Genomic DNA, 71,769 nt, shown 5'->3' with positions numbered 1-71,769 from the left:
TCACAGGTCACGGGTTGCAGCACATAAATAAAACCTTATTCTTACTGGTGTTTGGCAACGGTTTTTGCTCTAAGACATTCTTTTTTTTCTCTCCAGAGATCTGCCTGCATATGTTTCTCACTGAATCTAACCCAGACAATGCGGATGCTGTCAGTGTGAATGAACCATCCCAGGTGAATCGTTCTGCATTAACTAGCACAGACGGGGCCTTCACACTGATTTTACCTGCAGCGCTTTCAGGGCAAAATTAAACTTGAAGTATCCGACACCCAAGAGTGTATAACCCCCATAACCACCGAGTTAATGCGTTCAACCGAAGAGGCTCAGTTTGTTATGTGTTTGATATTCTAATGCCAACTGCTTTCTAACATAGAAAAAAGTAAAATCGCATTTACGTGACTCTATTAATTGTGCTATTACTTATTAGTATGCAGCTGCAGTAATTATTAGACAACTTTGGCTTTGTTCTTTCATCATGCCCTTGCAGTGTCCATTCTTTCTCCTTTTGAAATGTTTTAAAAAATCGAACCAGCCTTTAATTGCCAATAAGATTCTTTTATGATATTGTAAGATCTTTGGCTTGTGAGCAAGTGCGATCTGTCATGTCAAATTTTAAAGTTTTATGCGTTTATACTTTTAACGATTTACAGTATATAACAGGTCAAAAAGTGATGCTGAGATGTGACTTTACCTGCTGGGAAAGTGTTGGCCTGCAGAGGGAGATGCAGCATTTCACCATGAAGCGTTTAACACAAAAATCCTGAACTGAAATGAAACTGCAATCATGTGCTTAAATCATTTAATCCAAAATTAAACTGAAATGTCGGGTGAAAGTTATGAAATTAAACCTGTCTCAAAGGGGCGTTTGAAGGGCATATTTCAAGAATTATGTAAAGTCACGTGAATAAATATCTTGGGGCTTTAAAGTAACATTTCTGTTAAATGCTACAACATCCCTAAACCAAATGAGCAAAACTATAATAATCATAATGATAACAGCAATAACAATAATATGATTGTTTTTTGTCATTAAGGTTTGGGGAGTGAGAATGTACAGATTAAAATAAAAAATGAATATTTTTCTAATTTCTTAGAGCATCAAAACGTCCATTAAATCAAGCGATTCAGAGGTGTATACCTGACGGTACGAAAGCCAAAACTTGAAAAATATGCAGCCTCAGCAGACACAATACCAGTCCCAGGGAGATTTCCATTAAAGGCGCATATCTTAGAGTCATCGGATTTTTGTTCTTACACCTGCAGGACAAAGCGCGAGCAAACGGAAATCATTCGCACGTGACGTAACAATGCTAGTTAAATAATTGCCGACACCGAGCTTATGGAACCCACTTAAAGAGGGATAATGACATTTTCAGTCAGTTAGGGAAATGTAGAAGCTTTATTCTGCAGCTGAAGAAGGCAAATGAACAAGACAAACAGAAAGGAAAACTGCCTTTTTGGCGTCAAGGCCCCTTCCAGCAGAGACACAGCTTCCCTTTCGTTTCATCCGCAGCATTTTAAAACCAATACCTGTACCGGCATATTCCAGGAGCTGCTGACGTCCTCGCTGTGATGCTGTCGCTGTGAGAGGCCCTGCAGACTTGTAGGATGTTGCTCCACTTGTTAGGCACCCCTGGAAATTACCATTCGGTTCAGGAAATCATTCCTGCCGTTCGCAATAACACTGTACAACAGCTCACCTCCGTGTGACAGAACTATTCAGCACTATTGTTAGTTCATTTTGTTACTACTCATAATGATTATATTACCATTCTGCACTACTTGCACTACATACTGTTTTGATTTATTTATTTAATATACTTATTTATTATTCCTCCAACTGTATATATAATTGTACATATTTTTATCATGTATTTTTCCCACTTGTTTTTATATGTTTTTATACTTTTTATATTATTTTTATATATACATATTTTTTTTTTATTGCAAGTATTTTCAGACTTGTATTCTGCTGCTGCAACATAATAATTTCCCTTGTGGGATCAATAAAGTATATCTATCTATCTATCTATCATGTGTGCTCTCTGACTACTCCAGCGAAAAGTGAAATTTTAAGAATATATATGCTCTCACAGATTCTAATATCTTATCCTGGGATGCTGGAGGGAATTACTTTATCTTAACAGCGGAGATGGTTGCCAGTGATATGCTCTGGTCTTTTATAACATGTGCCAACAGCGCATATCATTACTAACACTCAAATGAGTAACTACCAGGCAAGTGCATTTATTTCCTTTAATTCTCATAGGCAAGGATTCATCTTCTAGTAAACACATCTGGCCCAAAATTCAGTTTTGAGGTCCATAGGACATTAGCCCTATCCTGGGTGTGATTAATCGTCCTCACATCTGTGAACAGATTGAAGGAAACATGCAGCATTGTTGACATCGCTTACATCAAATGGCTTGTAAAACAGATTCGTACTGACAAGGGAATCCATTCAGTATCCTCTCGGAGCCTGTTTAAGCAGTTCAATGTTATCTCTTCTCGACCGTGAATCAAGAACTTTGAATCCTTTGACAGCAGCCATTTGTTTGAATTTTGCAATAATGGACTAATGACACTTTGGATGTTGGTAAAGGTTAGCATCTGGATTACAGGTCAACATCCAGCTGATCACATAAAAGAAGCTCTTAAGTGGACCCTCCCATTACTGCAAATGTCCTCCGTTGAATGAAGGCTGAGCCATAAAAACAGAAGCATCCTAATGATGTATCCTAATGGGTATCCCTGCTCTGCGTATAACTGCTGGAAGAGCTGAAGATGCAGGTGGTCCTGTGGACGGAATGGGCCACTGACTCGTGTGAATCTCTTATGTGGAGTGGAGAATTTTTTGAGGATTATATCTATGCGTGTGAAATCCATGCTGTAATTATGGGATATAAGCTTTGAAACGTTTACGCTCTCTTTTTCTGAAGAATTTTTGACTTCTTCGTTGCATGCGATAATGTTGCCTGGCGGTTTTAAAAATACAAAGGAAGGGTCTTTATTGGGGGGGGGCACAGCGGGTTTGGCTGGGTCCTGCTCTCTGGTGGATCTGGGGCTTGAGTCCTGCTTGGGGTGCCTTGTGATGGACTGGTGTCCTGCCCTTTGTGTGTCCCCTCCCGCTCCAGCCTTGTGCCCTGGGTTGCCGGGTTAGGCTTTGGTTTGTCATGACCCCGCTTGGGACAAGCAGCATCAGCAAGTGTGTGTGTGTGTGTGTGTGTGTGTGTGTGTGTGTGGGTCCTTATTGGTTTTTTCCACCACTTCACCTCAGTGACTGCTGCAGTGCGATTCAAAGTCTTACAGGTGTAAATAGCAGTGGCAAGCGGATGCGAGGAGGCAGCGGATGTTCAAATGCACAGTCAGTGTAGTGTGACTCTGTGATACACAGCAGAAGAAACAATTCTGTGATAGGACAACCTATACTCTGTCACGCGGAACACGGGGAGCCGGGACGGCTGAACCCAAGTGCAGCGTTGTTCGTTAGAAGTTGAGGGAAGAGGGGAGGTCTCAAAACCAGGGACAGGCAAAGGGTCGGTCGATCGGCGAACGGGACAGGAACGAGGATCCGTGGACGTGGTCGGAAAACGAAGCAAGGAGTCAAAAAACCGGAGATCGTGGTGAATAGAGCTAGAGTGTGCGTAGTAACACGAGGAAGGGCGGTTGTCCCAAACGAGATTCCGCAACGGTAGGGTCTTTATAGGGCAAGCAATTACTCATGAGATAGTGCGGAGTCAGGTGTTGTCGCTTGTGTTGTGGGCGTGGACGTGACATACACTGCTCAGAACAAGTATTATCTTCAACTTATTATTAATGAGACCAAATGAGCAAGCACGTACGTCTCGATTCTTTGCGTTGTTTAAATTTACCAGTTATTTAGCATTTTAAGGTGACAAATTGATGTGAAAATACCTGTTAAAATGTTATATACAAGTCCTCATGTATGGCAGTACCATTAAATTCTTAACCATCATAATTTAGCAACACTTCAGTTATGAACTTTTTTGAATTTTGGGACATTTACTCATTCAGCTGATGCTTTTCTTCAAAGTGACTTATAATGTTAATGATATTTACTGGAACAATTTAGGGTAAGTACCTTGCTCAAGGCTACAACAGCTAGAGTAAAGATTTAAACTTGCACCCTGTGGTTCCAAAGGCAGCTGCTCTATCCACCCCACTAGCAGCTGTCCCTTTTTTGGTATTTTATTATATCTGGCAAAACACGTTATTTGGTGGATGTGGAGTAGATGTAATACACATTGTACAGTATTGGTCATGCTGGAGAATTTCCCATCTAATCACCCTTCCTCCACCTTGTTGTTCTGGTAGGTTGCTGCCAAAACTTCAAATTTTTTTGTGCTGTGTTGGCAGGAATGTTTTTTTGGGATTGTTGACTAAAAGAAGTAGAAATTGCTGACTGGCCTGTCCCGATTTCTTTAGACAGATGCAATCAAACACAAATGCCTTTTTTTTTTTTAACAGGCATCCCAGAAAATCTGATGGACTAACTGCGTGCTCTCAAAGCACTGTGTCTACCTTCATTTACCACAACAACCAGTTACAGCATTGACAATGCCCTCACAGTAAAATCCTCCGATCAGTCCAGTTCTAACGATGGTTTTTCTGCGGAAATCGTACAGATGTGAGATTTAAATGAATGTATTAATGAGATCTTTCAATATGTTCCTGTTAACATTCAGACATGACTGGCAGTGGGTGTGTACGTCATTAGCAGTGCACCACAAAATGACTCAGTCTTTAATACTGGCCAAATGTTGAGCTATTTCAGGGACCTCAGACTACGGCAGCTTGACATTTCATTAAGATATCTGACATCTGCTGTGTTACACACATTGCCGTCAGCTGGTTCTCTACTGACAGACTTCACAGAGATTTCACTCCAGCCAGATGCTTTATGTCACCGTTCAGCGTTGAAGCGCTGACCACGAATACTGGCCACGTCACCATTCCCACCAGCAAAGAACGCGGCCCACAGGACCACGTAAATAATCCCGCAGCTTTCGTATTCCCGATCTGTACGTTTTTTTCGACCTGTGAAACCCGTCCTCTTCACAAGCGGAGCGTTTAAAATCAATTCTAAAATGTGAACGAATTATTAACAATGCGTTTGAAAAATGAGGTTCAAATTGGCTTCCTGTGGAGCGGCCATGGGGTTTTATCCAAAAAAAAAAAAAAGAAAAAATTGCTGGCGTTCTAATTAGGAGTTTGCAGATTCAGTACCCAAGAGGCTGCTACGTCCGTTGGCAATTTACTGACGTTATATAATTTTACAAATAATACAATTGTGCAGAAAGGACTCTGTTGAGCTTGAAATATTAAACCTAGTACCTAATATCTGTTGAATGAGGACTAAAATAATTTGAGCGGAAGGACAGTTCTTTCTTTAAGGGGCCACAGAACCATATTGATAAGACAGAGCAGGAACAACCAGGGAGCCAGAATCTATAACACAGGGGGAACAGCCTGTTAAAAAATGCAATTTACATTAATAAATTCAATTTAATTACCCAGGCCAATAAACCCCATTTCAAATTTATACTGAATAAAAGATTAAGAATCGCGAGAAAAACTCTTATGTCGATTATTGTAATCCTGTTCCATGCAAAAATGCTGAAAGAGCTTATCATCATGATTTCTGACGAGCTATTATAAGGGCTTGACATCCCTTGCAGGTAAATTTTATTACACTTTTTCTTCACTCTTGGATTTTCAGTGCAAGTCACCTTGGACAGAGGTGTCATCTTAAAAAGTATAATAATAATAATAATAATAATAGCTGGTAGCATCATTTTCACGACCCACAGGGACAATACCCCTTCAGACCAGAGGAGGCGCCACTCAGTGCCACTAGCCCAGACCGGTGCACCTGTTCACAATCTGGTGGTTAGTGAGGTATGAAACTTTTACATTCAACTTACTTAAATTTTATTAAAATGAGCAGCAGCTGAGGATAGGTGGCGGATTCTTAATTAGCGTTTCTACTGTGCTCTCTTGGCAATCATTAGTTGCTCGTTTCCTCCGTTTTGTTCCATAGGTGTTTATGCTCCAGTCCCCTTATGCTCCAGTCCCGAGTGCCCGTCCTGCCTACTCCTGCCTTGTTCTCCAGTCCTGGTCCAGTGTTACAGTCTGATATTTCGACTCGCCTCCGTGTTCGAATCCTACTCGCAGATTCACGTTTCACTTTTCACCTTCGTGCCAACTCGCTGTGCGTCTCCTTGTCCCGCGTTCATTGCTTCACCTCCACCCGGTACTTCACAGTTTGCACCGTGCGCTTACAAATACGCTCTGCACGTGGGGTCGTTTTACTTTTCGTCTGCGTTCGGACTCCTGCCCGGACGCTACAATAATGGTTAGAGCTGCTGCCTTGGGCCCAAAGGTTGTAGGTGTGAATCTCACCTCTGGCTTTAGTAACTATGAGCAAGGTACTTACCCTAAATTGCTCCAGTAAAATTGCCCAGCTCTATAAATGGGTAAATAATTGTAAGTAGCTTAACACTGTAAGTCACTTTGGAGAGAAGTGTCAGCTAAATTAATAAATGTAGTAATAATAATGGGTAACGCTGGTGCCCAGTAATGTCTGGGCTGCACAGTGAATGCAGATTTCACCCCTGCCTAGTTACATAGATTTGCTCTGGGTGCTCTGGTTTCGTCACATAGTCCAAACATATCCGAGGTGAATTGGGCACTAAATTAATTGCCTTTGGTGCGCATGTATCGGTATATACAGTACTGTGCAAAAGTTTTAGGCACTTGGGGGAAAAGGCTGGAAAGTGAGAATGATTGCTCTTAAAGCAATAATTGAGGCAATTATAAGCTCTTAAAGTGAGAATAATGCTCTTAATTAATAAACTTCCTGCAAAGCTCAGTAATCATCCATCGTCAGCAACCCTTGTTGCGAGGACGACCGCCTTGTGTCTTGTTGCCGTACTCACTCTTGCCATGGTGTGAGATCTGAGAGTTAAATTGCCACATCTGACAAAACCTCACATTTTCAGTATGGTTGTCCCTCGCCCAGTTTTATTACCTCTATAGGACTGTTTCTGCTTCACTTAATCAGCGTGCTGTACAAAGACCTCAAGTTCTCTATTTGGAAAGTGGATTATGACTATTTTACTTTCTTTTCTTAATGACATACAAAACCCTTCTTGTAATACTGTAACTTTTTGCAGAAGGAATGCTTAGAAATCTAAAATATGCTCTTTCCCATTTACACTAATGCAGGTGACATTAAATAACCATCTAAAACAAATATTTTTTATGAAACATCTAAGTGCGTAAAACCAAACTGTATTTCCTTTGAGACAATTTACCAGGCTGCTGTATCCCTGGGGGTGCGGTGGCGCAGTGGGTTTGGGCAGGTCCTGCTCTCTGGCGGGTCTGAGGTTTGAGTCCTGCCTGGGGTGCCTTGCGATGGACTGGCGTCCCGTCCTGGGTGTGTCCCCTCCCCCTCCGGCCTTGCGCCCTGTGTTGCCGGCTTAGGCTCCGGTTCGCTGCGACTCCACCTGGAACAAGTGGCTTCTGACTCTGTGTGTGTGTGTACTGTATCCCTCAAGCTACTGTCAAAACAACATACTTAAACTTTTCAATGGCTTCTCTAAGTTTTCCGGCAAAATTGTTCTAACTTCCTTTGGTTTACAAAGTCCTGTAGCATTGCAGGGCATGCCGAATTAGGGTGAGGGTGTCTGATATGAAAAGGTTTGTAAACACCCACTGACCCCAGCTGACATGACTGATGATGCGTCTAGGTGCATCATAACATGCATGGAATCAATGAAATAATTTTGGACCGTTGCGAGCTAAAGTGCACCGGGAGACATTATTAGTGCTGAGTTGTGCCATTAGAATAATTATGGAACAGCCAGAGTGATTGACTAGGGCCAAAAATAAAAAGCATTTTCTTTATGTCTGCAACAATTTAAAAGATACCACCTGTTCCAGGAATACAATACTAATAGACTTGTCAGTCATGCCGTCCTTCGACTTTGATGTAAATTTCGACTTCATTCCTGTCTACAAGAGAAAGCCGTTCAAGGGACTGAATCCAATTTTCGGTAACAGCACCTGATGGGACGATAAAAGACGAGTGCCCTCTGATTGAAGATGGAGACGCTGCTAGGACCGGTGAAAGCATTCAGCAACTGCACCATCCTGCGCTTCTGCTGCCTCTTCCTGCCAATGCCCGTTTACACCCTCCGTTGACTACCCAGCTGCCACTGCCATGCAAAGCTGGCTCTTGTATTTTCTGGCATTGAGATCCTTGGGAAATTTTCCACAGTGCAACAGCAGGACAGGGACATGGGGCTAAACAGGGACACACAACTACCGAGGCTCGATAAGTTCACTGTTTTAATACTATACCCTCGCATGGACTCAATGAAGATATGAATCTGCTCCCTCTAACCCATTTCTTTAACTGTTCATTTGATGCATTTTCTGTTTTATGCTTTTTATCCTCTTCCTTCAATCATTAACCTTTTGTCCTTTTCCCTGCTGTTCGATCACTTTGATTATTGTTACCTTAGTGGTTGTAGATTCCCCATTCCTGTACTAATCCACAAATGATGATGTCATTACTGGTCGCATGGCCTAGTATGTGCACACACACTGACTGAAACCACTTGTCCTGAGCAGGGTTGTGGCAAACTGGAGCCTAACCCAGCAACACAGGGTGTAAGGCTGGAGGGGGAGGGGACACACCCAGGATGGGACACCAGTCCACCGCAAGGCACCCCAAGCAGGACTCAAACCCCAGACATTTACATTACATTTATTTGCTTAGCAGGCACTTTTCTCCAAAGCAACATACAATGGATACTATGTAGTGTTACCAGCCCACACACCTTATTCACCAAGGTGACTTACACTGCTGGATACACTACTTACACTGGGTTACTCATCCATTCATCAGTGGAACACACTCTCTCTATCACTCACACACTGTGGGTAAACCTGACCAGCATATCTTTGCACTGTGAGAGGAAACCAGAGCACCCAGAGGAAACTCACACAGACACGGGGAGAGCATGCAAACTCCACACAGACTGAGGGGGGATCAAACCCACTTTCTTTCGCACCACTTAGGCGCCGTGAGACGGGAGCGCTACTCGCTGCGCCACCATGCTGTCAGACCCACCGGAGAGCAGGCGCAGGCCAAACCCACTGCGCCGCCGCACCCCCCTTCCCTACGCATGTACGTTTTCTATAAATTATAGTGCTTCTCCTGAAATCGTGTGAATGATACCATCCCCTTTTTGTGTATTACAATAACTGGGATTCTAGCACCCACTCCTGCTGCTTAATCTAGATATCAAGCTGGGTATTTCTTCTGATATTTTAAACCTTTTTGTTCAAATATATATGAACATTTGGACAGCATTGGAATTTCAAACCCGGACAGCCCTCCCTCTTCCACCAGATAAGCAGTTCAAAGTACAGGCGCAGATGCGGACGGTACGCACTAACCGAGGGGTGTGGGTTCCTCCTGCAGGCTTCATAATGCCTGGTTTGCACCAGCTCACAGCGCTTCTCTGAAGGCTTCAGCGGGAGGAAGGCAGCTTCTGAACTCAGACATTAGCTGGCTTAGTTCCCAGCTTTGAACAGATTCTACTAGGAATTATCCACAGAGAAGCGTATAGTGAGGTGGCTCCTTATCTGTACTTGCGACTATAATGCTCGAGATTCAGACTGCAGGATACATATTAATCACCAGATATCCTATTACAGATATCACCCAGCTCTGCAATGAACACGAGCATGTGAAAAGAAGGATGATCCAACAGGTTATTGTCGGGAATGCTGAAGTCAAATTCCTTTTGATAGCAAATGAATTTGAATTTCTGTGGGATCACCAAGCCAATTGTGGACCATCTGATTTTTCATAATTTTCATTTATGCAAAAATGAAACGTAATGGCTGATTGTTTTTTAAAAAACTGAATTTCCATTCTCTTATGACATTATTTACGTTGAAAATTTCAAACGCAGCTGGCATTCAGGGTTTAATCATTTATCATGTACAGTATGTGAAGGCCTTATTGTAACTTGTATTGTAACTTGAATGGAATTGCAAAGAAACAGACTTCCAGCTGTCAAACCGTTTTCATTATATTTAAGTAAACTGCATTTTTAATTACACAAATTTCCATTCCCTGCTGCTCTTGTTTTGCTTTTTAAGAAGAAAGGAACACTTAAAATTCAGTGTACTATAATGAACACACTCGCTATTTTATTTATAAGATGATATGCAAAATTGCGTGGAGAAACACAAACCGTCCGTGCTTATATAAACTCCAACAAATGAAATTTAAAATTCAAACAAATGAAAACTGAACAGGACTGTCATGTATTGTATTATGCCACTCCTTTGGAATTCTTTTTTAGGCCAATCCATTTCATGCTACTTTAATTTCCTTATGAAAGCTTCCCAGCTAAATTGAGGTCCGACGCTGTGAAAAAGAAGCAAACCTTGTTTGTTGAAGCAAATGACACTTTCAATTATGCACTAACCTGGATTACTGTACAGTAGACAACCCTGACGTGTCGTTGCCAAGGAAATGAAATTTAATTCGTGGGCTCTTGCTTATCAGAACTGATATCTTGAAACACAACGGCATGCTCCCTTGCATATGCAAATGTGTCACTTAATAACAATTGTAACAATTAGTCTATTTATAGCCTATATTCATTATTAAAGTGCTTCCTTGGAATAAAAAGGAGACTATCTTGAAATTACTAGAACAAGCTAAATATCATGTTAGATTGCTATGTGGTCTGGTACAATGAAAGCATAAACGATCTCTACAGACTTTCCGATGGAACAGAAACAATAATAATGATCTTCAAAAAGCCGCTGGAGAGACAAAATCAACCAGAATGAAAGAATCATGTATGTGACTTGTAAATGTACCGTATCAGCAGACGTAAGGGTGAAATAATTGCGTGAAATGCACTTTATAGATGACAGTGTTGGGAAAGTTTGTTTTAGAAAAAACTTTTTTTAAAATTAAGTGTTAGTTTACGGATGCAGGAGGGGGGACAGGGAAGAAACAGACCTTTTATTAACAGAATCAGTCTAAGATGGGGTGAAGCATGAAGCAGTCGGGTGGGGCACAGAGGACAGACAGTGGACGAAGCTCAGGTTAAATGGAAATATTTATATCATATTTAGTTTTCACCTTAGCTGCATAAATACACTTTTATCTGTGTACATTTTTACTTTTGTAAAAATATGCACTATGACCTTAGGATTCAAACCCTTGCCTTTTTATTGACTTTACTGTCTAATTCCTCCAATATGAAGGACTGAGGACTGGAGAAGGGTGGGAGGTGACAGAGAGTGAAAAGGTCAGACAGGTGTTAGCAAAGAAGAATGTGTTGGAGAGTTTTTACGGTGAAGTGTCAGATTGTGTGGAAATGATGGGATCATCATTGCCAGTTTCACCGGAGCCGCCGACAGCGAGCGCCCAGCCACGCTTCACACGTGAACACCTCCTTGATCTTCTTTCAAACTTCTAAAAGCCTAAAGGCTTCGAAGGAAATTTCATGCCTGTTTGAGCTAAAAACAAAAGAAGATGAAACGTGTTTCAAAAACATAAGGCAGGATGATATTCTGAATGCCTTTGTTTTATTGCCTGGATGGCCAATTTGAACCTGCTTGATGATAAATTAATGTAAAGGTCTGAAAATTCAATAATTACTTACAGCACTGCGATACTGACAATTTCATGCTAGTTTCTCAAAACCTTTTAAACCATATGCATTTATTTATCTGCCCCTTTCCTTCAAAGCAACGTACGGTGTTACGCCATAGACAATTACTTACCCATTTAGACAGAAGGGAACTTCTAGTGGAACAGGGTAGGTACCTTGTCCTATGGTACCGCAATGGTATGTGGGATTTGAATCTGTGCCCTTTGAGTCAAAAGGAGGTCCTCTAATCACTATTATCCCTGCTGCCTTGGGTGAAGCTTTTAAATCTTATTTTCATAAAACAGCAATACTTTATCATACACATTTTTCAGTGGACCTGGGCGCATCATCAGCTCTGTAACCTGGGTGCGTTAGATGGTCGCGTAGTTGGAAGAGCGGCTGCCTTTGGACCCAGCAGTTGAAGGTTTGAATCCCACCTTCAGCTGTAGTGCCTTTGAGCAATGTACTTACACTGAGTTGCTCTAAATGTAAATATTTCAGAATCAGACAGGCTTGCCTAGTTGGCCTAACCAAGAGTTCTTAGTCCACAGTCATCTACTTTACCTGCCACTTTTCTAGGTACTACAGTGGATCCTCTTTTGCCCCAGAACAGCATGAATTCAAAAACAAAGTGCTGCATGGATTGCGCAGGGTTTTGGTCCACTACCGGACAGGTCCGCATAGTTTTGGCACACTTTTTTGGTACCACATTCGTTCTACTAACATCATGTTCTGGACTTTACACTCATTCCATTCATATGCTTGAATAGAGCTGTACCGTACTGCATTTTTCTATTAAAATATATTCTATTTTGCTCATATTTCTAATACATTTTTTTATTATATTTCTATGTTATTCCTCATTTTTATATCACTATGTTTTTATTTTACAAGTATGCTTTTATCTTACTTTATTTCTTTTACCCTGCTTTTATCATTACACACACACACACACACACACACACACACACACACTGTCCGAACCGCTTGTCCCATACGGGGTCACGGGGAACCGGAGCCTACCCGGCAACTCAGGGCGTAAGGCTGGAGAGGGAGGGGACACACCCAGGACGGGACGCCAGTCCGTCGCAAGGCACCCCAAGCGGGACTTGAACCCCAGACCCACCGGAGAGCAGGACCGTGGTCCAACCCACCGCGCCCCCCTTTTTATCATTATATGTTCTTTTTATTTCTCTAGTATGTTTCTAATTTCCGCCTGATTTGTATTGCCTTATTTTTATTATCTCTACTATTAGTATGTATTACAGGGAGTCGGAAAAGCATTTCACTGCACGTCGTACTAAGAATGGTTGTATATGTGACAAATAGAATTTGAATTTTCCATTTTATCTCAAAGATCTCCATTTGCTTGAGAGCTGGGGACTGTGCAGAATATTGGAGTTGTGATAAATAAATTTGGCACTGTGCAATTTTGTGTTGTATTTTGTGTTGGCTAAGAATGTAACCTACGGTGGGTTGTGATTTGTTTGAGGGCAACAAGTCCACACAAGAGAACATCATGTCCCGCACAGGGACTGTTGACTGTTGACTTTTCTGTGCGCGAGAGATAAGACAAAGACCCGAGTGCAGAAATACGGTGAAAACGTACGCAGAAAGGTTTACGTATGAATATGTATGAGCACGGGAAATTAAAGTGGACGAGCAAGGCTGTTTGAGGAGATTCCCTGCTCACGGAGGGGGTCTCCCGACAGCCCCGTCGTTCTGAAATTACAGATCTGACTTGTGTTTTATCCGGTGGTTTTGTCCTGTGGCCAGATAGGTTGAGGGAAGAGTGAAATGCGAAAATGAGTGAAATGTCATTTTTGTAGAACTTTCCTGAGATGATGAGTGCTTTGTGACATGGCACATTATCCTGCTGGACCAGCCATGGAGGTACACGCCTTGTCAAAAACAATGTTTAGGTACTTGCGGCTATGTCAAGGAGACATTTCTCATGCCATTACACCACCATCAGTCTACTGACACTGGACAAGACCCTGGTGTCAAGTTATACCTGGATGGAGAGGAAAGAAAAGCGTGGAGCATGCATGAGCATGCATCAGATTTGAAGTTTGAACGACCATATCTGAGCCTTTTCAACTCACCCCCACTACATTTGCTCTGTGAAGTGCAATGAGAGCACTTATTATTGTAAAGTCTAGCTCAGCTTTTCATCAGACTCTTGATGAAACTGCTGGGAATACATTTTTTTTTTGCATGAATATTAATACATCTCAGATGTAGACAAAAACATTTTTATTAATGATGGAAAATAAATTAACTGGCTCCAAGCAATGAAACAGTGACTTTAATCACTCATCTAAAATGAGAATAAACCTGTGTAACATGGAGTCTTCCTTTTCACCCAAACTGGCTTCATCTTGCAGGCCGGTGAAATGTTGTAAGTCGTTAATTGCAATGCAATGGTCGAAAATATGACTTTGACCGAGAGAAGGGAATTAGGTTGCATTCTACCGTTTGTTGTTTCTTTTCCTCCGAGTGGTGAGGTGTCAGAAGCAGCTGTCATTATTGGGGTCTGCATGTACAAACAACAACAAAAACAACTCAATGATGCACCCATAGTTCGGCATGGAGACCTGAATCAGTGTAAATTGGAAAATGCAATTTCTAGATTCCATCAATGCAAACAGGATCAGACAAGGAAGTAGGAGGTTTTAGATGTGTTTGTATTTTAGAACTGTTTTGTCAATGTGGAGTTTGCATGTTTTCCAAGTGTCTGCATGGGTTTCCTATGGGTGCTCTGGTTTCCTCCCACAGTGCAAAGACATGCTGTTCATGTTCACCCATAGTGTGTGAGTGACAGAGAGTGTGTGTGTGTTTCACTGGTGTATGGATGAGTGACCCAGTGTAAGTAGTGTATCTAGCAGGGTAAGTCACCTTTGTGAATAAGGTGTGTGGGCTCATAACACTACATAGTATCCATTGGAAGTCGCTTTGGAGAAAAGCATCCTCTAAGTAAATAAATGTAAACCTTTACCAAGTGTAATAGTTCTGCATTATTGATGGTATGCAAAATTCAGACCAGTTCAAAATGTGTATTGTCATGTTTTGTGTTACTGTATGAGTTTATGGTATGACACTGTACAACACAGAATTTTCACCCCGTCTTTGTTTCTGCCTTTGATGTGTAATATGTCACAGAGCTGCTGTGCTACAAAACAAATTTCAGAGCAATCTGACAATGAAGTTCAGTTGTGTCATATCATAATTAAATCTAGCTGGATTTTAAAGGTTTTAAATGTTATAACACTCAATTTAGGTGTTAATGTGTTAACGGAATGCTTCTGGAGGTTAGAAAGATTTTATCTATATAGTATAGAGGTGAATGGGCATTTTAAAGAAGATAAGAAGTTATTAAATTTTCTTGATGTAACTACAGTATAGCCCAACAGTTGTGCCACGGAAAATCCACTGTATGCTTATGGGCCACTAGACAATTTGTAATTTTTACTTCATTTTCTAACAACGGTCTCTTTAGGTAGTGCTCTGTCCCTCAAGTCTCTGCTTCATTTTTTGTTACCATAATTAGTTGGCATAACTCATATAACATTTACTTGAGAGTCACGTGTCTGCAGCCGTGTCTCTTAATGTAATGCATAAACTGTACTTTTGCTGAGATGTAGGTCGCTTTGGACAAAAGTGTCTGTTAAATGAATAAATGTAAATGTAAATAATTTTCTAATTAGGTGTATAAATCAACAGTGTGAACAAACAAACATTGTGAACAATGGAGTCCACGAGAGGATGTGTGTACATAAGCATTTCAGATCAGCAGTTTAGACCACTGATTTACTGGACTTTCTTGCAACAGGTGAGGTCAAAGTGAACTTTTTCATTGTGAGGGTGAGGACGCTTATATAAGCGATCTCTGTCATTTTCTGTGATTTTATAGAATACCGAGGAAGCGCTGAATCTCACCTTACCTCAGACAAAAGACTACAAACCCAGTCGCGAGAGGTCCAGTGATGCTCTCAGATCCTTCTGTACCAGTCTTTCCCAGCTCGAGTGCCAGACCTCAGTCAGAGTGGTCTCTTTTGGGCATCTTGACATGAGCTTCTAGACTGACTGTAGCACCTGGATTGGCTGGTACTTCATGAATGACCATTGACTTCTGCACTGATCTCATCACAGCAGCACCCAGAATGACAGAATTCTTCCTCTCATATTTTTCTATCTTCTTTCCACATGCAAAGTTTGCAAGTTTTCTCCAGAATCACATGGGTTTCATCTGCGAGCTCCAGTTTCCTGCCAGTGTCCAAAGATGTGTTTCAGATAAACTGGTGGTATAGTTGTTAATGGCAAGTGGATAAATTTCACACACTGTCTCCCCAAATTGCCATTCGATTTGCATAACAACTCCTGTGAATTCTGGAATACATGCAGACTCTTCTGGAAGTGATGAGAAAATGCAAGATCATACCTGTGATAAATTGCAACCTTCTGACCCTGAGCCCTCGCTCTTTATATTGGACTTATTTGATTTTTCTGAGTGTACTATCTACCTGTATGCTGTTTTTACTCTGTGGTATGCATCAATCCAATTAAAAATATAAAAAGTAATAGAAAAAAGGGCGGATGAATTCTGATAATATCACTGTTGCAGTTTTTTTTTAAATTGTGTTATTTATTTTAAATCCAAAGCAATCTACAATGTTAAGCAGTTTACAGTCATTTACCACTTTAAACAGCTGTTTAATTTTTACTGGAGCAATTCAGGGTATGTACCCTGCTCAAGGGTATCGCAGTGACAACAGGGATTTCAAGTGGGGTTCCTGTAAGTGTAATAAAGCAGTACTAAGCACTAGGCTATTGGTTGCCCAAGCTCATTAAGAACGCGATCGTGTAATTAGGCATTGGCTGTTTGGTGGGGTCATTACATGTGGTCTTGCCACTCTGTGTAACGGAGCGATTACACTGTATGATGATGTCACTCATCTCATGTGTCTGTCAGCTTAGAGCTCCAGCGATTTCCGGGTTCGCATCAACAGACAAGAGCACATTGCATAAAGACAGCAACTTTGCGCGAAGCTTGCAAAAGCCTCAACTGGAAGTCAGTAATTACATGGTGAAAAGAATCTCAGTCTCATTATTGCCTTATTTTCGTGCAGTCAAAGCAGTAATTTAAATGCCAGAGTCACAGGAAACTAGCACAGAGCTATGCTGTTGTTTATAAACTATTGTATAATATTGTCGGATCTCAGTATTGAAAGGGACTGCAAATGTCATACTAATGAACCTGAATGGTTCAGAGTCACTGCAGCAACAAAGACATAAACAATGACATACTTTCCCTTTAGACCATATTATCCATCATTCATTAAGCATAATGTCAAGCAAAAGAAAAAAATATATAACCAGATGAAAGCAAATATATATATTTATATACTTGCATAAGGGGGGTGCGGTGGCACAGTGGGTTGGACCGGGTCCTGCTCTCTGGTGGGTCTGGGGTTCAAGTCCTGCTTGGGGTGCCTTGCGATGGACTGGCATCCTGTCCTGGGTGTGTCCCTTCCCCCTCCAGCCTTACACCCTGAGTTGCCGGGTTAGGCTCCGGTTCCCTGCGACCCTGTATAGGACAAGCGGTTCAGAAAACGTGTGTGTGTGTGCATATTTGCATATGTAAATACTATAGAAAATAAAATGTTAAGTCAAATATTATGCTGTCATTTTGATTATTTTATTTAGCCTGTGATCTGAACAGTATTCGGATTTTTATCAGTAGTTTAGGTTTTGTATGCATGGGTTTAACTGGATTATTGGGAGGGTTGTCTCAATGGACATGCCACCTGCTTGGCTACAATATACAATAGGTGGGCTCTGCAGTCTAGGCAGTATGACCACAGACCCAATTGTCATTTCTCTGATCCACACCTGAGAAATGTTCTCATCTGGGGAGGTTCAGAAACTTCCTGTTTGGAGGAGGCAACAAGAACTACAGCCGAGGAAGCTAAATGCCAGTACGGACTTCTGCTAACCGGACCGGGAGACTAGAAGGGTTATAACATACTAGGAGTATTGACTTCTGTGAAATAAACTTGAAAAGTCTTAAAATCAACATGTAACAGACAATCACAAATACCAAAACAATGAAAAGGCTGTGTAGAGCACTTATTTTGTGGGCAAAGGGTACATAAAATGGAAAAAGAGAAGGCTGTGATTTAGATACACTTCTATTCCATAGTGTAATAAACCAGTTGAACTGTGTGATTTCTATAAAGCAGTGGTTTGGGGTATTAAAAAAACTGTGAGATTGTGATTCTTTCTAGATGTGGGAAAAAATTAAAATTTAATCAAAAGTGATAGTCATTGTTCCTGGCAGCTGTAGCTCCACAGATACAAAGCGAACATGTACATTGATTAAAATGTCAGAACTGATACAGTCAGAGATGGAGACTGAAAACTGAAAAACCAAAGGACTTCAATTGATCATTTTACAAGTGTCAGCTGATATGAATGAAATACATTTTTTTTTCTTTAATGTAAGTTAAAAAAAAAAATTCTCTGTTCATCTTTGTTCATGTTTCAGTCTGCAGTCAAGTTTAAGTACTTTGATAAAACCAATGCAAGGAGCTTGTCAGTAGAAACTCTTTGTCATACTAACTAAAAATAATCCAAAATAATCACTTTGGAATCTAACCAAGTAAACAGAACTTTGATTTGATTGCTGTTTGGAAGTTTGCCCGTTCCGATGTCTGAACCTGCCTCGTAAGTCTGCAATGCTGCTCATTCCACATCACGAATTGAGAAGGAGAATCCGCAATCTGGATGAGAACCCAAGGACAAAGGGAGGTCCAAGCCACAGTCCCACTTCTTTCAGTTCAGCTTCTACCGTATCTTCCGTAATGATGGACGGTGATTCATCGGACCTCATCATTTTTACTTGTCAGTCAAACGTCAGTGAAAAAACCACTGGTGCCACTTATACAGAATATCAATGAGATCAGTAAAAATCCATCTTTACATTTTAACTAATCAGTGCAAATGCCCCTCCCATTTGATTCCACAAACTGAATTACACGTACTGTGTAATCAATGCAGACTAAGAGACTGATGCACTAGCTATCAGGTGTCAGGTAGGTAGAAGCTTTGCTCTACAGTGCAGCTGATGAAACATTTTCCTGTTGCCTATGTTGTACCCTGAACTACTTTTGTTCATTAAGCAGGTGCATTTCTCCAAAACAACTTATATTAGTATTTGGCTTTAGTTGGTAGCATTATAACACTGTAGTTGTTGGCTGGCAGCTTTGTCCAAGGTGACTCATAATTCTCTCAAAAACTATTCACACCTTGTACTTTTTTGCAGAGCTTTGGCTTGGATCTGCTTGAACTGTTCCTGTGTCTTTATGGTTTAGAATTTTTTTGGAAATATAATAAGTGGGAGAGCTCCCAGATATAGATATATCTGTTCTGAAATTATGAGAAACACCTCCACTGAAGGGGTCTCCAATCAAGTAATTATGTAACTTGGGAAAGAGTCGGTTAGCTCAAAGGTGCTTTAAGTGTGTCAAAGCAAGGGGTGAATATTTAAGTATTCAGTTATTTTCTTTGATTTATTTTTTATTAATTCAGTAAAATGTCTGGATTTTTTGTCACTTTGACATTATAGAGTACTTTCTATTCTTAGCTAAATACATCATGGTTCTCTGTTGTAAGACAGAATGAGAATTCTTGCTGCTCTCCCAAATAAGTACATGATGATGACCCCACCTTCAAACTTGCTGTCCAACGCTAAAGATTATCTGGATACTTTTTACAGCGTAACACTTGGCAAAATGAATATCAACCAGCGCAGCACAGTCATAACAAATAAATGAAATATTTAAACTACTCAGCTGCATAATTTACAACAAGCAGTTAATAATGAATGAACGAACGGATGAACAAATAGATGGATGGATGAATGGATTCCAACAGAAAATCCCTTTATATTTTTAAATAATCAGAAAGTGGCTTACTGGCATCCTTTCCTGTGTGTGTCCCCTCCCCATTCGGCCTTGCACCCTGTGTTGCCGGATAAGGCTCCGGCTCGCCACGACCCCATTCGGGACAAGCAGTTGTTGACAATGGATGGATGGATGGATGGATGGATGGATGGAGAAAGTGGCTTCTCTGTCAATCGCCTGCACAGAACACTGAGAAACTTCACAGATTCTTTGCTTAATTCTGTGTGATCCTATTCCCAGTAGACATTACAATATGGGATAACATTTTAAGCTGCCAAAAAGTCCTCCCCAGGTCCAGTGCTGCTAAATAAAATATTCTTCTCAGTTCCGGGTTCACTTTTTTCCCCAGGAGGTCTCCTCCTTCGATCTTGATATTTTATGACTAACCAGAGGTGCTGATGACTTGGGATTCATCCTGAGTGAGGGTGCTAGAGCTATGCAGTTGCGGCTCACCCCACACTTCCCCCTCGTACCCAAGCTGGAACTCCAGGAGTCGCCACAGAAGTCACTGTGATTCGTTCTCCTGTCATTTCATTAGGGAAGAAGCAGCTCATGTCAGTTTTTTTTTTTTCATCTGGCGAGCAATCAGCTCTTCCCGACCGAGAAGGGAGAAAAGGCTGTCATATTAAGGATGAGAAGTCTCTGCTCCAAGGTTGATTTTAATTACACTGGCACAGTGGGAAGTCTCAGAACAAATGCAAAATCCCATGATAGCATTAATGCTCATTTTTACTTCTGGTCATCACTTCAGACCATTGGTGAAGAACTGCAAATACACACTGTTGCTCATTGGTTCTAATGCTAAATGGGCCAGTGGCTCCGAGTGCCAGGCTTACGGACTTAAAATCAAGGTGAGCAACATTTTCAGCTCATGCACTACAAGATGTGGGTTACGATGGCTCAATCGTGTAATACGGTGGCACAGTAAGTAACCTTCCTGTCTCCCAGGACTTGGGTAGTGTGAAAGGTTGTGGGTTCAATCCCTGTGTGGTTTTGCATGTTCTCCCTCTGTCTGTGTGGGTTTCTAATGGATGTTCTGGTTTCCACCCAAAGTCCAAAGAGATGCTGTTCAGTTGGATTGGTGGCTAAAATTACCCATCGTGTGTAACACGGACAAAGTGTGTTTCACCAGTGTGTGGATAAGTGACGTATTGTAAGTCACCTTGGGTGAATTAGGTGTGGGCTAATACTGCTATGCAGTGTTCATTGGAAGTAGTTTTGGAGAAAAGTGTCTGCTAAATTAATAAATGAATACCTGTGCATTAAGGGCAGGATAGACAATATACTTCTGCGGTGTTACATAAATATGAAAGAGAGTTTTTACTTAGATCATTTACACTAGACTGTGTCTGCTATACTGGGACAACCTCCTTGGTTTCACTGGTTGTTTTTAGTTAGTGTCAGTTTGTGTTCGACTTCTTCGGGGCTCTATGGTGAGAAACCTTGGCTGTCACTTTTCACACTAAAAACAGAAAATCAACACCGGCTCAACAGAGTTTTACTTAGACTTTAAAAAAAATCTATTACAATTTCTATGCTGCTAAACAGCTTCAGTACATTCTAATAGCATTTAATGCTATATGGGAGTTTATAGGAAAAATATACCATATGTTTTAAACGACAGCTATTTGCTTCATTCTTGAGTGCAATTCCGCCACCAAGTTATCGCTTGTAGGCGCTCAGATTAACTGTACCCTTGAACAGGCTTTAAATATTCTGACAGATGTTCAAAGAATTTTGACAGGTCTAAAGCAAGGGAAGAAAACTGTCGAACAGCTAAGTGTATGTCTGTGTCAAATACATCTGATGTGGAGCTTCAAGATAAAACTGTGCTTTTAATTTTACTTTTAACTGTCAATTTTGTGTGACCCTGATTGCAACATGTCAAATATACATTCGCATAACAGGCTTATAAAATTCGGGACTTCATCAACTTTACCATGATTTTTTTGTTTTCTCAGAAGTTGAACAGGATTATACATCTATTCCATTCAGAAGGAGGAAAGAAATCACAAACCCAGTAGTATGATATTAATATACTGGTTATGATGCACACTGAAATCAGGTCAGTATACCTCTTACCCTGCCTACCTAACAAGATCTCTCTCACAGACACACACACACACACACACACCTTGTCCCAAGCAGGGTCACAGCAAACCAGAGCCAATCCCAGCAACACAGGGTGCAAGGCTGGAGGGGGAGGGGACACACCCAGGACAGGACACCAGTCCATCACAAGATACCCCAAGGGGGACTCAAACCCCAGACCCACTGAAGAGCAGGCAGGACCTGGTCAAATCCACTATGCCACTGCACCACCACACCCCCCAAGATGAGACATATAAACTCAGTTTTTTGTTTTCTTTCTTGGTGGAAAAGAAAGTCTGAAAATCCAGCCCATGAGTCAAGATAATCTCTGAATATGGTACTTAAAGCTCATGTATGTGTTAAAGAATGTACACTGTCGAGTCTCTGTATCAAGTCTCTGAGGTTCTGCAAACGTGGAGCTGCAAGCCAAGTCAACATCATGATGATGATCAGGATCCATCACACTGGTGCAAGTGATGTCTGTGGACGGGCACATACTGTTGCACAGTATGACCATCCTTGCTTCCTTAAATATTTTCTAATGTTCTTAATAACTGGAAGTCAGTGAACTGTCACAGTTACTGTAACAATATTACATTTTTTGTCTGTATATTAACATAACTATTTACATACATTATCATAAGCTATTAGAGTACCTAGTAGGTGAATTTGTTAAAGTAGATTTAACTAATTCTTTCAGGCAAGGTAAACATTCTCTTATGCTCTTTGCATGAGAGAGCCTGTCTTTTTTTTAGAAGACTTCAAGACAAGCTCATGTTGTCATTACCTGGGTAGACTGCAAGTGTGCACTCAGAATTCTCAAATAAAGATAATTAAGAAAATATACTAAGGCAAAATAAAAAAAGATTTTTTTATAATGTGCCCTTGGTTAATCTAGAGATATATACACACACACACACACACCTTGCCTGAAACCACTTGTCCTAAGTGGGGTTGCAGCAAACAGGAGCCTAAATCAGCAACACAGGGCATAAGGCTGGAGGGGGAGGGGACACACCCAGGATGGGATGCCAGTCCATTACAAGGCACCCCAAGCGGGACTCGAACCCCAGACCCACCAGAGAGCAGGATTTGGCCAAGCCCACTGCACCAGTGTACCACTGCACCCCCCTTAGAGATATATAATTGTTTATAACATATATGGAGGCAATTTAATCTTGAACATGCTTTGCTAACTCTTCATGTAACATCTCAAAAATTTCACAGTCATTTATTTTCCGATTGCTTGCTGAAGTTATGGTTCTACTTACATGATGGATTTGATTTACTGGTTATATGTGGACAATGAATTCTGTTTACTAATTATTTGGTAGGATCCAACTGTGGCTGGCCTGATCTTAAGAGAATTCAATTTTTAATGAGGAAATAGGTAAAATAGTCAAAAAAGCAGTGTGGAGAAAGGAAATGTAATTAGTGACCAGCAAAATGGGATGTGGGCGGGAAGAAATGAATATTCCTTCTGTTCTGCAATGCTGACTTTTGCCATAAACATTGAAAACTACCACAGATATTTCAGAAAGTGTTGCAAGAGGAAACCTAATCCATGGTACTGTGTTTATCGAACAGGGCTAATCTGAGCCCATGGCTAAACCTCCCTGGTGTAACCAAGAGCAAATGAGATGGAACATCAGCTGAAGCGGTTAAGGGCAGGATTTTAAATCCAGATGTTAAAATTGGTGCAAAAAATCTGAAGGATTTACATAATTTTAACATCAAAGCTTGCTGCTAATCTGGATAATTTCCTCATAAGAGAACAAACTAGGTAGTCATTGCTGAGAGTTTTTTGTATGTCATGTAGTGTCTTAGTTCATGTCAAAGGATATCTATTAACAAATGTCAAGAAAAGCAAGTACGGCAATTTGCAGCCCATGAGTAAGAAAAGACTGGCAAAAACTATCCATTTTTCATATTAAGAAAAAAAATCTATCAGACTATTAAGAAAACGGAAAGAGAAAGCCAAATATCAAAACTGAATCAAAATAAAGCAACTGTGAGCAAGTTTGTTGTTAGTGATGCATCAGGGACAGTTGGTGGGATTTCTTCAATGGACAGTTCCCCTAATAGAATATTGACAACTAGCTGCTGCTCATTTGGAGGAATCATGAAGGACTTTAAAGCAGCTGGTGTGACAACTTTCCAAGCAGATGTTGGAGAAGTCATCTGGGCTCCCAAGGAAATGGTAGACTCACTGCTAGATGGTCCGATTCGCTGGTGTTGTTTTGGCTCTAAAGTATATTGGTTTGTGAATAAATTCTGAGGAGTAAAAATAATCAAACTACATGAATCTCTACTTCCATCACTATTTTAATCTTTTGTTTGGCCCACTGCCTGTACTGAGTGCCAAATCTTCATGAAAAAGTTCTCCCAAGATACAGCTAACATAGCCTGGTCTGCTACTTGATCCAAGTTTATCTTCAGAATCACCTTTGTGACTTTTAACAGCTGAACATATTGATGAACTTCTCAAAGTAAAGGCAAATAAGTTTTATTGGCTTTTAACAGATGATCTTGATATTTGATGACTCGCCAGAATTGATGATGCCTTTGGTTTCAACCTGTTTCAGAGTGCTGGAGCTTTACTGTCAAGGTTCATCTCACAGTGTATGTTGGACCCAAGTTGGAACTCCAGATGTCTTTTTGCTGGTGGAAACTGGTAATCTTTGGAAAATGTGAAGGACAACTTTTGAATATTTTAAGAATTCATTAGATCCAGGTCATCAGGGGGCGCAGTGGGTTGGACCGGGTCCTGCTCTCCAGTGGGTCTGGGGTTCGAGTCCCGCTTGGGGTGCCTTGCGGCGGACTGGCGTCCCGTCCTGGGTGTGTCCCCTCCCCCTCCAACCTTACGCCCTGTGTTGCCGGGTAGGCTTCGTAACCCCATATGGGACAAGCGGTTCGGAAAGTGTGTGTGTGTGTGTGTGTGGATCCAGGTAATTTTATTTCAGCAGGTTATTAGACAATGGTGTAAAACTTTACATTTGTACTGTGTATGGTTGAACTCTGCCATGGACGGTCCCAAGCCCGGCTGAGAAAGAAGGAGGGTTGGGCGTAGGGCTAGCTACCTCACACTGTAAAAACATTTCGAGCTACAGAAATGCCAACAAGGAAACTTCTACTGGACAGCCCTTGCTGGCGGCTTATGCCCCAGGGGTGGTGGAAGGCAAAGAAGAAGAAGATGCATGGTTGAAATTTTCCTTCGTAATTCTGACCTTAAAGTTTGAATGAATAAATCAAAACCCTTAAATTTCTATTCTTTATCACGCTATACAGGGAAAAAATTGCAAATTGCCATTTCAGAGACACCTGCTCTGCACATATGTCCTCATTTCCTTTATACCCCTACTCCAACACTGAGTCCTTGTAAACCATTTGATCTTTTTTGCTCCCCCTTAGCAGTGGATGCAATCATTCAACAGTGACTGAAATCTGTCAGATGCTCCGTGACTGGGAGTCAACTTTGTGTCTCTGGTTTTATCTTGGGAGAACTGGAGAGGGATCATTTTCAAAGCCTAATGACTTCAGCTCCGCAGTAATCCTCAGAATGCAGGATGCAGTAATCTTCTGAGCATCAGAAGCACACAGAGCACAGGCAAATGAGAAGGCAGCACAATAGTCAGTGAAAAAAATATTGAAGTTAATATTGTATAAATGTTAGATTATTTACATGTAGAGCTTTTGGACAATATAGAGAATAATTCTGAATTTGATTATCTTGTGTTTGCTGGCTGCCACTAATGGTGTCACAGAGATGCTGGAGATCCAACAATCAGTAAAATGAGAGTGCAAATCTTGCTGTGTGTTTACGTCAGTCGGCAAGAGCAGAAATCTTTGGTGTGCTAATTCATGTCCTCCTTAGATTCTGGTGAAACCTAAAATAAATAAGTAAAAATAGAACTGCACAATCTCAGAACATCTGTCTGTGTCAGTCTCCGTGAAAATGTTAATGTATTCCTATACATAATAGAAAAACAGCGATGTGAGAGGCAACATAAAATATCCATATGATTACTAGCTCCAGCGCTTTATGTGATATATGAGCTACAAGTTAGTGGTATTGTAATAGCGCAGTAAATTGTTAATAGGAGGACAAAATGAAAACGAACTCCAGCAATAGAAAGGGGAGGTAATGAACTACAGTACCCAAATGACGCCCGCGCATTACGTCATCAACACGCGTCAGCGTTACGACACTTCTGCAGACAGAAAAGTTTGACAACGCGAGTGGTATGTCTGCGTAATTTATTTTGGTCTCTTGAAATGGCATCGACTTAGTGCCTGTCTGTTTTCCAGAAGTGAAATAACGCATTTTGTATGCATGAGAGCGGAGAAACGCTCAAGTTTCTTGTGCTTGTGTAACTTAAAGAAATCTGTTTCCAGCACACTGAGTCTGTGTGCTGCTAGTATTTACCACACAGCTGGAGTTAAAGTTTTACTCACTAGGTAGGTGAGACAAACCTGCAACCTTTGTGTCTAGGCAGCAGCTGACTTTAACCACTTCGCTACCGACTGCTCCTATTCTTACAGTTTCAATTAAGGTAAGTGCCTAACAAATTACTGCAGCAGCAGGAGGTGGGATTCATTCAATAACAGTAACTGCAAAGTTACAAGTCCCATGTCCTTAACCACTATGTTACATGCTCTTTACATCATGTATAAGAGCCAGAATTTTCATCTGCGTGATCAGTGGCTGTCGATGTATATGTTGGACCTGACTACCTACTATTTTCAGGTGCTGTAGTCTGAGCGTCAAACAGAACTGTGCATCCCATGTTGAATTTTTGTATCGGAATGATCAGGTACACATTACTGTAAAATGAAGGTATTTCATAAACCAAGGCTGCAGCTAACAGAAAAATCAGTCAGAGGTTACAAAGTTTTGGTGTCAATTATCAGTTGTATTTTAAATGGGACTCTGAGCAGCAGTGTTAAAGCAGTCCTGTTGATTGCAGCTTCTGTGTCACAGATGGCCCTAGCCGGGGTGCGCGTCATCGAACTTGCCGGATTGGCTCCGGCCCCTTTCTGTGGCATGATACTGGCGGACTTTGGTGCCAGGGTGATCCGCGTAGACCGGACCAAGGCGGCCGTGTCGATGGATTCGCTGGCTCGTGGCAAGCAGTCGGTGGCGCTGAACCTGAAGAATCCACGAGGTGCAGCTGTGCTTCGCCGCCTCTGTGTCCAGTCGGATGTGGTCATCGAGCCTTTCCGGCAAGGTCAGCGTGCCCCGTGTCAGCGATGCCCCTTGTCTTATCTTTTATTTGCGACTCCTATGGAGCAACTGTTCCAGTCTACTTCATACTATATATTATAGATATTTTTTCTTCCTTTTTTATTAGCCTTTTCATTTTCAGTATGGGGTAAAAGCATACTTTTCTTTAAAGATCTTTTTTGAAAAGGAGTGTGAAGTTCTTTTTAAGAGCTTGAAAAGTTCTGAAAGCTGAATATTTGCAACATCAGGATGTGAATTCTGAGCGTCTTTCTATGCGAACGATTTGTCGCTCTTTGTTAGGAAACCTATACATTAATGAGGTTGTATCTGTGAAGATTTTGACTTTTTTTTCTAGCTATAGACTGAATTTTCCAAAAAATTTGTTTTCCCATTTACTGGACATGCTGTTATAGCTGTCCCATCAAAGTTTCTCATCCCTGTTTAAAAATTTAAATATTTGGTAATCCATATTGTTTTTTCCAGACTCTTCTAGCCGATTTTCTTTCCGCTTTTAGAGCAAGTAACACTTTGATTTCCACAGACGGAACAGCATGACGCTATCCCTCATGTGGTGAAAAAGATCTGTAAAAATGTCAGTATTCCCCAGATTATTGTATTTTTTTCAGTATTTTCCTTTATTTCTTCCAGAATAATTTTTTTTTTTTGTGATAAAAGCATAATCTCATGTCATACGGTTCACTCTGTGGCTATAGTAGGAAGAGCACTAGAGCTAACGGCACTTCTGTGTGTTGTTTCGTGTGATGCATTGACTCTTGGTTGAGGAGCAGGACACAACGAGTCACATCTCACGACAACTGTGATGTAAGACCTCCTATCAGCTACTGCTTTAGACTAAAGTAAGACCTCTCTTCACCTTCTACTTCAGACTAAATAGTGATCTCATTCACCCTTCCGCCTTTGTTTCCTAAGATGAAGCCAAGTGAGGTCCAAGTTTGTTCTACTGCTCAATAAATTAGTACTTGGCTTTAATAATTAATATAGACGGGTCAAAGGGAAGTGTGCAAATTGGCTGTATGAATGAAACTGACAGGCTCTTTTATTTGGAAAGACTTTTTCAAGTGAGATTTTGGTCATTTCCTTTTTCTGTGTTGTTGCAATTCAGCTGGAGGAGAATGCAGAGTAAAAGTCTTATAGAAATTATGACCTTCAGACGGGGATGATCTCTGCTTGTGTTGGCCAATATATAAAACAAAACTGTTCAGTGGATGAGTAGAGCAGTGATATTTAGGCAGGTGGTTCATGGCTCTCAGTCAGGCCCCAAGTTTGAGACAATTTTGTGTTTGTTCTGCTTTTTTATACTGGTGAACAGCGGAACAGACTAATTACAGAATTCCTGCGGTGAATTCCTTGTAATACATCCAATAAATTCTTTCTAAAGAGGCAGTGAACATCCAGCAAAATTTGGGATGGTGAGTGGGAGAGGGAGGGGAGAAGAATCAGTGTTCCTAGTTTAGCAACCTACTGTTAGGTTGATTTTGTTCTGTGTTTTCTGTTCCAAAAACCTCCATGGAAAAAGTAAACAGGAGAACGTTTACCCTGCCCGGAATAGGGTCACCGGGACCTACCCCTGGAGCCAGGCCTGGGGGTAGTGTTCCTAGGCGAGCGCCTGGTGGCTGGGCAGCCCACATAGCCCGGCCAGGCTCAGCCCGAAAAGGCATCGTGGGGGGGCCATGTGAGCCCACCACCTGCAAGTTCCAGCATGGAGGTCGGGTGCAATGTATACCTGGCGGTGGGAGGGGGTGGGGTGGCGCATGGCGTCGTAGCCCCTCGCAACGAAAACTGGCTCTTGGTACGTGGAATGTCACCTCACTTTGGGGGGAAGGAGCCGGAACTGGTATGGGAGGTTAAGAAATACCAACTAGATATAGTTGGGCTCACCTCCACTCGCAGTGTTTGCTCTGGAACCAAACTCCTCAATAGGGGGTGGTCCCTCTCCTGCTCAGGAGTTGCACGAGGTGAGAGGTGCCGGGTGGGTGTGTGGATACTCACAAGTCCCCGGCTGGCTGCCATACAGTTGGAGTTTGCCCCGGTGGACGAGAGGGTCGCCTCAATGCGACTTAGGGTCGCAGAGAGGAAAACTTTGACTGTTGTGTGTGCTTCTGCACCAAACAGCAGTTCAGAGTGTTCAGCCTTCTTGGAGAAGGTGGGTGGGGTTCTGGACAGGGCCCCACCTACAGACTCCATAGTCCTGCTGGGGGACTTCAACGCTCACGTTGGCAATGACTGGGAAATCTGGCGGGGGGTGATTGGGAAGAACGGCTTGCCCAGTCTGAACCCAAATGGTGAAATGTTATTGGACGTATGTGCTAGACATGGTTTGTCCATAACAAACACCATGTTTGAACACAAGGATGCTCATAAGTGTACTTGGTACCAGAGCTCCTTGGGCCAAAGGTCAATGATTGACTTTGTAGTCGTTTCTTCTGACTTGAGGCCACATGTTCTGGACACTCGGGTGAAGAGAGGTGCTGAGCTGTCAACTGATCACCATCTGGTGGTAAGTTGGATCAGATGGCGGGGAAAACTGATGGACAGACCCAGTAGGCCCAGGCGTTTAATGAGGGTGTGCTGGGAACGACTGTCAGAGGACCTTGTCCGGAATGATTTTAACTCGCACCTCTGGGAGAGTATCGGAGCATCACACTTCTCAGCTTCCCTGGGAAAGTTTATGCCGGGGTGCTGGAGAGGAGGCTCCGGCCGATAGTTGAACCTCAGACTGAAGAGGGCCTTTCGGTCCTTGTACATATGGAGTGAAAGCTGTGTCCGCATACTTGGCATTAAGTCAAGCCTGTTCAGTGTGGGTGTTGGACTCCGCCAAGGTTGTGCCTTGTCTCCACTCCTGCTTGTGGTTTTCATGGACAGGATATCAAGGTGCAGTTGAGGTCAGGAGGGCATTCTGTGTGGGAGTTGGAAGGTGACGTCTCTGCTTTTGATTCTGCGGATGATGATGTCCTTTTGGCACCGTCACACGGTTGCCTCCAGCACGCACTGGAATGGTTTGCAGCCGAGTGTGAAGCGGTGGGGATGAGGATCAGCACCTCAAAGTCTGAGTCCATGGTTCTCTCACTGAAAAGGATGGTATGCCCCCTCCAGGTAAGGGGAGAGTTTTTACCCCAGGTGGAGGAGTTCAAGTATCTTGGGGTCTTGTTCACGAGTGAGGGAAGAAGGGAGCGTGAGATCAGCCACAGACTGGGAGCAACGGCAGCAGTAATGCGGTCACTGTACCGTACTGTAGTGGTGAAGGGGGAGCTGAGCCATAAGGCGAAGCTCTCCATTTACCGGTCGATCTACATCCCTACCCTCACCTATGGTCATCAACTCTGGGTGATGACCGAAAGAATAAGATCGCGGATACAAGTGGCCGAAATGAGTTTTCTCCGCAGGGTGTTGGGACTCATCCTCCGTGACAGGGTGAGGAGTTCGGACATCCGGGAGGAGCTCAGAGTAGAGCCGCTAGTCCTCCACATTGAAAGGAGCCAGTTGAGGTGGTTCGGGCATCTGATAAGGATACCAGGCACGACCAACTGGGACGAGGCCCCAAGGTCGGCCCAGGACCCGCTGGAGGCATTATATCTAACAGTTGGCCTGGGAACGGCTGGGGATCCCCCAGGCTGAGCTGGAGGAAGTTGCAGGGGACAGGGGCAGCTGAGCCTCTCTGCTCTCCCTGCTGCCACCACGACCCTTTTAGCACAAGCGGACAGAAGATGAGATGAGATGTTTCCTGTTCTATTCAGTGTGACGTGTTTGTCTTCTGGAGCAGGAGTGATGGAGAAACTGGGGCTGGGTCCAGAGGAGCTGCTGAAGGAGAACCCGCGTCTTGTTTACGCCCGTCTCACAGGATTTGGCCAGAATGGGTGCTTTGCTCAGTCTGCAGGACATGACATTAACTATCTCGCCATGTCAGGTAACCTTCTCCCTGCATTGTATAATGCCTCCTTCCTGCTTATTGCACAATGTCAGTGGCACAGCTGTAAAAATTAGCCATGTCTTGAACTTACTTTCTGGCATCCAGTCCAAGGTGAACCCCCTCAGCCTTGCACCCAATGCTTTTGGGATAGGCTCCGACTCAATGTGACCCTGTTCAGGACAAGCGGTTATTGAAATTGGATGGATGCATTTACCTGGGTGTTCATAACATGCAAAAATGAACATTACGTAATTACGAGGACCAGTATGTGTTTACTGCTGTGATGACAGGACAGCCTTAAAAATAGTGCATGACTTTTTATTTATTTATTTGAAGGGTAGGGTACAAGGTGTTTTGGGCATCTGTGTAGCTTTAGGGTTAATCTAGTCTTAATTGGAAGATCTCTATGATCACTGAAAGTACAGCACGCAAGATGCATGTGGACTTGTTCCATCATTTAGTGAAAACTTCTGTTCTTTTTGTCCTTGATTATCTTCCCCTCATCCACAGTGCGACACTGGAGAGAGAGCCTCAAGGCTGTTTTTTTTTTTTTATTTTTTTTTATTTTTGGTTCAGTTCCTAGATCTGCCAACTCTATAGCCTTGTCTGCCTCACTCCAATTCCTGTTGACAGGTTGATCCCTTGCTCCCTTGTCCCTAGAAAGCTTCTGTTCACTGCTCACAATGCTCCCAGAATGGTAATGATGACTGTAAACAAAAACAGAGAAGGAGAAATTAATCATCTTTCAGGAGTGATAACAGTGAAATGCTGTGTTCTGCATTTCTGTCACTGACACCCAAGATGACTGATTGATGAGTACAGTGATTCTTATGGTTTTCATGTATTTGTACAAAAGCAGTAGGAAGACCTCACAGCAGTCCTTACAAGCATCCTTCACTTCTGACTTGCCTACTGGCATGGAGATGGAGTCAGGGACACATTAAGGGATGATACATTCTTCTGGGAGCTGTTTACAAGCAGCTGTCCTCACAATTGATCAAGATACATAGCCTTCAAATTAGCAACGAAAGCAATTTGATAAACTGCCGTGATAAAGGAATGGATGCTGTGCAAATGGGAGGGATTTGACCTTGATTTTTCATTTTTGGCATACCTTCTCATTTTCTAACAAATTGCAGTTTGTAGTTGTCTGCTTGCATGAGCTAAAAACTAAAATAACTTAATAAATTTTACTGTAAAAGATATTCAGTATTATTCATGATTGCCCTTTATTTTCATTGTTTCTGCAGTAAATTCCCATCAACATTCATACTGAATTTCATTTTAAAAATTACACAAAAGCGGTTCTGAGAATGTGTGTGTGTGTGTGTGTGTGTGTGTGTGTATATTCATATAATTAAGCAGTGAAGCTCTTGAAAGGGATCTCGGTGGTTCAAGATGTAAGAAGAGACTTGGAAGAGACGTATATTAAAACTGAAATTTCCATCAACTCATAAATGTATATAAATATATTATTAATTTTATTCTGTAAAGTTATACTGTACCACGTACATGGGCAGCTCCATCCGTCAGATTCCTGGGATATGGTTGCTGTTTAAGGTTTACACATTTATTTTATAAAAGATTTTTTTTTTTTTTTTTAGTGGTTTAGTGGTTTTTTTTTTTTCTTTTTTCCCCCTCAGTGGTGGTCTGACAAAAAATAGTTTTTGGAGCCAAGAGCTTATCCTTGTCTGGGGGAAATGAAAGGATTTTTAGAAAAGGGAGGGTGTTTGCTGCCTTCAGGGGAATTATGTGATTTGTGAGTCAGCTGCCCACTGGTCAGCCATCCAGTGGATTCTCTGCTTTCTTCATGATGGGGAGCTCAAATTGGTGCTGCTACAACTGCTTAAATTATCAGCTCAAAACAAATGTTAGCGTTTGTTTGGTGGACGTAGGGCATGGTTTATTCAACCGTGGCTGGTTACATATAGCCTGTGAGACAGTATTCATAGTTTTCACTGGGACTCTGCTGGTGGTGAAGATGTCTGAGATGAGATTTTCTGCTGTAAACTGGCCTGATGGCTCCAGATGACCTGATAGACCGCAACCCTCCAACTACCATTTATCTGTCTTAGGTTTACTGTCCATGTTGGGCCGCAGTACTGAGAAGCCCTACGCTCCACTGAACCTGGTGGCCGACTTTGCTGGTGGAGGGCTTACCTGCACACTGGGAATTGTCCTGGCTCTTCTGGAGCGAACCAGGTCAGGGAAGGGTCAGGTCATCGATGCCAGCATGGTGAGTCAGTGTTCCAGTGATGTGCCTGTAGACCAGCCTTGTATAGTGCCAGAAACGCATGGTGAATGAAGTGTGGGTGGAACTTCCTGTTCTTCTGAAGGTGTTGGCATATTTAGGTCTGAAAAGCTATTACTCCATGCCATTGTTTCTCTCTGTTTTGCCTTATGTATTTTATTAAAGCATTTGTTTGATGTGAAAGGCATGTAGAGACTGTATATTGGGTACTGGCTGAATATAGAAGTGAGCCTGTGCCAAAACGGAGTAGGTTATTAAACTGTCTGCTGGATTTGAATAAAGAAATATGACCTTTCAAATATACTAAATACAATTCATTTTATATTATAAATAAGTTGGCTGGCTTGTGTATTTGAACAAGGCTTTTTCAGGTGGTGTTTGCAGACTGAAGACAGAGCTTGTATGCTCAGGGCTTCCATTTCTTGCACCCAGCCATCACTCACTGTGTTACTTCTTGTCCCATACCTTTCCCCTCCATTCCCCAACCCCTTCTTTACCTTCTCTCACCCTCTGCCAGCCAACTCACCCCTGCCCTCTGACACTTCTCACTGTGGTGGTTTTACCCATGACCACTTTGCTCAATCTTTGCCAGTCTTTATTGTGTTTGGCCTGCCCTAACACCTATTTTCTTGCCCTGTTTCAGCTCATCCTACCCCTTCCCCTCTTTTCTGCCATATCTCCTTTGTTACTTTTTTATTACTACCCCCCCCCCCTTTTTTTTTTAAACTTCTGTCATTCTTATGAATGCCTGCACTGAGCTGTGCTTCTTGTTAGAATCCCTTGTCCACCTTCAGTAATTTTCCCATATATTTGTCATATTCTGATCAGCCACAACATTAAAACCACTGACAGGTGAGGTGAATAACATTGATTAACTTGTTACAATGGCACCTGTCAAGGGGGTGGGATATATTAGGCAGTCCGTTCTTGAATTTCATGTGTTGGAAGCAGGAAAAATAGACAAGCGTAAGGATCTGAGTGACTTTGACAAGGGCCAAATTGTGATTGCTAAACGACTGGGTTGGAGCATCTCCAGAACTGCAGGTCTTGTGGGGTGTTCCTGATATGCAGTGGTTAGCACCTGCCAAAAATGGTCCAAGGAAGGACAACCGGTGAATCGGTGACAGTGTCATGGGCGCCGATCTCAGTGCGATTGCGCATCTGTGGGATGTGCTGGAAAAACACGTTAGATCCATGAAGGCCCCACCTTGCAATTTACAGGACTTAAAGGATCTGCTGCTAACGTCTTGGTGCTAGGTACCACAGCACACCTTCAGAGGTCTTGTGGAGTCCATGCCTCGACTCAGAGCTGTTTGGGTGGCACAAGGGGATCTGCATGATATTATGCAGGTGGTTTTAGTGTTGTGGCTGATTGGCGTATAGCCAGTCCTTCTAACGTGACGTATCCTTCTAGAGAAAAGATTTTCATGAATTCTGTGGCTCTGGGACTCCTGCCTTGTCTGCCTTATTTACCTGTCCGAAGGTTTTTACCGTCATCGCCGAGTCATAGCAACAGGACGCAATAGAGCATGCACAAATGTTACTCAGTGCCATCTGACATACTCAGAAGTGCTGTTAGTTTTAAAAAATGGAGTTTAATGTCTCTGTAGTCACTACTACTGAGAGATGAGAACTGTTGCCCCTGTGATACACTTTATAGCCAAATATGGCATTGGCTGTAGGGAAACTGAGAGAATAAGAACATTGTTGTTAATTCTGGCATTGTTAACAGTGCTCTCTGGCAGTTACATGGGACACCACACCCAGTGATAAATAATAGGTGGCAGACAGAAATTTGGCCCTGTAACGGAGTGTGAGTTTTAATTGTTCAGCTATAATCTCTGCATGCAATCAGCTTCGCATATCTCAGAGTTTCTGGCAGAACACCCAGAAGAGTAAACCCAGCTACCTTTCAGCCAATCAGGTTTTATTTAGTGTAGTGTATTGTTGCAAATAAGTTTTCATAATGCAGTACCACTAGGTAATGTGTTGAAGCAGGAAACTGGAGCAGCTGGTAGATAGTGGTTAAAGCTGCTGCCTTTGGACCAGTCGCAGGTTTGAATCCCGCCTTCAGCTGTAGTACCCTTGAGCAAAGTACTTACCCTAAATCGCTCCAGTGAAATTACCCAGCTAAAAAAATGGGTGAATAATTGTAAGTAGCTTTTAAAAACTTGAGGAAAATGTTATGAGGACAATTGGCACGAATGAATACATTCGGGAAAATAAATATATTAACAGGTATAGGGCACAGCGTTAAGGGGGTCAGTCCAAGGATTCATCAAGTCCCACATGCTGAATACTGTACTCCTCTGCATTCCGACTGGCTTCCACTGCTATAATGAAGTAAATAAATTGCTCTAAAAATTGCATCTTCTGTTATTCAATCTGGAGGTGAGCAGTTGAAAATCTGTTGAAGTCAGAAGTGCTCGTGGCTTTTTTATACGTTGATAAATGGCCGATTGACACCTGGGACAGGTGTTGAGGGAAATTGCTAGTCTGAACGCTTCCACTTTGCTCCGCTGCAGCTATCTGAGTGCCAGCTGGCCCTGTGCGGTGCATGCCTCTACCAAATGGCAGAGCTGCTGGGGGTACACAGCTAATCTCCATGCCTGCTGGGCATTTTGAAGTCTGATTTAATGACTTCTCCTTGAACTGCATTGCGAAGCATTACTCGCAGTGATTACGAGTAATTACACCCTGCATACTAGGTAAGGTTGGCAGGGAGGGCTGCAGTGCAGCAGAAACCATCTGGTGTCTTAGCAGCTCCCCCCACTACCCACGGACTCACCAGTCCTTCTTCTCACCCTAATCGCTGTGACTGTCAGCACCGATCCAGTAGGTGTTTATGCTAAAGGGTTGTAATGAATTACCAGTAACTGCACAGACTTATCATCTTCAAGTACTCCAATGTCGGTCCGTGTCAAATCAGCCAGACTCAAAATATTTCATTGTGACCATGTTTGGAATTATTTCCAGTGTTGGAGTATTACATAAACTTGCGAAAAATGTCAAATAAATCAGATCACGCGTCATGTTCCACAGCAGTCAGATGATGCCAAATGGAGAGCGCTAAGGAATGATTCAGACCTCACCTTTTTAGTCCAAGAAACAGCCGGTACAGCCATGGTGTTTATCCTTTGAGAGGAAAATAGGCCAATTTTTCATGACTAACCCATAAAAATTTCCACAGGAATTTTTGTTTCTCAGATTTGCATACCAACTTCTCACTGGTTTATTCCATCCGTGCCTACACACAGTTGATTGGGCCCCCGTGTTTCACGGACCTTGCTGCTCATTACTGTTATTTCTGTGCAACTTCACTGAGTTGGCACTGTGACATTGCTGGTGGTAGGGGCCAGGGTACGAGGTGCGGGATGGAGTATGTGCTGCGCTCACCATCCTGGGAGGCTTCGTCCTCCATTCCTCAGGCCTCCCACCTGATTCTGCTAGATTACCGATGATGCGGTTTGCAGTGGTGGTGTTGATTTCTTTTGTCTTTGAATAAGTATTTCTGTTTACTTATGTGTACTCTTTGAACATATGAAGTTTTTTGATCCACACAAATTATGTCCTTTGTGGCTTGTCACATTTAGCACTCCGAACGGACTTTCCCTAGTACTTTAAGTTGTGGTTGTTTAACGTGGTCATGTTGTCTGCCTGCCGCCCTCTGACCTTACCTGCCCCTCGCTCTTGCAGGTAGAGGGTTCAGCCTACGTGGGCTCCTTTGTATGGAAGTCACGAAACCTTGGGCTTTGGAATCATCCAAAGGGGGAGAACCTGCTGGATAGCGGAGCACCTTTCTATGACACGTACCGCACGTCCGATGGAAAATATGTGGCTGTGGGTGCCATTGAGCCTCAGTTTTACCAGCAGCTCCTCCAAGGTAACACAGTAGTTAGTTCTGTCACCTTGTGTGGCATGTAAGGGCATGCCGGCCTCGGAAAGCGTCCAGGCATGAACGAGCAAGGGATGTCCATGGTGTTCTGAGAGTGTGCGGATCTTAAGACTTTCTTACATAGTTACTGGTGTAGAGTTCACGCTGCAGAGCCCCGTTGAGCATGCAAGAGAATTTTTGTAAACATTATCTCTCTGTCTCATTGGAGATCCCTGAAGCGGTTTGAGTTTTTAAGGAATAGATACATGTCTAGTTTTGGTCTGTTGGCCTGCATACAAGCTTCAGTGAACCAGGTGGTACAAAGCTCTGCGAAACCTGACTCGGGGAATGTGTGTGGCGGTTCTCATCCCTTAGGGTTTCTTTAAACTAAATGACTCTGAAAAAAGTCTTTACTCCCTCACGCACTCTTTCACACACAGCACATGATTTCCTACACATACCCATCTTTTCCACTAGCTGTAGATAGCTCAGAAATGCCACTTGTGCTCTAATGCATGACTCACACACACATAGACGCAAGCACATACACGCACATAGAAAAATAGGCACATACACAGAAATATTTACTACTGCTGATCTTGCGTCAACATTGGACCTGCTGACTGTCACCTTCCACTGATGGAGGAGATGTGTTCTCTCTGTGTGAAGCGTACAAAACAGAAAAGATTTAAAAAAAAAAAAAAAAAAATGACCACGGTTTTGCCACCCTCACATTTAAGTAGATGTAATTTATCTGTAAAATCTCAGTCTGTACCATCTGTAGGGAAACACTGTAGTTTGTGTCTTTATACTCCAGTAAATATGCTGATACATTGAAGATAAACGGAGACAATATATTAACAAACAGGCTATGCTTGTCGGGGTTTTTTGTATACCTCTAACTATGTATCATGTAGAAGAGAAGGATGTGCTGAAATGTGAATCTCAGTAACCATATTGGGTAACATTTTGATGTTTTCTCTCTGCTCTTGGACCCCTTGTCCTTCTTTAGGCCTGGGATTGGACTCTGCTGACCTGCCTCCACAGTTAAGCTCCTCTGATTGGCCGGAGATGAGAAAGATCTTCGCTGCAAGGTTTGCCAGCAAGACACGGGCGGAGTGGGAACAAGTGTTCGATGGGACGGATGCCTGCGTGACCCCTGTGCTCTCTCTGGATGAGGTGGCTTCTCACCCCCACAACCAGGAGAGGGGCTCCTTTGTGCAGGACACACAGGGTGAGGAAAGCCCACGACCGGCACCTATCCTGTCCCGCACGCCGGCTGCTCCCAGCCTGGCCCGCGATCCCTTCATCGGTGAACACACGCGTGTTGTGTTGGAGGAGTATGGCTACATGCCAGCTGAGGTGGAGCAGCTGCTGGAGGCTGGGGCGGTGGAGTGCGGCAGGGCTAAAGCGCGCCTATAGGTGCGAGTATATCAGTACTCCTGGGTTTCTGTCGCCCTGGTTTCTACTGTCATCTTACCCATTAAGCATGAATACTCTGTGGTTTATGAGTGTATCTGATCTACTGTAGCAATAGAAGCAGCTGAAGGGGGTCACTGATGTTCCGGTGGTTTCCAAGGAGAGTGTGAAATTTGACATTTGTGTTCGTTTGAGGAGCTTCTGTTGCTGTATTCACCCCATTTCAGTGTTTTCTCCTCAGACACTAGGAGTCCTATAAGCAGGACAAATCCATTTAGAGAGACCAGTTCTGCTCTGGAGTGACCCTTGACCTCACTGCCCTCAAATGCCCAGTCCTCAACTATAGCTGCGTCTGCATTACTGCCTTAACTATGCACTCTTGGTTGAGTGAACAAATAAAAGAATCATTGAACTTGAAAGGAAAACAAATGCATCAAAACAGATGATGATCTGCAGATTTTGTAGTAAACATGAAATGCTTTTTTGAACTACAAATGTAATATTGTTAGTCTCATATGAAGGTGGATTGTGAAAAGAAATTGCTTGTCATTACATGATTGTACAGAAATTAATATTTTTTTAAAAAATAAATTGTATCACTGGAAACTATAAGGTCACTTTTCTAATTTTAAGAAGTGTACATATGAATTTGTGTATGATTACTGCTTGTGAAGCTTGCTCATTCTGTGAGAACAAACTCTTTGACCTTCAAGTGGATGAGTAAAAAGCACGTGTCCTCTGAGGGAGCGCATGAGCCACTGCCTACTTGGAGATACGCTTTGGCCTTTCACCATTGACTTTCAATGGGCTTCATTTGTACACCATAAGTAATGTGAGGGAAAAGAAGAGAAATGAGGCACAAGAGGCATTTCGTTGATAGCAAGGGAGACTTGGGATGTGCAAGTTCCATTTTAGGGCCTTTCATTCCACTACAAAGTGACACGTCTGAGACATGGCTCCAGCATTACCATTTTAATTGGAGCCTTTTATTGGACAGCTGGTAGCGTAGTGGTTAGAGCTGCTGCTCCCAAAGGTCGCAGGTTCGAATCCCACCTCCAGTTATAGTACCCTTGAACAAGGTGCTTACCTTTAATTACTCCAGTTTAAATTACCCATAATATATAAATATAAATGGGTAGATGATTTTAGGTAGCTTAACATTCTAAGTTGTTTTGGAGAAAAGTGTCAGCTAAATGAATAAATGTAAACCATCAATTTGCCTCTGGAACTGTTTGAAACACAAAGTTACAGGATCCAGTCCCCGTGAAGGGTTTTTTTTTTTTTTTTTTTTTTAGTGGATGCTTTTCTCCGAAGCAACTAACGAAATTAAACAACTTTTTCTTATTTACCAATTTTTTTTCAGCTGGGTGATTTTTAGTGTATCAATTCAGGGAAAGTACCTTTTTCAAATGCACTGCAGCAGGCGGGATTAGAACTTTGAGTGTTTTTTAATGCTTTGAGTGTAAGGCGGCAGCTCTAACTGCTGTGTCCCCTACTGTCCCAGGTTCCGTGAAAGGTGCTCAACCGGGATCTCTGCTATAAAACTCTATAAATGAATGACGTGCGAGTTGCTGTGAAACGCTGTGTTGGTTTTTTTTTTTTTTTTTTTGATCAAAGAAAGTATGTAAACCCAGTGATGTGGCGGGAGTGTGACTCCATTTCCCAGCGCTCTGCTTGCCTTTTTTGCTCTGGGGAGTATGGGGAGGAAATCTCGTGATGGGGTGGGGGGGACGCCCAGAGGCCGAGCTCTGTTCGTGCCCTAAGCGGGGCTCCTGCAGCTCCCCTGACGAATCACATGATTACATGAACATCACTTGATTAACCTAGTGCCAGGCACCACCCCCCGTGGTGAGTGCAGACAGGACCATGTGACTGCTTGAAGCACAGCAAGTAGGGGTGGGGGGGTCATTGTCCTACAGAGTCCTCCCTGACTCATGTAATTGCTGTGGCATCGAGAAATTTGGATTTGTCTGCATACAAACATGAGAGCCATGAAAAATCGTTCACTTGTCTCCGTTTTAAAACTTTACCAGCCTTGAGAGTTTTTAACTTTTTCAGAACAAGAGTATAGAATGAAAAGAGGGCTTTGTTTTGAGGAGGGAGGGTAGGAAAGGAAAAGCTCCTAATCTCCATCACGTGTCTGCAGCTTTGCACATGGTTTCACAAGCCTCCGAGGAGTCCGAAACAAAAGCCCATCCTCATTCTTTCACGCCAACCCTCTGCTTGTGGCAGGAGGTTCAGCCTTCACTCCGTCGTCCTGCTGAGGGTCAGCGGTGACCAGCAGTCCGATCGTCTGACGGCAGCCAGGTTGGCTGCTGCTGTCGGGGTCCCACCATGACGTTGGTGACTGAAGAGGACCGGTGCCAGCTGGCTGCCCCCGGTTCTCGCGACTCGTCCCTGGAGTATTCGTACGATTGCAGGTCAAAGGAGGACTTTGTGGAAAGCATGGAGCCGGCGCCGTTTGGGCTGATGGAGCCGCCTCGGCGCTCTCGCGGCCGACTGCTCATGCACGCAACGCTGATGTTCGGCCGGGAGTTCTGCTACGCGGTGGAAGCGGCCTTTGTGACCCCTGTGCTGCTGAGCGTGGGTCTCCCACGCAGTCTCTACAGCCTGGTGTGGCTCCTGAGCCCAATGCTGGGCTTTGTGCTGCAGCCCATCGTGGGATCCTCCAGTGACCGCTGTCGCTCACGCTGGGGCCGCCGGAGGCCGTACATCCTGGCCCTGGGACTCCTGATGCTGGCGGGGCTCACCCTCTTCCTCAACGGTGATGCAGTTGTGTCAGGTAAGAGTGAGAGTGTGGCTGTGTGGTGCTGGAGTATGGAGTATTTCATGTTCCCATTTTCAGTTACGGCTCTGGGTTCTCAACTGAAAATTTTGCTTCTTGCTAGTCATGTATTTATGTATTTATTAATTCATGAGGAGTTTTATTGAATTGCTAAATAATGTTTATTTCTGTGCTACGTTGATTGTGTGTTAGTCACAGACAGTCTCATTCTAGACTCAACAGCTTTATCTTGTAACCTGTATGCATTTTTCTCCCTTGTTTAAAGCTTTCCCTGTAAGTCACCTTGGACAAAGTCATCAGCTAAATTAATGTTGCATAATAATAATGAATTATTCCGAGAGCTTCGACTTTAGTTGTCTTCCAACTTACGAGCGAGTTCATACGCGTGGCCAAGAGTCCGTGTTCCGTTCCGCTGACAATGGTGGTGTAGAATGGTTGCTTGAAGAACATGAGTGGCATATACGTTTTGAAGGTCTGTATCATACTGAATCTCTTAACTGCCAAATGCAATCTGCCATTCTAAAACTGAGGCAATTTGATAAAAAGTCAATTTAACTCACTAATCTTTATTTGAAGTGTACTTAATGACTCCTTAGATTTTTTTTTTTTGTTTCGCTATTAGAGTGGAAGTTTTACAATGCCTTTAAATGGAGTGATGTCTGAAGCCTCCAGGGACTGCTAGGGCCAACACAATTACTCCTTCAAAGCAACAAATCTCAGTACGAGATTGACTTTTACTATTTTGTTATTCCTACCAGGGCTCCAAATCTCAAGTCCCATTAAGTCCCTAATACTCCAAGATACGCTGTTGTTTTCCGAATGTAATTAGCAGAGTGCCTAGCCGGGAGATCCAGAAGAGTAATGCGCGTTGATTGTAAATGAAAAAAAATATATATCTTTAACTTCAAACGACAACTTCAGCGACTCTGTGGTGTCACAGCACCACGTTTGTCTGCATCTTAGTAGGATACTGGACACTAGGAAGTGATACGTGGCTTCCTGGGTGGAGCATAAAAGTGTGGACTCTTTCAAACTCCTTTAATGTTCATGTAGCCTTGGAAATAGCATATGTGCACCGTATGAGTTATAGAACTGCCGGCATTTATTGTCCTTGGTCTGAAGTTTTTTGCTAGATGAAAAGGCTTCAGTGGGCGATGTCTGTGTGAATAAGTACTTATGATACCAAGTCTTTTCTCTTCAGTTCTTTTTAAACGATTATAATAGTCTAGTTGCAGTCCTAGTCTCACGGGATCGATGATGTCGATTTCTTCAGTTACTGCGATGAAGGTATCCCAGTGATCAGTTTTGCATTTTTGCGGCACTATGACACTAGTGTAACGCGGCTGTCTACCTTCTACCTGTCCCGTCAACTCTTCCATAGATGCAGTCACTTCCTTCTCAGGGTTGGCATGAAGGGGAAAGTGGACATCCCGACTCTTCCACCGCACACCATCCGTCAGTGTGCTGTTTGCTCTAAAGATGACCTTAGCAGTACTCTCTGGTGGCATCACATACTCAGACCTCTCTAAGGCTAGGGCAGCCTGGAATTATTTGGCTTACCATATCTGTTGGCCACATTTATTTATTTATTTGATTGGAAAAAAGAATCGATCAATCAAAGTGACTTACTAAGCTACTTACAGTGGTTTCCCTATTTATACAACTGGCTAATTTTTACTGAAGCAGTTTGGGCAAAGTACCTTACTCAAGGGTACCACAGCAGGAGGTGAGATTTGAACCAGGTCCTTTGAGTTCAAGATGGTTGCTTTAATTACTACGCCCCCTAATCCCCCATTTAGTTTACCTGGACTAACTTTGAATTGACTTTTTAGTTTACCAGCTATACTGTAGTTCTGTGAGAGAGGAGTCTGGGATTTCTTTCACGTTCATCTGTCCATTATCATACCATCCTAAAAACAATATCTACAACAGTGATGTCTGCCTGAGAATTTCTCTGGGCGAGATTGAGAGTTGAGCAAAATTTGTTTGCTGCACTATAATTCTGAGTTCTACTCAAGTGAGACGTGATCCTTGCTAATAACCCACCGAAGAAGTGAAGGGGAACAGAAGCACAGAGTCTCAATGACATGAAGCCTCTTCCAGGTTTTCGTGAAAGTTGAAGAAAAGCAACAACTCTTAAAACCAATAAATTAAAATATTTTACTTGTGCAATCAAGATTTGGCAAAAGTGCTATACAGAAGACCTTCAAGGACAGGTAGTCACAAAGTGCTTTTAATTACCCCTTGAAGAAGACAGATATTTATGTCCAGAAAGGCCTCATGTCCATGATGTGACTGGAGCTCATGTACCAATCAGGCTCAGGATAAAAACAAACGATCCGATAAGGTGTAAGAACAACAATGTGACCTGTCTGTACTCGGGTCCGAATTCACACTTTTGTCGTTGCCGTTTTCTAGGGACTGGTATTGGCTGAAATTGACTCAACTTGAAAAATCTGGATCACATTTGGGGTCCCTAGATAAATATTTATTTTCAGCGACACATTCAAGTAATTGAAAGGGGTCATACTTCATGTGGCTCATGTTTATTTGATGGGGCAAGGAATTTTGGCATGAACCATGTTTTTGAGTTCCCCATCTTCTGGAAGGAGAAAAAAAAATTAGACCTCTGAAAGTGTACCAGAGAATTTGGATGGTTTTCAACTACTGTGGACCTCCAGCTGATTTGCCTACCAAAATAAACATTTCCGGTAGCTCTGGCTAGATATCATAGTGTTGGTTTGTATCCATCACAAAGCTGACACAGGTGAAGTATCGCTCTGGCCATAATAAATAGTTGATGCTGTTACAAATGCCTTCCATAGATCTCTGTCTTCTGAAAGGTTGCAAAGGTAATCTTTTATCCTTTGCCAGTGGGCATAGTTCACTGGTCCCCACATTTACACTTTCAACTCTCGGTGAACAAACTGGCTATAAGCACAAAATAAAATTATTTATGGGTTCTCTTACAGAAAAAATCTGCTTGTTTCCAGAGAGGATAATCATGCATTTTGTGATATGGCATGAATAAATTTCTCAGACCCGTCATTGTTAAATGAAGTTGCTTCCAAGTCTGCAGGTCATTCAAAATTTTAAACATAACTGCCTACCACAGTAATACAAATTGTGGAATTAGAAGGCTGTCACTTCCACAACGTTGACACTGAGGCATGACATCATTAAATTTGCAGTCGCGTCTTGCGTTCGAATTAGCTGCCCGGGCAAACGGAGGATAATATTACACCCGCTAAGGAGAGACAGAGCCATGCGGCATGTAGTGAAAGCAGCCTTGGATTTTCACTTCAAAGCCAGGCACCTGCCTCCTGTGTTAGACATCTCTGATAGGGAGCTTGGCCTCATTTTATGTATTATTATTCAGCAGACGCTTTAATCCAGACTCAATTCCCAAGCCTCCAATTTTACACCTGCACCCATTTATCCAGCGATGTTTTTACTGAAGCAGCTGGGATTAAATACGTTCATGGTGGTACAACAGTCATTTCCCTGCTGGGGTTTGAACATGCAGCTTTAGTTTCTTAACAAGCCTCCCGCTGGATGCAGCTGCTTCCCTCCTGTCTGTGGTCGGAATGATGTGATTATGATGCGCTTGCTGGTTTTGAGAAGATGTGCGTTAAACTTCTTGTGTCGTTCTGTCTGTCGCACCTTCCTTATTGTGAAAAACAGCACGAGAGGCCCAACTGACCCGAAGGGGCAATACATTGTCATTCCCTGACATTAGTTACTGTAATTAGACGTGCTTCCATGTTAATATCATACATTTAATAAAGGGTGACCAAAAGCAAGCATCAGCAAGAGCTCTCCCGTTAGTTGCATCTAAATGGAAACACATTGTCCTCACAAGTCCGTGATATTAGCACAGTGGTGGGGTGGCACAGCGAGTGGCACTGCTGTCTCACAGCGCCTGGGTGGAGCGAGGGGACATGGATTTGATCCCTGCTCAGAATGTGTGGAGTTTGCATGTTCTCCCTGTTTCTGCCAGGTGCTCTGGTTTCCTCCCACAGTTCAGAGAAATGCGGTTTAGGTTCATCCATAGTGTGTGAGTGACAGAGAGAGTGTGTTCCACTGATGAATGGATGAATGACCCATTGTAAGTAGTGTATCTAGCAGTGTAAGTCACCACGGTAAATAAGGTGGCTCATAACACTGCATAGAGTTCATTGGAGAAAAGCATCTGCTAAATAAATAAATGTAAATGAGCAACGTTCTCGTACCATGTTTAACCCCCGGCACGTGTTAGAGGGGTGCTGTGGAAGACCAAGAACTGACAGATATGGTTAAGGGACAGACAGTGATGACTGACAGTATGAGGGGTAACTCTGATTTCTCCACTTGTACAGTTTAGTGCGCTGTGGACACTGCTGCCAAGCTGGTGTAGAGATTTGTGTTAGTTATACAAGCTCAGATCGAACATCAACCGTTTCCTCCTCTGTTGTGCGCTTCGAAGCTGTTATTGTGCAGTCGGTGGCAAAATGTATTTCTGTATCCCATTGTGAACTGATGAAATTGCTTTGATGAACAGAACATTGCCTGTTTGACAGTCCCTTATAAATCTGCGCTGCAAGGATGAGATGACGTCTTTTTGAATTATATAGCCTGCTGGAAAATTTTCACCCAAAAGTAACTTCCCTTATTCACACTTTCTCCTCTTCTGTCATTTAATCAGCTTCATATTTAATTTGGGTAGTGGGTACAACAGTAGGGCGTTTATTGCGATTTGTCGGGGTCTGAAACAGCAGTCTTGTGCTCAGTGTTACTCTGTGCTCTTCCTTCAGCCATCGTCAAGGAAAGGACATTGAAGAGGACGTCCGCCATTGTGGTTGTCATGTTCGGCGTGGTGCTCTTTGACTTTGCAGCGGATTTCATTGATGGACCTGTCAAGGCCTACCTCTTTGACGTGTGCTCGTACCAGGACAAGGAGAGGGGCCTCCACTACCATGCCCTGCTCACAGGTGAGAGATCTGGTCCAACCACCAGCTTGTCTGCTCCAGAGGAACCTACGAACGTGTGTGGAAGAGGACCGAGGGGGCCCGCAAAGCAGTTCTGTACTCCCTCGTACGTGTCAGACACCGTGATTCAGGGTGTTGGTTTAGTGCACAAATCTCACAAGAACGCCGTGACAGGAGTTTAGGTTCCCTCAGCTCGGCGGAACGAAACGTAGACGGCGCTCGACACTTCTGTCCTCCAGCAGTGAGATACGGCTTGGCGGAGGATGATCCCACGAGTGGGAAATATCTTTTCGGTCCTAGACGGGGAATGTGGATCCGATCGAGAAAGCATGTATGAATTGTTTCCTTGCGAGGCGTTGTCGACAGTTCGGCGAGCTCAGAGTGAGAGCGCGGAAGAGCAACGTCTGGTCGTCTTCAGCGTTTGAATCTTTAGCGTGGAATCCTGCCTCAAGGCAGTAAAAATGCTCATTTCACACTGGGAGGGGTATTTGTTCCTGCTGTGCCATGACTCATTGGCATGACTTTTTCATGTCTTGTTAAACATTTAGTTGTACTGTTTCGACACCCCCCTTCCTTTCTAAAGGTCTTTTATCTGGGAATGAAATGTCAAAATACCGAAATTTGTTGTTAACCCAACATTTTCGTGAAGGAGACAGTTCGGCGCCTCATTTGTGTGATCTTGTAATGTTCTTGACAGACTTGCATTTATTTATCTCACAGACACTTTTGTCCAAAACGACTTCCAATGAACTCTGTGCGGGCTGGTAACACTACATACTTTATTCACCGCAGTGACTTACACTGCTAGATACACTACTTACACTGGGTCACTCATCCATAAATCAGTGCAACACACTCTCTCTGCCACTCGCACACAACCTGTGACCTTTGGATCCAAAGGCAGCACCTCTAACCACTGCGCTACCAGCTGTCCCCAAACTACAAAACCGAGAATCGACTGGAACAGTAAGGTGCTTCTTTCTCAGGATGTGCTGCAGAACTGAGTAATCATTGCATATTTCAAATAGAAGTGTTACCTCAAACCAGACACTGGAAGGATGGAGGAATCTTTGCGAAAGGACTCCTTTGCAGATGAGTGGCCTTTGGACATGGACACACACACACACACACACACACACACACACACACACACACACACACACACACACACACACACACACGCATTCTCTCTCTCTCTCAGACTAAGCCAGCTCTCGGTCATGTGCTCTACTCATGGGTCATAGTGAGGCAAGGGGAGGTGCATGCTGTGTGTGTGAGAGAGAGAGAATGTAGATATCGCCCTGCTTTTCTGTTTTTATCTGTGTGCATGTGTGCTTACATACTTGTATGTTTCAGACTTTTTTTTTTTTTTTGTCTTTGTACATATCCATGCATGATCTTGTGTGTTTACTGCTTCCTCAACTTACAAAGTAGGACCAGAAGTCCATTTGTAACACTTTCTTTTTTTAAATAAATCTACTCACTTTTACCCCTGATTCATCAATAATAACTTGGGTAACTTATTCTCTCCTAACCGACTGTAAAAACTGCCAGTATAACAAAACATTTTCTGTAACACTTAAGTAATTATTTTTATTTTCAAATAACATTAAAATTAATTTTTAAATATTGAAAATGAAACCAGTCATTTCCACAATTACAATCGGTCCTTACAGTCCGTACAGCATTTGCGACGATACTCACTTTCTGTCCGCGTTCGGCTTTATTATCTGCGTAATCAGAAGGTTATTAATACAGATGGCTTTTGATTTATTTATGAGTTAAGTTCTCTTGTAGTCTTGGATAAGGCTGTAATATATTTTAATGATACTTCAACTTAATATTATTATCTGCAAACAGAAAAATTAAAAATAATTTAAAATGAGAAATTAAAATACATTGTTCTCATAAACTCCCTATTAAAAGCCAATTCATGACTGATTCAGCCTATAAATGTGCAATGTGCATCATCTTTTTATCAGTCACAGGCATGAGTGGTAAACATGGTGATGGTGAAAGGGAGCTGAATTTCACTGGCACAAAACAGCTAGGTGCAGAAACACAGGTAACTGGCTCCACAACAAAAATATCTGAATATTATGAGAACCGGTGTACATGTTTCTACTGTTTTTATGTCTGTTTACTTATATATGTGTGTGCGTGCGTGGTGACAGTGTGTAGAAGTACGCTTTGACATCTGTTACATTCATTAACCAAACAATATTGAGTTTAATTATGTTTTCAGTTTAGGCAGCTTGTCTTAAATCTTAACCGTCTTGCAATTTACTTATTTAACTTGCATAAAACTTTTTTTTTTTTTGCAACAAACAACTATAAATCTATAGCAATTACTCAGCTGAAAGTAATATGTTGTGTTCAACTTCTCCATTACGGAAGAAGTCCTGGAAAAATTAAGATGTAATTTTACCTCCTCTTGTCTCTTTCATGACGCACTTGTCAGGAAGTGCATAGCTTTTAACACAACTTATGTTACTCCTTTTTCTTTTTATTATAAAGAGCGTGCTCTTTGCTTCCATGGTATTGCTGTGAGTGAAATACCCCTTTCTTCCTTATTTAATTTACTTTTATATTCTGCATATTTCCTGCACAAACCTGTCTGTAATGGAAAACAAGTCCTGCTGTTAATAATTCATTGTTGACTACAAAGCTGAAGTCGGATGATTTGCTATCAAATGGGAAAACAAACAAAAATTCTAATTTCATGCCCCGATCACTGCCTCTACCTTCGAGATTATCTCACAAGGGACTGTGCTTCTTTATTCCGTCCGAGATAAAACATATTTTGATGTTTTGCTCAAAATGAAGGATGTTGTCCGGATATCTTCTTATGGGTTGGTGGTTATTATGGTTGCTGCTCTTCTTCTGCCTGGTGGTCTTGGGTTTGTGTTTGATCGCTGGCCCCTCTGACTCCCGTGTGTTGGCAGGTCTGGGCGGTGCTGCTGGCTACCTGATTGGGGCAATGGACTGGGGTCATTCAGCACTGGGCGTTCTGCTGGGATCTGAGTACCAGGTGATCTACTTTTTCTCCGCACTCACCCTGGGGATCTTCCTCGCCGTACACCTCTTCAGCATCCCCGAGAGTCCATTGGTTCAAGTCGTCGACTCCGACCTCGAGGCCAGTATGCGGCTCCTAGGCTCACACGCCAGCGGTGGGGTGTATGGAGCCCTGCCCAAGGACACCCCTCCATCGCACGAGGTCCGGGCACGCTCCTTCTCAGCTCTGGGAGAGGCCAACGCCGTCACTCCCAGTGCTAAGCAACCCAACAAAGAGGTGGGTGTCACCAGAATGTGCCGGGTTTTCACAAGCCACTTCCACGTTATGTATCGAATCAAGCAAGTCACATATATAGCTATCACACGTGGGCATGTGATGTATAATCCGCTTGTTGTATTCTGGTCCTTATCCTCAGACTTTTTTTTTTTTTTTTTTTTTTTTTTTTTTTGTTAATGGTAACCATGGGATCACATCTGCTAAGAAAAGACTTGGGTGAAACTGCATTATAAGACATCCCTGACATTATCAGAAGTTTATACAGCTAATTGAAGCAGTCACTGCGTGAGAAGAGCGCTCTATACAAATAAATTGAATTGAATTGAACAGTGACTACATACATAGACCACCTGTGCTGTACCATAATATGAATTCATACTGCTTATTTTATCATTTAAATATTTTAAAAATGGGCTCCTTTCATTTTATGTCCTCACTAAATGTCTGTTGGCACAGTCCTGTGTGTTAAGACAACTGATGAATCGGAAGAAATTTCATACAGTCCCTCTAGTGTATGGAATGATAAATTAATATTCCATCTGTGGGTGTGACTGGAGATTCCCCTCTGTATAATCAATAACACATCCAAGACATTATTGTGTTTCTTTATCAGTTGGACACAGCTGCCTGCCAGGCTCAGGATTAATAATGATGATTGTGATAATAATATAATTTATTTACTGTAGACCTTCAGGACAAAAGCCGTGGAACATGATAAAAATATATATTCTGGTTCTCTTCACAAGCAGAATTTAAACTGCACTTTTTTCGCCCTTGGATGGTTTGCAAATGAGTGACAAGCTTTCACGGTTTCTTCTCCCAGAACAGTTAATATCAGATCCTTATTTTTTTTTTTTTTTTTTTTTTGCAGATGCTTTATTTATTCAGGGAAAATTCAGATTTAAGTTGTACTCAGTCCATAGCTTTTAATTGTACTCTTACTGAGCCTGCTTAAACTTCAAGAGGACCACAGCAGATCTCATCCTGTGATCTGAGAACTGCTTAGTTACAAGGGCAACTCCTTAACCACTCTGCCACATGCTGGCATTTGGTAAGGCTTAGCTTTGATTTGGAAAGTAGCACACAGAGAGCAGTACTGTGCTCATGGTTTATAGTTCAAAGTGTTCTCTGACTTATGGCTCTATGTGGGCTGATTCTAACTTTCCCCAAACGTGTTGCACAGCTGCCCTGGACAGGTCATCGTCTCATTAATGCTGCACACAGAATGAACTTGAACATATTCATATCTCAATTCATCTGAGCTCTCCCAAGTGCAGAGGTGAACTTGTCCCTAATTTGACAGGGTGCTTTTTCATTTCATTGCCTTTTTTAAGCCAAGAAATGAAACAACCTCGGTATTAAAGGTCATTGCTTGTTACTTGAATGATAACTACAAGCAAGCGGCACTAAACACTGGTTCATAGATCTGTTAATAATGCATGACATAATAAGATTCAAATCATGATAAGTTATGCTTTGTGTTGCTGTCTGTGCTCTCGATTTTTAAATGGCACAGATAGTGGTGGCAGAGATAAGTTTAACTTTCCAAAGACCAAATATGTTCTTCTTCACCTCCAAAACTAGGCCTGGGGACGAATGTTGGAGAGGCACAGCTTATTAGACCTGATAGATATCATCATCCTCAGCATCCTCGTCATCTGGACTGGCTATCAAGAGTGTACTTTCCTTGCAATTGTTTGGTAATGGGTTCTCATACTTCAGTCAGCCACTATGAAGTAGGAGACCTAAGAAATATATAGTTTTACAAGTCCCTTTTACAGTAAACCATTAGCAATGCCTGCTTCCTGTCAACGGACTTCTTCTGTAGATTTTGTTAGTCGTAGCCGGCAGTTTTTCCCTAGATTATAACAGCCATGGAGAGTTTGCCATGCAGCATGGTTTAGAGAGAAAACCCATGGCTGTAAGTTATGTCTAAATGAATGAAAAAAATTAAAAACATTTATTTACATTTATTCATTTAACAGATGCTTTTGTCCAAAGCGACGTACATTTCAGCAAAAGTACAATTTATGCATTGCATTAAGAGAAAGAGACATGGCTGCAGACATGTGACTCAAGTAAACCTAGTTTGTTCCCTACCACTTGCTGCACCGATGTTCATCGTTCAAGTAGGTGCATAAAACACAGGATAGACAAATCCTGATACCCTCCTACTGTGTTTTTTAAATAATATTAAGATACACAAGCAAGCAAATACAATGCTAGAGTAGTGGCTGAATAAAGGCTTTATCTGGTGATGCTCATGAAATTACGGTGCATGAACATTTACACCGTATGTGAGCTGGAGAGATCTTGGGTGAAATGGGTCCAGAAAAGGTGAGTTTTCAGACCCTTGTTGAATGTAGACAGAGTTTCCGCAGTTCTGAGTCACAGGGGAAGATCATTCCACCACAACGGAGCCAGAACCGAGAACCTCCGTGCTTTACCTTTCGTGCGCGGGACCACCAAGCGAGCAGAAGTAGATGAGCGAAAGGGTCTAGCTGGGGTGTAGCAGTTGATCAAGTCCTGTAAATACCTGGGAGCTGTTCTGTTGATTTGTGGGCAATAACCAGGGTCTTGAATTTGATTCGGGCAGCTATAGGAAGCCAGTGCAGAGAAATGAGAAGAGATACGTGGGAACGCTTTGGCACATCGAACACAACTTGTGCAGCAGCATTTTGTAGAAGCCGCAGAGGTCGGATGGCAGTAGCATTTATTTACCTGATCCCTTTTTCCAAAGTGACTTACGATGTTAAGATTAAAGTTATAAGCTTACAATTATTTACCCATTTATACAGCTGGGTAATTTTACTGGAGCAGTTTAGAGTAAGTACCTCACTCAAGGGTACTATAGCTGGAGATCAAACCTGCAACCTTTGGATCCAAAGGCGCAGTAGCTCTAACCACTTCGACACCAGCTGTCCTTATAGTGCATTTATACTACAGGGTATTTATACTGGTACAGTTCAGGGTAAATACATGGGCTTAAGGCTATACAACAGTGATAGGAGGTGGATTCATGCTGACAGCATTCATGGTTTATTCTTTAACTGCTACACTTCTCACTCTCCCCTTTATCTTTATTTATTTAGGAGATGCTTTTCTCCAAAGCAACTTCCAACAAACTCTATGTAGTGTTATCAGCCCACACACCTTATTCACCAAGGTGACTTATGCTGCTTGATACACTACTTACAATGGGTCACTCATCCATACATCAATGGAACACACACACATTACGTGTGAACCTAAACCACATGTCTTTGGGCTGTGGGAGGAAACCAGAGCACCTGATAAAAACAAGGAGAACATGCAAACTCCACACAGACTGAGCGGGGATTTAACCCATGTCCTCTCGTACCACCCAGGCACTGTGAGACGGCGATGCTATTTGAAGTGTGACTGTGCCACCCATAACAAGAAAATCCAGGCACAGAAGTAGCACCATCGTTTATTATGTACAACTTGCAATACACCTGGACACATCATCAGTGACGTAACCTGTAGTCACTATACATCTCGGGTCATAAGACAGGCTTGCTCAGGTGACCCAACCATGCTCTCTAGTTTATGGAGCGGCACTGCTCCCCCAGCTCCTGATAGTCCTCATCTCTTCTTCTCATTGGCCTCCTCCATGTGATCTCCCCATGGAACTGTAAACTCCAACAAAACAACTTGTCTAGAAGCTTCAGACATCAAGATGATGTCCAGTTTTAGAGATGTTCCTGTAATGCTGACCAGAAATCTAAGTTGCTTCTCAACTTAACAATCAGCTGCCAAACTTGTGGTGCCACCAGGAGTCCATACAATGGCAAATGAATGCATGAAGTGTAGTGGCCAGAGCCGTCACCTTGCAATATAAGAGCATGATTTTGAATCCTCACTCCTGCTGCACCACCCTTGATAAGATGTCCTTACCCTGAATTACCCCAGTTTAAAAAAAAAAAACCCTGCTGAACAATTGGGGAGATAATTGTAAGCATCTTAGTATACAAACATGGCATTGTAAGCGACCTTGGACAAAGGTGTCAGCTGGTTAAAACTAATAGCAGTCTTTGGTATTTATTTACTGTTTTTATCAGAGTAGTCTGACATAACTTTAGTGGCACAGCAAAATTGAATTTATTAAGAAAAAATATATATATTATTTCTTGAGTTAAAACTATATTGAAACTGCCGTTGTTGCTAGTGGTTCAGAACATTAAAAAGCTTGATTTTAGTTAATAGCTGGTAGCTTAGTGGTTAGAACTCCTCCCTTTGCATAACAAGGTTGCTGGTTTGAATCCCACCTCTGGCTGTAGATCACTTAAGCAGTGTACTTTAGAATTGTCCAGTAAAAAAAATTACCCAGCTGTATAAATGGGTAAATAATTTAGGCAGATTAATGTTGTAAGTTGCTTTGAGAAAAAGCATCAACTAAATGAATAAATGTAAACTGACACTTATGTGACTTGGTTTAAGTAGATTTTTGGGTAAGTCTTTTGACTCTGAGTAATTTTTTTTTTTTAACTTGAGTATTGTTTTTTCGCTGCTCTACTCGCAACTGCCAATTTATAAATCACGGTAATTTATACTGGAGTAACACAGAGTAAATATCTTCCCCAAGGGTATGACGGTAGGAGCAGGGACTGGAACCGTCAAACCTTGGTGCTCTACTTCAAAGGCAGTGGCTGCCTGTCTAAGTTTACAGGCTGTGCTGAAATTCAACCAGATTGCAGTGTACAAAGCCATCATTTATTGCCTGAAAACCATACATTGCATGATGTTAGTAAGCATAAATATAACACACATAGGAAACGGTAAAATATGTACCAGCAATTGACAGGATGCCTGTTGTGTAAAGTGGAGACAGGCTATATGGTAAAGTGCAGGAGTTTGATTATGTGGCTCCTCAAACTGTTAAATGGCTGTATACCATGGTACAACACATTTAATGATCTGTTTCCTTGAACTTGTTCACCTTTCTCTTCCATACAGCACTAACGTGTGTGCAAGTTGTGGCCCTGTATCATTAACCATTTTGTCACGCTCAGCAGTCGCTGAAATTCGAGAGATTGTTTTCGTACCTTGATCGCTGGGTCTTTTTTTATTACGTTGTTTTTTAAAGCTAGTTTTGGAACAAACGGGAAAATGAGGGTTCAATAGCATGTAAGAGTCAAGAGAGGCTTTATTGTCATTTTGACCATATAGAGCTGGTGCAGCACACAGTGAACGAAACAACGGTCTTCCAGGGCCAAAGTGCTACATAGAAACAACTCAGAGCGACCTCCACAATAAACAATATATATAAAAACAATAAATATGTGCATATATACAAGCAATTTAAGAAAAAAGCGTGCAAGAAATTGGCAAGGGAGTGTAATGGTGTTTAGTTGAGTATGGGTGTGTATGTGTGGGTTGGTGTCAGTCCAGCCCGGCTATTGAGGAGTCTGATGGGTTGGGGGAAGAAACCGTTACGCAGTCTGGCCGTGAGGTCCGAAGGCTTCGGTACCTTTTGCCAGTCGGAAGGAGGGTGAAGAGTTTGTGTGAGGGGTGTGTGGGGTCATACGCAATGCTGGTGACTTTGCGGGTGCAGCGTGCGAGGTAAATGTCTGTGATGGAGGGGAGGGGAGACCCTGATGATCTTCTCAGCTGCCCTCACTATCCGCTGCAGGATGTTGCGATCCGAAATGGAATGTAAGCAGGGTCTCTCACACTGACGGCAAGGGGGTCTGTGGGCTCAGTTCTCCTCCTGTCAAAGCTGAGAGAAAGGGCTCTGACCCTTTTGGTATTCTCAGTGGTGGCAGTTAAACCTCACCTCAGTTAATTATGATCTTGCCTTTAAGAGTTTTTTTTATTAAAATTTAAAAAAATCAATATGCGGTTGTTGAACACTCCGTTCAGACACACTGTGAATGGGTTCATAACGTGTTTTGTTGTGAATACTGATGTGATCTCACTTGACAAAGCTAACTGTGATCGTGGGGAGGCTGCGCTGGGCACCGTTCCTGCATTCCTGCGGGAGCCCTTTCCTTTTCTAATCCAAATACAAGTCACGTTCGGCGGAACACGTGGACAAGCGCGAGAGCTATACGCTCGGCGAACGCAGGCAGTGCAATTTCCATAAATTTAATAACAGTTTAATTACTCACCTAAGTTATCGGGTAGCAAAGACACACAGCGGAGGAGACCTCCCCCACTCTCTTTCCTTATTCTCCACCCGATTCACGCAGCGCCGACCCCTCAACAGGTCTGAATTCCTTGCAATATCACGCTGCGGCGGAATTGCTGTACGCGACTTGTGTCGAGGTTCTTAGGCTTTAATGACCTTGAGCGGTGCGAACCACGCACGAAACGTCTGGTACCTGACAATGTGGCCACATTCTGCACTGCAGCAATTGGCTCATTTACCTGACACTTTTCTCCAAAGCGACTAATGTTAAGGTTACATTATTACAAGCTTAGAATTATTTACTCATTTATACAGCTTGATAATTTTACTGGAGCAATTTAGGGTAAGTACCTTGCTCAAGGGTCCTACGGCCAGAGGTGGTGATCCCGTTGTGGATCCAAAGGCAGTTGCTCTAAGCACTACGCTACCAGCTGTCCTGTTTTACTCAATATTGTCTCTGCCTACAACATCCTGTGCACAGAGGAGCTTCGCACCTATGCAATCAGGCATAAAGTGTACTCGATGGGGGGGGGTGTAGTTAAAGGCATGTCCTAGTGGTTTGTACGAAGGTGAGGCAGGAAGCAGGGACGTGTCTCCGTCTGAGGGTTGTTCTTTCCTCTCATCCGTGATTTTTTGTCTATGCCTGTGTGTGTATGTGCATGTGGGACGTCAGGCCCAGAAAAGGATGACGCTCAAATCTCTGCTCCTGACGATGCTCAACATGCCCAACCACTACCGCTGCCTGTGTGTCAGTCACCTGCTGGGCTGGACGGCCTTCCTCTGCAACATGCTGTTCTTCACCGACTTCATGGGGCAGGTAATTGTGGTAATTGGTGTTTTTGTGTTGGCGACAGCGTCTTCAGAATATCACAGGATTGAAACACAGTTTGGCTTTTATATTTTCGTTAATTCATTTTGCTTTCCTCTGAAGTGACGTACGACTCAAACAAAAGCTCGTTTCACCAAAAGATGGAGAGATATAAATGCAAACACACTCAAAGTAGACAGTTAGTCCAATATCCCCTATTAACCAGCATACAGTGCATAAATAACTGCATGCAGAGTTGGTAGAATGTAAATAACAACAGTGATACTCAATCACCTAAGCAACTTATTTAAAATTAAAACACAGAAATAGTATGTATAACTGTATGACAGTTACCCAGGAACAGAGCCACTGATCTGTCCATGTTATTCTGCTTTTATGTTTATCTTGCTTTTATACATTTATTTGCTTATTTATCCTACGTTACATATTATTACGCATCTAAAATCAAACAAAAATGTTACAAAAATTAGCAGCTGGTTGTCTCTTGTTAATTATATTTGTAATGCATTTTAGCATCTGAAATGAATTAACTTCGAAAGTGAAGAGTATGGTTTTCAGTTTCACTTTTGTCCGAAGGCAAAACACAGTCAGACTGATTTGTTTTAAAACTTGTCACAAAAGATTGTAGTATCATTAATATCACTCAGAATAAATATGTTAAATTACACTTGTAAATTGGCAGATCTCTTGTTTCAGGTGTTTCCCCCCTTCCTTTGTCTTAACCTTTACCTAAGGTTACCTCTCACACACACACACATTCGCTGAAGCCGCTTGTCCTGAGCAGGGTCGCGGCGAGCCAGAGCCTAACCTGGCAACACAGGGCGTAGGGCTGGAGGTGGAGGGGACACACCCAGGATAGGACGCCAGTCCGTCACAAGGCACTCCAAGCCGGACTCGAACCCCAGACCCGCCAGAGCAGGACCCGGGCAAACCCGCTGCGCCACCTCATCCCCCCCAAGGCTATCTTTTCGCACTAATCAAATTGCTCTGGTTAGTATACCATCATGATGACATTTTCTGACAATGTCAGGCGAAGGCCAACGGAGGCAACGCGGGAGAAATCCCAGCTATACCATGAAAACTGAAAGGCTTAAAGCAGGAATTTATGGTGCGCTGAGTTGAAGGCCTGAATACATCCAGAGGTAGTCATGTGTCGATATATTAAACGAAACACGTAAATCTTGTTGACTAAAGGAGGATCATAATTTCTTGAGTGTTTGTGATGGGTGATTCCCATAGTAGAGATCTTCTATATAAGTTTGATCCCCGTTTTATTGGCAAATGCTTTAGAGAGGGGGGGAAATGTTGAAACAGAAAATGATCGAATATTAAATCAGGGCATTACAGTATAGTGTAGATCCCCCCCAATTAGAGCAGAATGCTTCAAGACACATTAATTAATGCAGATGTTTTCTGCTTTGATGCTGATACATTGCTTTTCTTTGGGAGCTGGGTGACTGTGTTCGAGTGGCTCGGTGATGATAACCCCTTTTGTTTCACCGATCTAATCCCCCTAGATCGTATACAAAGGCAACCCGTATGCGGACCACAACTCTACGGCTTACCTGACCTACGAGCGAGGGGTGGAGGTGGGCTGCTGGGGTCTGTGCATCAATGCTGTGTCATCTGCACTCTACTCATGTAAGTTCTGCTCTCTTCACGTAAGTGTTGCTATAGTCCTCTCCAATGTCCTTCTCAGGTCAGCGTCACTCTTTATTTCAATAGTAGAAGCACTACTGCGGATGAGAGATTACGAGGACTAAGTGGTCTGAAAATGAAGAGCTGACAGCCTCATCCCTTTCATTTTCTCCCTCTTTTTCTGCTCAGATGTGCAGCGCTTCCTGTTGCCCTACATTGGCCTGAAAGGGCTCTACTTCACGGGCTACTTCGTGTTTGGGTTGGGCACTAGCCTCATCGGCCTGTTCCCAAACATTGTGTCCACGCTCACTCTGTGTGCTGTGTTTGGCGTCATGTCCAGCACCCTGTACACCGTGCCCTTCAATTTGATCTCTGAATACCACCGTGAGGAGGAGGAGGTACATTTCATGAGTCATTGCCTGCTCAGCAGGTTAGTCAGTAACTATGAGAACAGCTTCATAAGGTTGGATTTCACCAAGGGAGTTTGAGGAAGACAGCTTAAAAGTGAAAGAGCAGCACAAAGACTGAACATGCTAATAAAAGCAGTAACATGCATGACATTGTATATACTTTGTCAGTAGAGTGACCTGTGGTCAGGTGTTCAGGAGATGACTTTTTACTCAGAATGATCCATGTTGAGATGGTCAAGTGGCCATATTCGTAATCACCTATGATCATGTGACCGAGAGGACCGCTTTATCCTGAGCGTGACCACTGGTCAGGGAGAAAGACCAAAATTAAAGAGCCTTTTTTTCCTTTCCCTTCTCGTTCCCTCTTGCATCTCCTTTTCATACTCCATCTGTACTCCAAACTTCCAGGAAAAACTGAAGCCTGAGAGCGAGAGTGGGAAGCAGGAGGGACGTGGTACTGGCACAGATTGCGCTGCCCTCACCTGCATGGTGCAGCTGGCTCAGATCATTGTGGGTGCAGGGCTAGGTGCTCTCGTCAACATGGTGGGCAGCGTCATCGTTGTGGTGCTGTCGGCCTCAACGGTCTCCCTCGTTGGCTGCCTGTTCATCGTCTTCTTCATCAGAGATGTGAAATAATCCCTGTAATGTTGTCCGATAAATTCTCTACATTCCTTACCATCTGCTTCCATTTTTCAGCACAAAACAAGTGTTTCTCCACTGGTATTATATTTATCCAGGATACTGAAGACATTACTGTCACTCCCCTTTTGAAATTTTCCTTAACCATCTTTTCTGTGGGGGCACCTTTCTGAAGTGTTAACAGTGCTATCAAAAGTTTGTACACTTGCTGGATACTGTTTTTCTCACAAGGCATGCAGTTAAGAAGTTTTGTCAGAAAATCAGCCAACACGTCTTCGCAGCGCTTCCAGAGATGTTGGGCATTTGTGGGTTGCTTTACATTCATTTTTCTGTTCAGTTCTCTCATCTAAGAACTCAAAATGTGACTGATATTGTATATTTTTTTCTTCTAAGCAAAAGGATGTTTGAAAAATTATTTAATACTATAATCTGAATTGTTTAGACACCCTGTTTTGCCAGTTGCCACATTATAAAGTTGAAATTCACAATATTTAAGTACATTCTCAAAGGTGGTTTTTATTCAAGTCATGGACATGTACCATGAGGGCAAATTGTGACCAAATAAGTAAAATATTTATGCATATGAAAATTAACATAATTGTAGAAATTGGCTCGAGTAGGTCTTGCAGGATCCTTCAGGAAACCCCATCTCCCTCCTGAATTATGGCTTTGTTTCTTCCCGAAACAGAAATGAACAGTGAAATGAACAGGCTGTATTGGGGTGGAGAAAAGAAAACTTTTGTGATGTTGGATGAAGAGTAGTATCTGTTTCCGAATTTTAAATTTCTTAATTCATGAACATCCAAGAAAGATGCTTTCTTCCATTTTAGAACAGGTGAAAAGTGAACTTCTCACCACCCCTCTCTGGGCTTTGGAATTACTCTGCACTGAGACTACCCCAATAGACATGCTTTCTCCAGTCTGGAGCTCTACTGCCATGCTTGTCCATGCCATGACCAATATAGACCTAAGTGTAAAAGACTAAATACCAGTGAGTTCTTCCCAGGGTGACCTTGTGTTTGAGAAGAATCCTTTCTCTTCTCTTGATGGGCATTATGATATATCTTGCCCCACAGTGTGACTATGCAAGCACTGTGATGCTTTGATGCTTTGATGCCTAGCTAGGGGTTTCTGAAGCTTGATCGGGTCTCTTTGAAGACTTATGTCCCACTGTCATAGGTGTCTCTACTCTAGGCTGTGTTGCCCCCCATCAGACTTTGTTGAGGCCAACACTCCATAACAATGGAGCATTGCATTGTTCTTCACTCTTCTCCCTGGGTATGATTTTCCTCATTAAAAGATTGGGCTGAAACAAAAAAAGGTTTGCCGTAGTGAAGGACTGGATGAGTACATTCTGGTGTGGACCCTGCAGGGGTTTGAGAAAAAACAAATAACTTTTGGCATAAATGTGAAAAGCAAAATTGTCTAGTTCTGGGCAGTCACCTTCTGCCAGGTCAGACATCCCCCTGGATTGTATTCAGCCTGCAATGTTCACGTCCTAGAATACTTTAGTTCATTTTATGAGTATGAATAAGTATAGCTTTTGCCAGTGGATTTGCTTTAAATGGCTTGATGTCGAGAGTTCTCAGTATTTTGGGCTGTGGTGTGTTTTACAGTTCAAGAAAGAACTTCTCACGTGACACAATAGAAAGACAAGGATGCCGCATCTCTGTCCGACACACTAAGGTCATCATCTCTTACCGAGTAATCTTTCCCATCCTTAAGGAACCAGTAGGAGCTGGAAGGGGGGTCAAAAACACTACTGCAGCAGTTACTGTACCTGCCACGTCTAGGAGCAGTGATTAGAGCACTTGATCTGAAGGTTTCAAGTTGAATTTGTAAAAGGCTCTGTGTCACATGAAACATAAATTGTATTATTACTTAATTTGTAAATAAATGAATAAAACAGCCAGGGAGGAAAAAAAGATAAAATCTCTCTACTTTTTTTTTTCAATGAAATATTTTTAATGTAATGAAATATGTTGACCTTTCACAGCAGGTCAAAGTTTTACAAAGCTTTAAGTACAACAGTCCTCTTGAATCTGTATGATATGCCATAAACAACCATGAAAGGTCTCAGGTTACTGTATCCTCTGTGTTTTTGATATTGTTTACCCCCAGTGCATTGCCATTGTGAGCTGGATTAAAGCTTTCCTTCCAGTGCACCCTGCAAACTCTGACAAGATCCTCCCAGTGACATAAGGCGGCTTTTCTTTTTTGTGGCATATCTTGAACATGCAATGTCTTCAACTCCAAGCCATCATCACCACTGAACCGTGAATCACACTGCTATGACACCTGTAGGAAACCAGAATGTCAGACAAATACAATGAAGTAATGGAAATAGTTTCTGCCAAACATGACCAGTACAGATGATCAATGGAGTGTATTTCGCTCCTCCTCACATTCTCGTCTGCCTTCAGATAACTGCAAATGAACTTGGGTTTGAACGTTCAACAATGTATTAGTGTACCTCATTAATGCTAGTGTTATACCCTTTTTAAAGATCCTCGGATAGCTGAGCTCACAGCAAAGGACAAAGACAGAGACCATTATTCACAGTTTCACAGTGAAATGAAAGAAACTTTGATTACTGTAATTCTTTTAGTTTGTAGCTGAACAAGCCAATAGTGTGGTTATTAAGGAAGCAACTTCAAGTCTTCTTCAGGCTAGATATGTGGACATGCCTTTGAACCTCAGCAATGCAGTGGTGTGTGATGTTTCCAGAAAATTTAATTCCTCTCTTAAGGACCAGGTGTTGCTGAATACAGCGGATACCAGAAAGCTTTGACATTTCTAACACGTCCGGCCAAAGGTGTTTCGCTCTTTTACAGCATGTTCAAACGTGACTTACTGTTGAAGTTTTCAGTTCAAACACTGACAACTGTGTATAATTGTTTATTCAAAGGAACCTTTTGATAATCACCTTCTCGAACAGAAATATTGTATTTCAAGACATGTTTTTTCTTTTGGAATTGGGTTGATTTTAACTGCAGAATTTAAAAAATGCAATTTATTTTACACTTGAAAGTCCCAGGTTGGTAGCACTATGAGATCAGCTTTTTCATCTAAAACAATTACCTGTATGCTCTTATCCAAAGTACATTAAATTGTATAATATTTTTACATTTTTATGCTTGATTGTGTATAAGTTTGGTACTATTTGGCCAGTGATCCAGATCTGTAAAGACCATGGTGTGTCTCTCCATCCAAAGTAGTCTGATCTACAAGGTGATTATTTAGTATGGTTTTCATTCACAGAAAGCATACAGCTGGTATTGTACAAGCAATGTAACCATCATTGTCCAAGGAAAACTTTATAAATTCATTGCTTAACTGGTGCTTTTATTCAAAGCATCTTACAGCATCTTCCCCCATTTATATTGCAGGGTCAGATGTGAATATATACATATTTATTTAATGTACAAATATATTACATTATTCTTGTTGGAGGAACTAATCTGACAAGAGGACAGCAGGAGGAGTGAGGTGCGAGCCTGCTGTTTTACCACATATTTGCACTGAATTACGCTTATTATACGCGTGATGATATTAGGGCAGATATCATACAAAAGTTCAAAGGCCTCCTTTCACCCTCTGATCGCAGTAAGAGTGACAGTGCTCTGTGTTCTGGTAATAAGCCTTTTTTCCATATATATTTTTGTTTGTAAGCAGCAGACAGTGGGTGGACAGCGTAATGCAGTTGCCGCTATTCACACTTATCGAAGCCCTTGGGCAGTATTTTGATGACCGTAAATATAGGTAATTTTTCGAGTATATTTTCCACTTTCACTGTTTGTGTGAAAAGAGTCAAAGTCGCATCTCCACGCTTGTTTGCCGCTTGAACTCGTTTCGATTGTTTAGTCTTGCAAAAGTGTTATTTACCTAAAGACTACTGAACCTTTCTTTAACCCAGCCAGTTCAACCCCCGGCAGATAGTGTGTACACTGTAAGTGAAATAAAACTTAAATGTTAAATTGTCATGTTTATATATTATCCAGAAAATAAAGACCGCACAGATCAAGGCGCTTTCCGTTCCCACGTGAAATGTTTGTTACGTTAAATGTTGTTCAATGTATTTAATATGTAGCTCCAGGCTCTCGTTCTCGAGTAACTGCACATCCAGTGCAACAATATTTCAAGCGATCCGAATCGCTCCCATTATTTCAGGACACCGATTTCTGCAGAACTCCAAGGTTCGATCCAGCCAATCGTAGATATTAAAGACGACGGGATGCGTCATATATGTGGAACACGGACACATGATTTTATGTAATGCATCATACGGTATAGTATACGCGTGAAATCCAACGCAATGATGAGTCTTCTCGTAGTTGCAATATAAGAAGCGGTTCTTCATATGCTGTACATACCCGCTGACGGGGTTTTTAAACGACACTGGAGGAAAGCAGGGTTCGAGGCACGGGCCGGGCCGGGGAAGGACGGCGGGGCTTTTGAACTTTAATTCTTCCCGTGCGCAGTTTAAACGTCGCCAAGAAGAGAGCAAGTGCAATAAATCCCGAGGGCAAGAAGAAGAAGAAGGGCGGCAATAATTCGCCGCACTACGTGCTGTTGGGCAGGAGGTCGTTCCTCCCGCTGTACATCACCACCCCGGGCGGGTAAAACGCCACGCCGGGCTCGGGCGCGTGCACCGGCACGAGCGCGTTGCCCTGCTCCTCGTGCTCCGGCTTGGTCGTGGCCGTGAACGGCCTCATGTTCGTGACGGAGGGCGACGCGATCTTCCAGAAGAGCTTTTTGAGCGCCTTGCGGAACTCCCTCCTCATGAGGCAGTAGAGTATGGGGTTGAGGCAGCTGTTGGAGTGGGCCAGGCACACGGACACGGGGAAGAGGTACGCCTGCGTCGTGTAGTACTCGTAGCTGAAGTGGAGCACGTTGAGCTTGATGAGGATCCCCCAGGCCGTGAGCGCCTGGTTGGGCAGCCAGCAGAGGAAGAAGGAGAGCACCACGATGGTCACGGATCGCGTGACCTTGGAGCGTCTCTTGGCGCTCGACGTGTTCATGTTCTTGCTGGTGATGAAGCGCAGCAGGAGCAGGTAGCACACGGAGATGACGGCCAGCGGCACCACGAAGCCCAGCAGCACCTTCTGCGAGTGGTAGATGCCGAGCCAGAACTGCGCGTCGCCGCTGTTGTCCGGGAACTTGACCAGGCAGAGCTCCTCGTCGGACACGGCGGCCGTGGTGGAGAACACGGCGTTGGGCAGCGCGGCCACCACGGCCGCCACCCACACCACGAGGCTCATCCAGCGAGCCGAGCAGCAGGGCGGCCGCCTCTTGCTCTTGAGCGCCGACGCCACGGACCAGTAGCGCGCCACGCTCATGGCCGTGAGGAAGAAGACGCTCGCGTACATGTTCATGGCCGTCACGTAGGACACGATCTTGCACATGGCTTTCCCGAAGAGCCACGTGAAGTCCAAGGCGTTCTCCACCGCCCAGAAGGGCAGCGTGAGCACGAACTGGAAGTCGGTCACGGCCAGGCTCGTCACGAACAGGTTGATGGAGGACTTCTTCCACACCTGCTTCGACTTCATCAGGTACAAGACCAGGATGTTTCCGATGAGCCCGAGCGCGCACACCACGGAGTAGACGACCGAGATGATGATTCTGAGCACGGCGGAGCCGTCGCCCACGATGTCGGCTCTCTCCAGGTCCAGCAGGCTGAACGGATCCGCCACGGAGCGGTTCGTCCTGTTGGGCGCCAGGGACGCGTCCCCGTCCGCGTCCACCGGGAGCTGGGAGGTGCGCGCCGCATCGCTTCCGTTCAGAACATCCATCCCATGTCCGGGCGGGATCGCGTCGCTCGCTGTGAACAACAAGTGCCGGCAGAGTCCGAGAAGTTCCGCATCCCTCACGCGGCGCTCCCGCCGGCGTCCATTTCACGCGCTTTTACTCCACCGATGATGTCCCGCTGCTGTGCGTCGACGATCCACTGCAGAACTTCCTCGGCCAAAGACAGAAACGTGAAAAAGGTTAACGTGCTAACACTGGAAACGTCAGATCTCCTCCTGCCGCCAGAAACTTGACATTAATGTCATTTGTTTCCCGCTGTAGGGTTTTCTAAGTACACCAAGTTTGACGCACTGGAGACAAACTAAAAAGAATGAGACAGTAACGTGGTCCTAGGCTGTCAACCCCCCGCCCCGCCTCCTCCTCCTCCTCCTCCTCCTCCTCGTCGCTAGCGGGAGGTTAAACTTGAAGCGATCGGCCGCGGAAGGAACGCCAGCCTTTTATCCCGCGGAGCTTTCCGGGATTGGACAGCAACCCTTACGCACTGGGCGCGGGTTAGCGCGCGCTCTCCGCGGTGCTGGCGTTCCGCAGCGCGCGCTCTCACTTTTGGCGGGCGGCGCGTGAATTGTTTACCTAGCTAAGTTTTACACACACGGAGCGTCTTATGTTTTTTGTTCCCGTTTTACTTCACTGTAGTAATTGCGCTACTTGATTACTGACAACTACTCCTGTCAGATTTTTCCACGTTCTTGTAGAATTCTTTTGTACACTACTAATTAAAACCGTGTGAGATTTACTAGCCACGCTACACCTGCGTTTGCCATTAACAGTTTATTACATTTTCAGGATTATGAATACACAAAAGCGTTTTGTAAAATGTAAAAAGTATGTGCATATACGACCGCGTAGCATTACTTCAACTTTGCTTTCATTGCTATGCTGCCTAAAGCGTGTTTCGATTCTAGAGCATATTTTAATAATTGGGCTCTGTCCATTTTTTATATTTTTACCTCGAGCCAGATTAGTGAACTGGTTATTTGTTTTGGATAAGTGTCTTTTTTTCCGCCAGCGCAATTTTGTAGGCAAAGTAGATAAATGATAACGGAGAATGTGGAGAAAACGACCACAGATGTATGGTGGGAGGCGCGCGAGGCGAATCCTGACGTTGCCGAGGCGCCCGGGACGGTCGCGCGGCGGACACTCGGGTCTCGGCGAGCTTCTCTTCAGCCGGCGTGTTTGGTCGTTTTAAATGTCCCTCTTTACATTTACATTTTTACTACTTGTATTTATTTAGCAGACGCTTTTCTTCAAAGCGACTTCCAATGAATTCTCTGTAGTGTTATCAGCCCACACACCTTATTCACCAAGGTGACTTACACTCATCCATACGTGATCAGTGGAACACACTCTTCATTATTTCTCGCATTCAATTTATCAATATCTAACCCTATTCGACAAACAATGAAGAAAACATTGTTTCCCGATTCTTCCATCAAGGCAAGGAATGCATACAGACTCCGGCAGCACTTTAGATCCTTTATAAATTAATCTAGTTATTGCGCTTTTAATTTCCGAGGGAAAGTTGTCGCATTTTGTTGCGCCGTCGCCAAGCTTTAACGACTACAGTTCTTTGAGAAACATTATTTTATGTTGTCATTATCGACAAATGAATTAGATTCCAGGGAGCACACAGCAGGTGCGGCTGAAAAGGAGAGACTCGCTCTCGGCGAGGAGGACGGTACTGCGGGTTCGATGCGGATGCGCACAAAGCCCACCCTGAAAATTTTAATAGCAATAATGTAATACATCTCTGCCGCTTTTGTGCTGTAGTCGTATCGAAATCAATGCGCTTTTCTAAGTGGTTCAATAGATTTGAAAGAAATAAGCTCTCAAATGTTATGCGTAGTTGTGTCAGTGTTTTTTTTAATGTTAAATAGTGGGGATGTAAAGGCAGAAAGGTTGCAGCTGCACCGAGAGACCAGTAGGTGGCGATACTCTTTAATACAGGGCTGGTGTTGCGTTCTGTGGGGCACCGTTTAAGACATTTACTTTTATTTAGCAGATGCTTTTCTCCAAAGCGACTTCCGATGAACTCTCTGTAGTGTTATCAGCCCACACACCTTATTCACCGCGGTGACTTACACTGCTAGATACACTATTTACACTGGGTCATTCATCCATACATCAGTGGAACACACTCTCTCTATCACTCACACACTATGGGTGAACATGAACAGAATGTCTTCACCATGGGAGGAAACCCACGCAGACACAGGGAGAACATGCAAACTCCACACAGACTGAGCAGGGATCAAACTCATGTCCTCTTGCACCACCCAGGCGCTGTGAGACAGCAGCGCTACTTGCTGTGCCCCCATGCAGCCCAAGATTAAAGTGGCCAGTATTCCGCATTAAATCTGAAAACAGGTAAAATCATGACAACTGGTACAGCAGCAAACTTTAGAGCTGAAAGGAGAAGGGGATGGATGGATGGACTCAATCGTAATGGTAACTGACAAATAACCGTCAACCCTAAGGTTCTGGAGACAGAACATTCCGGAAGCACTCTGTTAATGTTGTCTTCCTGACGGCACTCGACAACAATGTTTCTGCTCAAAAGCAGATTGTATTACTTAGATGTATGTAAATATACAGTAGCTGTTGGACAGCACCCTCTTGTAAGACACAACAACGTGACCCGTCTTGGAACCTGAAATTTCAATCACCTGAACTAAAGTACTGATGAGAATTCAGACATGTAGTTTGCATCGTGAAACTTTACAGGCTATCAAATCACAAAAAGCACCTTACAAGTGCAGGCATTTTGATTCAAAATTCACCATAGCAGCACAAAAGGTGAGCACCTCTCCTACCCCGTGGTTTGTCTTCTCCTATTCATTTCAGTTGTCATATAGTCATGTGTCTGCTTGCAAGCAGTTAAATTCATCTGGCTCTTTATCAGGTATAAAATTACTGAGCTCTGAAGTAAACACGTTCTAAAGAAAATGCTGAAAGTTAAAAAAGGAAAATGTTACCTATCAGTTTCAACATTTGATAAAATGCACTGGATTACTCCTGAAAGGCAATAGCAGTTGAAATGATTCTGTGATTTGAGTTACTGTTCTTTTATTGCAAAAGATAGCAATAAGTCAGCAGTCAGGGGTTACAAGCATTGTGAATGATTAAAATAAATACATCACTAGACCAAAATAATTATCTTTATTCTGTATAATGCATTTAAAACAGCTTTTCAAAGTACTTTAAATTAAAAGTGAAAGTTGTGTGGGCTACAACTCTAAAGCAATTTATGATAAATATCAATATACACACAGTCTGAAACCGCTTGTCCCGAGCGGGGTTGCGGCAAACCGGAGCCTAACCAGTAACACAGGGCGCAAGGCTGGAGGGGGAGGGGACGCACCCAGGACGGGGCGCTAGTCTGTTGCAAGGTACCCCAAGCAGGACTCGAACCCCAGACCCATCAGAGAGCAGGACCCAGCCAAACCCACCCCCCCAATATCAATATATAAAAATAAAAAATAAAGAACAACAGAATCCATTCATTATTAATAACTGCTGTAGCACTGTGTACTCAGGGTAGTGCTAGTACACCTGGGACGTTGGGTTTACACATCGTGGGTATTGATTCATGCATGCAATATTTATACATATCAATTTATATATTTTAAATGTATTAATTGAGCTGACACTTTTTCCAGAGAGACTTGCAATGTTCAGGCGCTTGCAATTATTTACCCTTTGAAACAACTGGGTGACTTAACTGGAGCAATTTAGGATAAATACCTTGCTCAAGGGTACTGCAGCTGGAGGTGGGATGCAAACTTGTGACCTTTGGGTTCAAGGTAAGCAGCTGTAACCGCTACCAGCTGGTCCTCAGAATATATATACAATATATGAATGGATGGATATATATAGTATATGACATAGCAACAGGACATAGGATGGCGTGGTTCTCACTCATAAGAGAGTGACCTGGTACAAGAAACATCTTGTGTGAATATTACTGCAGTACCAAAAGTAGAATTGTTATAGATAAGAAAAATCACTGCAAAACTACTGCATACCTTGTCCACTGTTCAGATGAACATCTCATCTAGCTTGTAATTAACTCAAGGCATATAGTTTGGGCAAGTGATAAACACGCATATCTTTCATGAGTAATTACATATAATTCATTAAAAATCTTAATGAATATATACACTCAGTTATGTTTATAATCCTTTTTTCTAATGTCATCCATATGGCAGCACATCAGATCTAATTTATCTTGTTTAATTTAAAAGCATTAAATTTTAGCATTGAACCAAGCATAACTTTACACACACACACACACACACACACACACACACACACACACACACACACACACACACACCCAAATAAATGTACCAATTGGGAAACTAAAAAAAAAATCAACAATGGAGGCCTGAAGCTCGGCTTTCATATGCAAATTTCCAGTGCGTGAGCACAAGCATTACATTATGGATCCGGGATGGATTCACATTTGTTAATGTGTGAAAAATCCTGTTTATATAGAGGGTATTTGGCAGAGGTCATCATGTTGTGCAGACCTGATGATCTGAACCTCTGACCCACACTCTGTTCATCTAACTCTTCCGAAACAAAGTGAGTTACAATTACGGACCTGCACCAGAATGTTACCAAATCACAACCTAAGAGCAGCGCTGTTGCTGTTACCCTGAGCCAAAGTTTTGTTAGATCTCACACTGCATGCTTTATCCAAGCGTACAATGCCGCTATCCCCCCCTAAAAAAACGTGTTAAACCACCAAGAACTGTATTATCAAGTACAGCAGGTGTCAGGCATAGAAACAAATCAGGAAGTTTTGCTTAGTTATCTTAACGCTGAAATACTATCAGAGTTTGCTGCCGAATATTTAAAATAGATGAGCTTTACAAAATACAGGTATCGTTTATTTACACTCAATATGAAATAGACATTTTGACCAGTAAATAAAGTGAAAAACAAAGAAAACAACTATGAGTTAGCTCTGGCAATGACCACGAAGTCTTGGGTGAAGAGGTGGTCAGGCGTGACCTCGCTGACATTAATGCTGCTGACATTTGTGCCTCGGCGCAACCAGACTGAGCGCCATCACTGCCGCCGCTGAGCTCCGAAAATTGTGCCAGGATGCAGCTGTCTTAAAGTATTCATGTGAAAAATTACTTTGCAGTTCAATTAGGATTCCCAGTTTGGCTCGTTTTTTTACAGAATGCAGCCCAGAGCAAAAAGCTTCTATCTATCTATCTATCTATCTATCTATGACTTATTTTATGAACCATAAGGGCCATGACAATTACTTTGCAAGCTTTTTCTTTAAAACCCCTTCAGTCACATTCTTTTGAGAAAACACAAGGAATACATCTACCGCTGCCATGTAATGAATGATTTAGTCATCATATAATATTTCCGACGGCTTTTGCACAACCTTGTTAAGCAGTCAGAATATTACATTCGCACTGTGAACCCCTCTGTGCTTTTACTGCTGCTGCTTCTTCATTTCCTCACCACTTAGTGGAGGCTGTGGTGTTAGACTGGAGATGAAGGCCACTTGTAGATCATTAAGGGGCGTCATGGAATGAGTGTAGTCGCACTACTGTTTTTTTAGTGGTCTCCCAGTTCTGAAGGAGTTGTTATGTACGGTTGTGCAGCGGACGGAGCTGGTGTCTCACAGGGGCTGGGCTGTGTCATTGGACGTGGGTTCGATCCCAGCTCTGTCTGTATGGATGTTGTATGCTCTCCCTGTGTTCACGTGGGTGTGCTCTGGTTTCCTCCCACACACATCTATTTAAGGTGAACTGGTGACTCCAAATTGCCCACAGTGTGTATGCACACGTATGATGTTGCTCTGGTGTATAGATGGGCGACTGACTGCAGGGAGTTTAATGAGTAAATGTGACTTATTTTTCAACTCAAAAATAGTTGTTTTGTAGCAAAAGCCATGTTTACGTGAGGGAATACATTCATAAATATGCTATTAAAGTTCATTGAATGGGTTTGTTTTGAATTTTATTAAAATTTGGATAAGAACAGAAGAACCAGGAGGGGGGGGGGGAATTGGGATAGCACGTAGTACTGCCAACTCACGTTGCCTGGGTGGTGTGATAGAACGTGGGTTTGATCTCCGTGTGGAGTTTACGCATTCTCACCGTATCTGCATGGGTTTCCTCTGGGTGCTCCTGTTTCCTCCCACAGTCCAAAGACATGCTGTTCAGGTGGATTGGTAATGCTAAATTGTCTGTAGAATGTGAGCAACTATGAGTATGTGTGTGTGTGTGTGTGTGTGTGTACCTAATGCTTCCGGGATAAGTACCGGTTCACCACGATCCGGCTCAGGACAAGCGGTTATTGAAATTGGATCTGGCTGGAATAACCAAATAAAAGGTGTCATCATTGCTTGTTTGTTTACCTGAAAGAGATCAGTGATGATTAATGAGAGATCTCTGAGTTTCCTCCAGGAAGATCCATGAGTCTCGTCGAAGGAGGTCGGCGAGATCAATATGCAAAACGTAACTTTGTGTCATTTCCTGTGTTACCTCACATGGCAGGAGTGTGACAGAAGTTTCCTGCATTACCCCACGTGTCAGGAGACTGAGCAGCGAATAAGGGACAGCGCACCTTCCTCCCCCTCAGCAGCCAACGTGCAGGTTTTATGCAGCGTATCGTATTTATGATCAAATGTGTCAGACTTGGGGTGCGGTGGTGCAGTGGGCTGGACCGGGTCCTGCTCTCCAGTGGGTCTGGGGTTCCAGTCCCGCTTGGGGTGCCTTGCGATGGACTGGCGTCCCATCCTGGGTGTGTCCCCT

General features: G+C 42.9%; 3 protein-coding genes across 13 annotated transcripts; 2 read left to right on the top strand and 1 right to left on the bottom strand.

Moving 5' to 3' along the window:
* The first annotated feature begins 25,963 nt into the window (after positions 1 to 25,963).
* amacr (alpha-methylacyl-CoA racemase) lies at positions 25,964 to 39,062 on the top strand. Of its 8 annotated transcripts, XM_029252986.1 has the most exons (8): positions 25,968 to 26,011; positions 26,262 to 26,322; positions 26,517 to 26,583; positions 26,751 to 26,997; positions 30,775 to 30,918; positions 32,997 to 33,157; positions 36,869 to 37,055; positions 38,059 to 39,062. In XM_029252986.1, the coding sequence occupies exons 4-8, from the start codon at positions 26,751 to 26,753 to the stop codon at positions 38,466 to 38,468; spliced, it is 1,149 nt and encodes a 382-aa protein (XP_029108819.1). In that variant the 5' UTR covers positions 25,968 to 26,011; positions 26,262 to 26,322; positions 26,517 to 26,583; the 3' UTR covers positions 38,469 to 39,062. The 8 variants fall into 8 exon arrangements, with proteins under 8 accessions (XP_018606135.1, XP_029108819.1, XP_029108820.1 ...); XM_029252987.1 differs by lacking the exon at positions 26,517 to 26,583; XM_029252985.1 differs by lacking the exon at positions 26,517 to 26,583 and having other exon boundaries at positions 26,737 to 26,997.
* Positions 39,063 to 40,744: 1,682 nt separating this feature from the next.
* On the top strand, positions 40,745 to 59,635 carry slc45a2 (solute carrier family 45 member 2). 4 transcript variants are annotated; one of them, XM_018751619.2, is made up of 7 exons: positions 40,745 to 41,247; positions 46,044 to 46,220; positions 49,163 to 49,509; positions 56,334 to 56,477; positions 58,007 to 58,130; positions 58,317 to 58,525; positions 58,958 to 59,635. In XM_018751619.2, the coding sequence occupies exons 1-7, from the start codon at positions 40,800 to 40,802 to the stop codon at positions 59,171 to 59,173; spliced, it is 1,665 nt and encodes a 554-aa protein (XP_018607135.1). In that variant the 5' UTR covers positions 40,745 to 40,799; the 3' UTR covers positions 59,174 to 59,635. The 4 variants fall into 4 exon arrangements, with proteins under 4 accessions (XP_018607135.1, XP_018607117.1, XP_018607126.1 ...); XM_018751601.2 differs by having other exon boundaries at positions 58,946 to 59,635; XM_018751610.2 differs by having other exon boundaries at positions 58,317 to 58,561; positions 58,985 to 59,635.
* Positions 59,636 to 63,590: 3,955 nt separating this feature from the next.
* rxfp3 (relaxin family peptide receptor 3) lies at positions 63,591 to 65,398 on the bottom strand. Its single transcript, XM_018751589.2, has one exon. The coding sequence runs from the start codon at positions 64,966 to 64,968 to the stop codon at positions 63,739 to 63,741; it is 1,230 nt and encodes a 409-aa protein (XP_018607105.2). The 5' UTR covers positions 64,969 to 65,398; the 3' UTR covers positions 63,591 to 63,738.
* Between the last annotated feature and the right edge of the window lie 6,371 nt (positions 65,399 to 71,769).

The sequence above is a fragment of the Scleropages formosus genome, chromosome 6 (assembly GCF_900964775.1).
Source record: "Scleropages formosus chromosome 6, fSclFor1.1, whole genome shotgun sequence".
Lineage (NCBI taxonomy): Eukaryota > Metazoa > Chordata > Actinopteri > Osteoglossiformes > Osteoglossidae > Scleropages > Scleropages formosus.
Note: the sequence above shows the minus strand (reverse complement) of the source record. Positions and strands in the feature narration are given on the sequence as shown.

Coding starts and splice junctions, on each gene's coding strand:
- rxfp3 (XM_018751589.2), bottom strand. CDS start 64,968: ATGGATGTTCTGAACGGAAGCGATGCGGCGCGCACCTCCCAGCTCCCG.
- slc45a2 (XM_018751601.2), top strand. CDS start 40,800: ATGACGTTGGTGACTGAAGAGGACCGGTGCCAGCTGGCTGCCCCCGGT. Junction 58,131..58,316: donor GTCATCTGCACTCTACTCAT/GTAAGTTCTGCT, acceptor TTTTCTGCTCAG/ATGTGCAGCGCTTCCTGTTG. Junction 58,526..58,945: donor ACCACCGTGAGGAGGAGGAG/GTACATTTCATG, acceptor CCAAACTTCCAG/GAAAAACTGAAGCCTGAGAG.
- amacr (XM_018750619.2), top strand. CDS start 26,751: ATGGCCCTAGCCGGGGTGCGCGTCATCGAACTTGCCGGATTGGCTCCG. Junction 26,998..30,774: donor CATCGAGCCTTTCCGGCAAG/GTCAGCGTGCCC, acceptor CTTCTGGAGCAG/GAGTGATGGAGAAACTGGGG. Junction 33,158..36,868: donor AGGTCATCGATGCCAGCATG/GTGAGTCAGTGT, acceptor TCGCTCTTGCAG/GTAGAGGGTTCAGCCTACGT.